The 60,948-nt window shown below is 30.5% G+C and overlaps 5 protein-coding genes across 14 annotated transcripts; 1 reads left to right on the top strand and 4 right to left on the bottom strand.

The window, feature by feature from the left end:
• The first annotated feature begins 2,130 nt into the window (after nt 1–2,130).
• LOC114380839 (transcription factor TGA4-like) lies at nt 2,131–7,936 on the top strand. 8 transcript variants are annotated; one of them, XM_028339915.1, is made up of 9 exons: nt 2,131–2,286; nt 3,168–3,377; nt 3,478–3,552; nt 4,197–4,256; nt 4,348–4,425; nt 4,541–4,604; nt 5,315–5,592; nt 6,010–6,237; nt 7,243–7,936. In XM_028339915.1, exons 2-9 carry the CDS (start codon nt 3,219–3,221, stop codon nt 7,393–7,395), a joined length of 1,095 nt encoding a protein of 364 aa, XP_028195716.1. In that variant the 5' UTR covers nt 2,131–2,286; nt 3,168–3,218; the 3' UTR covers nt 7,396–7,936. The 8 variants fall into 8 exon arrangements, with proteins under 8 accessions (XP_028195716.1, XP_028195714.1, XP_028195713.1 ...); XM_028339913.1 differs by having other exon boundaries at nt 3,156–3,377; XM_028339912.1 differs by having other exon boundaries at nt 2,131–2,332; nt 3,156–3,377; nt 7,243–7,926.
• Nucleotides 7,937–8,146: 210 nt separating this feature from the next.
• LOC114380838 (alanine--glyoxylate aminotransferase 2 homolog 1, mitochondrial-like) lies at nt 8,147–12,045 on the bottom strand. The gene is made up of 9 exons (XM_028339908.1): nt 11,685–12,045; nt 10,971–11,201; nt 10,449–10,619; nt 9,981–10,124; nt 9,685–9,864; nt 8,986–9,211; nt 8,698–8,811; nt 8,515–8,601; nt 8,147–8,421 (listed from the first exon to the last, which is right to left on the bottom strand). The coding sequence occupies exons 1-9, from the start codon at nt 11,907–11,909 to the stop codon at nt 8,378–8,380; spliced, it is 1,422 nt and encodes a 473-aa protein (XP_028195709.1). The 5' UTR covers nt 11,910–12,045; the 3' UTR covers nt 8,147–8,377.
• Nucleotides 12,046–13,188: 1,143 nt separating this feature from the next.
• Nucleotides 13,189–32,467, bottom strand: LOC114380835 (glutathione hydrolase 1-like). Of its 3 annotated transcripts, none has more exons than XM_028339904.1 (8): nt 32,092–32,467; nt 21,302–21,707; nt 21,116–21,179; nt 16,383–16,898; nt 16,031–16,266; nt 14,911–15,175; nt 14,262–14,399; nt 13,189–13,682 (listed from the first exon to the last, which is right to left on the bottom strand). In XM_028339904.1, exons 2-8 carry the CDS (start codon nt 21,673–21,675, stop codon nt 13,434–13,436), a joined length of 1,842 nt encoding a protein of 613 aa, XP_028195705.1. In that variant the 5' UTR covers nt 21,676–21,707; nt 32,092–32,467; the 3' UTR covers nt 13,189–13,433. The 3 variants fall into 3 exon arrangements, with proteins under 3 accessions (XP_028195705.1, XP_028195707.1, XP_028195706.1); XM_028339906.1 differs by lacking the exon at nt 32,092–32,467 and adding an exon at nt 23,812–23,915; XM_028339905.1 differs by lacking the exon at nt 32,092–32,467 and adding an exon at nt 23,634–23,801.
• A 1,128-nt stretch (nt 32,468–33,595) lies between these two features.
• LOC114380837 (glutathione hydrolase 1-like) lies at nt 33,596–39,257 on the bottom strand. Its single transcript, XM_028339907.1, has 7 exons — nt 38,792–39,257; nt 38,604–38,667; nt 36,790–37,305; nt 36,438–36,673; nt 35,318–35,582; nt 34,670–34,807; nt 33,596–34,089 (listed from the first exon to the last, which is right to left on the bottom strand). The coding sequence occupies exons 1-7, from the start codon at nt 39,163–39,165 to the stop codon at nt 33,841–33,843; spliced, it is 1,842 nt and encodes a 613-aa protein (XP_028195708.1). The 5' UTR covers nt 39,166–39,257; the 3' UTR covers nt 33,596–33,840.
• Nucleotides 39,258–51,458: 12,201 nt separating this feature from the next.
• Nucleotides 51,459–52,502, bottom strand: LOC114380786 (uncharacterized protein DDB_G0292186-like). The gene has a single exon (XM_028339834.1). It carries the CDS (start codon nt 52,270–52,272, stop codon nt 51,652–51,654), a length of 621 nt encoding a protein of 206 aa, XP_028195635.1. The 5' UTR covers nt 52,273–52,502; the 3' UTR covers nt 51,459–51,651.
• Between the last annotated feature and the right edge of the window lie 8,446 nt (nt 52,503–60,948).

Below are 60,948 nucleotides of genomic sequence, written 5' to 3'. Positions count from 1 at the left end.
ATAAATTGATTGTGATCGAGGGAGAAATCAACCGTTGTTCATGCGTTCTATATTTAGTCGGTCTGAAGCAGCTTCGCTTTGATTGCAGTTAAGAAAAGAAAACGAATTGTTCACATTTTTATAATTAACGGTGAATTGCTTAAATAAACTTAATAGGAGAATGATTGATTAGGTTGAGGAAGGAAGAATAACCAAAACCCGTAACAATGCTTTGTCAAAGATTGTGATAAAAAAAATAGAAAATTCAATTTTTTAATTTTAATTTATATGTGAAGTTTTTATTCGTGGAACATAATGTGAGGCGAAATTGATGATTTAAATCTTATTTAATAATGATTTGACATATTATTTATTATTATTATTATTTTCTACTATATATATATATATATATATATTTTTTTTTTTTTTGCTGAATGCTTTTCTACTATATTTTAATTACTGAAAGAATGATACATATGGTAAGATATCAATAAACATTAACGTAAAAGAAATCAATAAGCATTAAATATTATGCTTAGGGTGCACACGATTAAATTAATCTCGATAGATACTTGTTTAGTGCTTTAGATGCTTTGATTTATTAGGCACAGATGCTTTTGGAATTTGGTATATTTATCGTGGAGGTCAGGTCAATGGTTAAAAAAGTGGAGTGGGATGCATCGAATCACTAGCCAAGTAGCCTAATAGAAGTACTCAACATTTCGAAAGTCTTCATTAATATTCATATTCCTTAGCCTATCAAATATCTAATCTAACAGAGAGACGTAAGATTGAGTTAAAGAATACATGTTGATTAAATCTATTATTATTTTTGTTTAAAAGTTTTTTACGTTGGAAGTTGAATTCTAAGAAAAAAGTTCTTAAGAATTTATATTTTTTTTAAAATATTATTTTTTAATATCATATGAGAAAAAAAAGAGATTCTATTTTTTTTTCTATATAAGTTAAATCTAAGAATTTAAGTTGGATTTTACTACAAAAGAAAAAAAAATGATAAAAATTCTTACATATTATCTGACATAATGAAACCCAAAAAAGTGATCTAATAACCTTAAATAGGTTGTTTAGGGTAAGTATCTGCCAATTCTGATGATAACAATCTACGCAAGTAGTATGCGATTTCAATAATAGTTAATAGTTAATAACGCTGGGAATGCAAAGGTACAAATATTCGTATTAATTTGTTAATTAGTAATTTAAATAGCATGAAAAGCAACGCATAAAACCAGCCTAATGTTAGGCTGTGTGTATAATGTAAGACACGAAAAGAATATTGAAATGATTAGGTTTTGTCCAATCTCGTGTGAAGGTATGACGTTCCCTTCTACTCTAAACACTGCACCCCACCCTCAATTAATCATATAAAACTCATAATTTCTTGACTTTCTAATATTGTTGGTGGTGCCGTGTTAGTGCCCGCATTCTACTTAAGTTATCATTTGTAAGTAATTTCGTGGATGGTGACACCAATAATAACTTATATTTAACAACTAAGAAGTATAGGTTACCTCAAATAATTATATAAATACAAAACCAACCATGAAATATTATATGATGGTATGCTACATTATTACATATTATAGTATACTATAATAGTATATGATATAAATGTAGCAGTGCCGGCGATGATATATATTCCGGTGGCGTTGAAACAGTGAGGGGAACAGTCACAGTCGTGATCTACCTGGTGCGCACATTAGCCATAGTGGAAACATGACGATGACTGTGACACTTGGTTTGTGAAAATATATTTGACTCTCTGTAGCTCAACACCAACAAGCATTTAACAACAACACATAAAAAAAAGTTCCACCCTCCAATAACAAGACACACACAAAAAAAAACTCCTCTAATACATTTTTTATTTATTTTAGTAACATATTGTTTATACCGAATATTTATTAACTTTACAAATGATTAATTTTTATAAAAAAATCTAATTGACAACCCATAAAATACTATTTTCTTATTAATTACTTTTTTTTCATTCATAGAATTCAATCCAAAACCTCACTGATAAATGAATTGAATAACACTCCAACGAATCATTAACTTATTTCTATCTGTTTGTATATACATAAATAAATAATGTAACCCCATTTAAAAATGGTGGGCTACGTTTCCATTTTTTTATTATATAATAAAAATTGAAGCTAGAGGCTGTCTCTGAAAGCGTCGTCTTCCGAACCAACGCAATGATGGAATGGAAGGGTCTTGCGTTCTTCTGCAGTTCTGATAGCTAGCCATGTTGGCATGAAGATTTAAGCGGGAAAATAATAAGACAACGTATATAACGTTTTCACAAAGTGGCTTTTTTTTTTATTATCACAAGGTTTGGCTTTTTAGTTTTTATTTTACAGTTTTTGTGGATAATTCTATAACTGTCAAGGGAGGAAATTGGTACAGATCAAAGTTTGGTTGTACTTTGCCAACTAAATATCATGACATCAATAGATACTTAGATAGATTGATGCCTTTATTTTTATCTTTGTTTTGAACTACTATGATTACTGGTACTTTTCTTCTGGCAGTTGTTACTTAAAACTTTTGTTGTCTTTGGAAAAAGGGAAACAAAAAAAAGGTAAAAGGGTGGTGCTATGTAGGATTTGGTTTTGTGTTCCTATGTTTACTAAAAATGATGAGGTGGTTTTGCTGCCTTATTAATGGGAAAATCGTACTATAGATTCTGTTGCATAGGCGTTGTCTGTGGCGGTTGTCGTACAAACGTGGCCGCGGTTGGGGAAGAAACTAAAACACGGTTTAATTAAATGAATTATTCGTTTTTTTTTTTGTGATTCTCTTTAGCTTGTGATGTCTGTTTTTTCTTGAGATTTTAAAGTTCTGTTTGTTTATCATGGATTGGTAGCTATTAATTAAGGAATTTCACTCTTCGTCTCTCTCATAGTCACTTTTCTGGTATCAGAAAGGTTGGAACAGTGGCAATTGCATGATCTACTTTGCTACCCTTTTATGTCTTTTTTTGCTTCTTGCTCCTGCTACCCTTTTATTCTTATTTTGTTTTCTCTTTTTCCTTACAAAATTTCTTCAGTTATTAATTTTTTAAGTGAATGTGTTTGGCTTGCAATCTTCAATGCATTTTAAGATTGATTAAGCTTTAATTCATCTTTTTTTTTTTCTGTTTTTCCTGACAGCAGTTTTCTGTATAGGAGTATGTGTTGAATGATTATTGAGTTGCAGCACTGATCAGTTCTTAGAACATGAATTCAGCATCCCCGCAGTTTGTTTCCCCGAGAAGTATGAGTGTGTACGATCCGATCCACCAGATTAGTATGTGGGGAGAAGGCTTCAAAAGTAATGGAAATTTAAGTGCAGCCATGCCTTTAATTGATGAGGCAGACATGAAGTTTGATAGTCAGGTGCAAGTCTATGAAATCCGTGCTTTGTTTCATTGGTAAATAAGATTATAAGGCCTATTCTGCCTACTAACCAAATTCGTTTGTGCTGTTTAATACCCAGTCAGAGGATGCTTCTCATGGTATACTGGGAGAACCTAATAAGTATGACCAAGAAGCTAGCAAACCTACTGATAAGGTAAGAACATGTTATGCAAACTCGTTTTGTCTTGCCCTATCTCTTCCCCAAACAAAAGAAAAGAAAGAAGGCTTATTTCTTGGTAGTATTTTGTTAATTGCAACTATATATACTTCTTTACCGCTGAGAGCAGATGTAAATACTGTTTCATACCCACGTGGTTTCTAATACATTCTGTCAGAGGGTTTTCCCTGACTTCCATAAAATAAAAATACCTGAATTGTCAGCTCAACTTACCTGTAAATGCAGATGTAGATAATTGAGCATTAAAATTTCTAATTTCTTTCGTTGGGACATTTGTCTGACATTAAATGTTTTTTTCATTAAATATGTTGTCATTTTGAAGCTTCAAGTTTTATTCCGTAGGGTGTTGTTCTATAATGTAATGAAGTAATCAAACCATCTAGAATTATGGAGAGTTATTATTGGGAATGTTTTGGCATGGCAAATCACAGCCTTTTCACATTTCTTTCCCCTCCATCTTGAGCTTCATGTATACAATTAGGGTGACAAGTATGTTAGTCCTGCCATTTTGGACTTTGAGGAATCTGTATTCAATTTCAATATATGGCTTGAATTCATACTCTCTTTTATGCCTATATATGGTGGAAACAAATAGGAATCTAATATGGTCAAACATGCAGATACAAAGACGTCTTGCACAAAATCGAGAGGCTGCTCGTAAGAGCCGATTGAGGAAAAAGGTTTGAATGAATATGCATTGATTCGTTGTCTGACACGCAATTAGTGTTTAGATATACTAATGATCATGTGGTTGCTGATATTGCCTTACAGGCCTATGTGCAGCAGTTAGAATCAAGTCGTTTGAAGTTGATGCAGTTGGAGCAAGAACTTGAACGTGCAAGACAGCAGGTTTGGGGAAGATGAGTTAATATACTTGTAGTTTCTCTTGTGGATCACATTATGTTGATCAGCATCTTCCTTCCTTTTCCTCTCACTTTAATATCTTGAGGAAACTAAACTGCAGGGAATGTATATAGGTGGTGGGTTGGATTCTAATCATCTGGGTTTTGCTGGATCAGTAAATTCAGGTTGGTTTGTTATTATGCTATTGCTGCCATATATTTGCATTGCACTTGGAGTTTTTATGTGTCTTGCTATTCCATGTCTTTGTAACTTGATGTTTTAAAATTTTCTTCTGTGGCGAAATCAGTTTTTCCAAATGTGCTTAAATCTCTTACTAATGGACATCTAAATACTAAAATCTTGTTTGTGTCTGCCATCTCAAAATATTAAAAAACATTTTCTTAGTCCTGTAGCAACCTTTTGGTTTAAAATCATAATTAGTTTTAAAATAGAATTTGTTATTTTTCTTCCAAATATCCAGAAAATGGCAGAATGTTTAGAGTCTTGGTATATGCCAGTTGGAGAACTTTTAATATGTATCTTGCATGATATGTGCTGCCAAGCTAGATTATCAGGTCTTATACATTAAAATTGTTATTCCTTTTCTATGTTGGATGTTGTACAAAACCATAACTAAACTGTTGGTAAGTTGAGAAAAATTTGTGTACCGTACACATATCTTGAAAGTGTCTTATACTAGCTCCCAGGCACAACTTTCGGGAATCTTATTGGCAATGCAACTATTTAATTGTTCAGAATTTTTCATGGTGCTATGCAAGCTTAAGTTAGTTTGTTTTGATTGATGTAATATTGTTCTTGGTTTTCCATGAGCAGCTTTTCTTCTTGTGTTATACTCTATTTTCCAATTTGTTCTTGCATTCTAATAATACAATAGTTGCAGGAATTACAACCTTTGAGATGGAGTATGGACACTGGGTGAATGAGCAAAATAGACAAATCACAGAACTGAGAAATGCTTTAAATGCTCATATTGGTGACGTAGAGCTCAGGATTTTAGTAGATGGTATGATGAGCCACTATGCCGAAATGTTTCGCATGAAATCTGCTGCTGCAAAAGCAGATGTTTTCTATGTTATGTCCGGTATGTGGAAAACAACAGCTGAAAGATTTTTCCTGTGGATTGGAGGCTTTCACCCCTCGGAGCTTCTAAAGGTGGTGCCTCATATTTAATAAACGAAAGTAGTTAAAAATGTTTTCATAGAAATATAGAATGTGTATATCTAAATTCAGTCACTGCCTTTGAGGACTTTCTCATTATTATTGAATTTTTATTAATAACTTCTTTTACAGTCTTCTTGAGAGATATAATGGGGGAAATTTGAAACTGCATTCATTTATTACAGTTTTTATACTTTAGGCAAGATCTACTGAAATGCTCTTAAGATTTAGTCATGACTTCTTGCCTTGGTCAAGAATAGCATCTCCACACCTGAATTTGAAATTTTATAAAAATGGATTTATTGAGATGCTTGATGAATTTGAGATTATTTCTATTGCCATATTCAACTATATCATGCTGTAAGCTTGTAATGTACTATGGTGCTTGCTGACACTTTTATTTAATTGCAGGTTCTTGGTCCCCTGATTGAACCCCTGACGGAGCAACAGCGTTTGAATATCTATAACCTTGGACAATCATGTCAGCAAGCAGAAGATGCCCTTTCACAAGGTATGGACAAACTCCGCCAAACACTTGCTGATAGTGTAGCAGCTGGGCAGTTCATGGAAGGAACGTATATTCCACAGATGACTTCTGCAATGGAGAAGTTGGAAGATCTGGTGAGCTTTGTGAAACAGGTAATATATCCTGTTTTCTTGATAGACACTAGTTCTCAATTTAGTAGAAATTTCCTTTACACAACTTGCCATGCTAACAATGGATGCCTCCTGCTGGTTGCAATTTTTATCCAGGTGTTCTATGAAAAAAAATAATTTATGTATGTGTTCTTGTAAATATACTTTCTAATCCACATGTGCTTATTTGTGTGCCTGTCTCTCTGGCTCTACTCACTATAGATCCAAAATAGAAAAGCAACTGTATGGTGTGCTTTAAATATCATGATTGTGTCATATGAAATAGGATCAGATGTTTGGTTATTTTCAATGTATAGTTTTTTGGGTTGAGGGTACTGTTGAAGTGATTTGAAGCTATTAATCTTGTAAAGTCAATGATATTTCATATCTGAACTAGTTGTTATACATCACTCTATATATTGTTCTATAGAGAAGTTGATTTTAAATTTACTTTTTGATGTGTAAAACCCATAATTTGATTCCAACTAGATGACAAATATTTCATAAAATAATTTCCATTCCCAAATTCTTAGCAAGGATAGTCGGATACTGAAACTGAAATATTTTCCATTCTAAAGAAATCCTCAGTAGAAATGAAAAACAACAATTTAATCAATAAATTCAAAGTTTAAAAACATAATTAGTGATTTATGATCTATTTTCAGCATCTCATTACCGTTGGCATTTAATTTCATCTATTACGTTAGCTGTGACTTGTGATTCACTTCAAAAGCTTTACCCATTCATCTTGGTCACTTAGTGCTTGCTAGCCAAATTTTCATTTAGCGTTACCAACTTCCCATTTAGCATTTAGGTGGATTCACTGAGGATGCCTATATAGTGTAAATGTAAGGTCACAAAGTACAGTGATGGTTAATGAATGATACATTAACAGAAACATCTTTGAAGATCATTAACTGCTATATATACACTACCAATTTACAACTTCAAAAAGTTTTAGCTTGGCTAATGAATATTAGAGATTTAACCATGCTCTATGTGAAACAGGCTGACCATCTTCGGCAAGAAACCTTGGAGCAAATGTCTCGAATACTTACAATCCGTCAGGCGGCTCGATGCTTGCTTGCTTTGGGGGAATATTTCCAACGCCTGAGGGCTTTGAGCTCACTGTGGTCTAATAGACCCCGGGAACCTGCTTAGTCTCACAACAAGATTACAAGAGCGCAAACTCATAACATGAACGTGATGTGATGATGAATATGGGTCAGTTTCTTTGGCAAAGAGCATCAAAACCATGTGTCATGAGAGGTCCAGGTTGCTCACATTTTTCCTGCAGTTTTGCGTTATGGAGAAGTTGTAAATATGACTGCTAGCTCATTTTATGCATACGGGCTTGTAAATAAATTGATTTTGGACGCATGGTGTATATCGGATTGTTGCAAAAATGAAATATTTAGAATCTGCCATGAGTCTGTGTGGAAGTTGGTCATGTAAAATTCATATAATGTTATGTTGGGTGTTTTGGAAAATGAATCAACTCTAGACTCTCTTAGTGGACGTAATTTATTTTTTGTGATTGCTAAGAGTAGTTTATTAAAAATATCAGTTGTTATTAGTTTGTTAGAAAGTTGTTAACTCTAATAGGCTCTATATTTAGAGCATTCATACAGTCTTATTGTATCTTTATTCAATCAACTACAAAATGATTTTCTATGATAATCTTCTTCTCTACTCTGGTCTTTATGGTGTGTGGCCACAATATGTTGGTGTTACTTGTCTCGTTCCTTGAAGTTCTGATAGTGATAGTGCTCAACAATATTCATCGTGAATTTCATTTTTCTTGGATGGATACTTGAGTTTCTGTCCAAGATGCTGAGTGAGAAAATATTAATGTGCTGAAGGTTTCTTGTTTTCATTTGATTTTCTATATATACTATTGGGAAACTAAACATACACACCAATCCACTTATTCACATTCAATTTATATTGTCAATTGTTTACAGGATTTTCACTTTGCAATGGGAGCATTGCAGTGTTATTGGTAGTATGTGAAATACACAACAGCAATGAACACACGTACAAAAGTGCAGCTAGCAGGATTTGTTTCCTTATAGAAAATTGGATTGATGATCCACTTGTAGCTAGCAGGATATATAATCATATCTTGATTCCAGGCAGAATCTCACAACTTAGATATAGCATAGTCCAAGGCATCCACAACAAAATCTGCACATCAGGAAGCCAGTCAGTGGACTTCAACAAAGAATCTGGACTCCACAACTTGGTTAAAGAGAGCCAGGACAGAATTTATTTATATACCTGCATCATCTTTGGTGAAACACATTGGTGGCTTGATCCTAAAAACATTTCCATGCAGCCCTCCTTTTCCAACTAGAATACCGAGCTCTACAATTTATAGGAGTAAACAGTTACTATGTTTTGTAGAAATTTTGGAAAAGAAAGCTTCATATGCAATTCTTTTTATTCAACCAAATTTCTTACCTCTGAATCTTTCGTGCAATGCTGTTGTTTCAGCCTTTGCAGGTGTCTTCTCTTTTCTATCGGTGACAAATTCTATCCCCACCATTAAGCCTCTTCCTCTTACATCTCCAATGACTGGACATATATAAAAATTATCAAAATAATCAACAAAATTATGGCATATGTATGTTCTATGTAATGAAGCTTCATATAGATACATAAGAAAAGGCAAATGTATCAAAAAATAAAAATATATCACAACACAAAAGCATGAATCTTTTTGGTATATAAGATTCAAGATAACCGTACTGTCATGTATTTGCATCAGGGATCTTAAACGCTGAATCAAGTGAGAACCAACATCAGCACAATGAGATTGACGCTTCTCCTTGTCAAGAACTCTGAGCACAGCAAGTCCCCCGGCAGAACATACAGGGTTCCCTCCAAAAGTATTAAATTGAAGCTTTTGAGCCATCACACTCGCTATTTCTGGAGTTGTAACTACAGCTGCTAATGGCAAACCATTGCCAATACCCTGATGCATATTAACATGAGGTACAAATCATACAATGGAATTCTAGAAAAGGTACATGAGAGGCACTTAAAAAAAATTGGTCCTATCTGAAGGTAATGCTAGAACAAAATACATAGTATACTGAAAAAACACACAAAAAAAAAAAAAATGAAGCTAAAAACAATAAAAGGAAAAACATGGAATTTTTGCTTAAAAGTTATACAGTAAGAGTGCAACAAGTGAGAAGAATTAATTTAACATTCAACTATATATTAAATGTTTAAGATTGCTTTACTTAAACCTAATCTTAATTATCTATTTATAGTTGTATCATCAAATTAGTTCCTCTAATGGGAACATGCTTCCTATATGCATAAATAATAATGAACCTTACAACAGACTGATGTTGCACTTGAAGTACATTATTAAGGTGTCACTGTCTCCTGCAATTAGTTAAAAATAAAAACTTAGAAAGAAGAGATGAGGGTCTAGACCTTTGCCATAGTAACTATATCAGGAATGACACCCTGTGTCTCAAATCCCCAAAAATGGCTTCCTGTGCGCGCAAACCCACATTGCACTTCATCAGCAATGCAGACACCACCAGCTTTGTGTACAATGTCATAGACCAGTTTTAGGTACCCAGGTGCCAGTTCAACTGCTCCTCCAGCTCCCTAGAAGAAGCCATGACATGAGGAAAAAGTCATAGGAAAACCACACTAAGGTGTGTGTGGCTATAAATACCACTCTGAAGTTTAGAAATTAAACATGATGGATGGATTATACATGCCTGAATTGTTTCAGCTATAAATCCAGCAACTTTTCCTGATGTGCCATAGTCAATATGATCTTGCAATTCTCTGGCGTACCTATTGGCATCTGAGCCAAAGATTCCACGGTATGGATCTGGATTCATGATATGATGAACTTCTCCCTTGAAGAGTTAAATATTGTAAAAAAAAAATTAGCATTCCACATCTTTAATACAAAGTTAATTCATCGTTTACAATGATATGGTTACTGCCTTATAGGAGATATAATGTTGGTTTAGTGGTGAAGGGAGAAGGGAAGGAGGGAGAGTTCGCGGATTCGAATCCCTCAACTAACAAAAACTAATAATACTAACAACTAACATTTGTCAATAAAAAAATCAATGATATGGTTACAACTAGAGTAGCATGGAGTAGGTTACAATGATATACATGTTTGTGTGTTTTTTTGGATACATATATACACGTGTTTGTGTGTGTGGACAAACCTCTGGTATTGGGTATTTCCATGTGTTCATCGCGGTGAGTCCAATTGTACTAGAACTTCCTCCATGATATGCATTCCTTAAGGAAATCATACCCATATTACCAGTGTATAAACGGGCCATCAGCATCGCCAAGTCATTTGCCTCTGAACCAGAATTTACAAAATAAACAACCTGCAATATAAATTGCTTAGTTGAACATCATGTTCCATATTGCAATTGGTTGAATAATCTAGCACACTATAAAGTCAAACATTGCTTTCCACCAATGAAAGCCTTAAGCAGAAGTACTCCAATGTCAAATTTGGCTTTTTGGCCATGCCACATTGCATTATTTATCTTTCTTCATAGACATTAAATTTGGCAAAGGTTTATTAAAATTTGTAAATATTTATGTTAAGAGAAACAGATATAAAATATTACAAATTTTTTATGGGACTGGATCATGTGAAAAATTAATGCAAGAGGATCCTTCCCTTGTTCGGATATAGTAACTGAAACACACATTATGAAGATGAATTTGACCTTAAGGTTTCCAGGCACTTTGGATGCCAAGGCCTCTGCAAAATCAGCTATTGCATGGTGTAGATATATGGTTGTTGTATGCTGCAAGAGTTTACTTTGCTCCATTATAGCATTCAAAACTTCAGGATGGCAATGTCCACAGGAGATAGTAACTATTCCAGCAAAAGCATCAAGATAACGCCTACCATTCTCATCGAATAGATATTGCATCTTGCCCTCCACAATGTTGAGCTACATAAAGTCATAAACAAAAAAATGGTTTTCTCAGTGAGAAGTCCTCTGTATTTTACTAATTTACTTATCGAGAAAAGTCAGTTACACACTTTTTAACACATACTTATGCTTCTTCAAAAAAAAAAAAAACACATACTTATGTATATGTATTGATTGAAATTTGTTAAAATTTACAAAAATAGGTCTCTTTTCATATTTAATAAATTCTACTCCATAATTTATAATTTTGTAATTCTCCATAAATTTTAATGAAAGAGTATCATACAAAATGTATTAAATAATGTGTAGCTATAACTCCTCCTCACTTATGGTGATGGGCCAAATATATGATAGTCCTTGTGGAGACTCATTTTCAAATAATATAATTATTTATACTTCATTTCTTTGACTCAATTTTCACAGAAAGTAAAATTAAGAAAACATAGATAAAAGATTATCATATAGTAACTAATAAAAGGTTGATCAATTTTGGAGACTCACAGGTTTTTGATAGAAGTGGAACAAGGAAGGACCAAGGAACTTTTTCCGTTTGGCAAAAACTTCATCAGCCAAAGGTCCTTTGTATGGCCGTGGTTTGTAATCAAATGGTGGAAGCTGAAGCCTCCGAGCAATATCATTATCACTTGTTGCAGTTGAAGTGCTCAAACAAGAAGAAGAACCAGAAAGCCTCTTACAAACACCAATGCTTCTCTTCACCATCGCCATGTCTTAACCACTTTTAGTAAACACTACTACCTACACCTTTGTCTCAAACTCATCCATTTTGTAATGTTTTGCATGCTATGTCTCACGAATAATTGACATGGAATCTTGTTAATAGAGTGTTAATTTGGATTAGCTAGCCTTAAAAAAAGATTAAGCGGCAATTCATTTTATTTAAGTAATGTAATAAATGATAATGCAAAGTTTAATAATTTTTTAAGTCATCTATTAGATATATATTGCTTTCCATGATTGTGCTAAAGCAAAAAAGAAAAAAGTAGACTGAATAATGTGGTTTTATTGCCTTTTCTTCCCCACTTGGTTGCTTCGTATAATTACACCATCCATCATCGCATTTTATTTTATAATAAAAAGAACTTCAATATGATAATATAATCATATAATGAGTATAATTGCAATTGAAATTGATCGCCCAACTACAACCATCGTCCTGATCGATCTCTAAATAATTTCTTAAAGGAGGCCAAGAATGCTTTGTCTCATTTGTCTTCTTAGCATATTAAAGGGAAAATTTTTAATAAATAAAACACGCCTAATATCATATAATTGAGGTAAGCAAATGTTATAATTATAGCAGCTATAATCAGTCAATAATCACTTACCAACAAAAAAGTTCGTAGCAGCTATGACAACCTATAATCCTAAATATTAAAAAAATAAATTGGGAGATGTGTTTATGAATTATGAAGTTATGGGATCAAGCTATCTTCACGACTTTACACATTTGGTTATTGGGAGATGTGTTTGAATAAAAGGGAAATGAATAAGAGGTCACTTTTTTTATTATCACATTTGGTTTAGAAATATGAAGAATGGAGAGAAAATGAAGGAGTTGTAATCTCTATTCCATGTTTGTCTCCACTCCAATATTAGGGAAATTTAGAGGAAAGAGAAAACAGTTAACCAAAACACTGGCATATATACAGAAGAAGCTGGTTGAGAGCGTCATTCTCGATTGTGTGTTCCTAGTGGAGTGATCATGGCAGACATATAAATGTACATCAATTGAGTCATCAAGTGATAAATCCTCTTCATAAGTGAAAATTAGAGATTAATTCTATGCATTCCCCTTTTATTTTGATTGAGTTTATAGGAATTATCATTTATTACTTCTATTTGTGTAATATCCACTCCAGTATAAATTAATTCAGACCTTCATCATTTTTCTTGTAATTTGATTGGTGTAGGAAGCTCTCAAGGGCAGAAGAGGAAGCAAAGTGATGTAATTAACTACTGGAGTAGGAGTAGAGACTTGTTGAGATAACCAGAAGAAAATTGTGTACATTTTTCATTCCCATTATTCAATTTAAATACAATTAGCAGTAGAAGAATCATGTAAAGGAGAAAACTTGCATAGATGAGAACAAGCAGGGTAGTTGAACTTGTAGAGACTTTGAGATAACCAGAAGCCAAATTGTATAGATTTTTTATTCCCATTAACGAAATACAGCAAGCAGTGTAAGAATCATGTAAAGGAGAAAACTTGCATAGATGAGATGAATTATCTCAAAAGCCTGCAGGAAAACCACCCTTTCTTGGATCACTCACTGCCACAAGCGTTTCGTTTTCAATCCCTTTATTTTGTTCGGAGGGCACAATAGTGTCTAAAACAATGAATTGGCAAATAGTCCCACCGGCAAGGCCCTTTAGGACATGACCCTTACTTTTAAGGGCTTTCCTGATATCAGCTGGAACTTCAAAGTGGTCACCGAACACAGTTGTCCAATTCTCATAATTAACCACGTTAGGTAGTAGCTGCATAAAACAACATGTCGAGATAAGTACGTAGTCACAATCACAAAAGAGAAAAATATCAGAATAACAGTAGCTACATAAAGACAAAATTCTTATTAATTGAAATGAACCATAGGAGAAAGAGAAACAGCTTACAGGGACAAAAATATGGATTCAAGTTAGAAGTTTTAAATTCTGATAAGTGATAATAACATTTTTCCTCGGTTTTAATGCTGCCATTCATTATATATATAATATATCTATAACACTCTTAAGGTGCGTTGGGAAGAATTTATTACAGTTTATCATGTGGCATAAGTATTTATGAAAATAGCCTATTATTTTGTCCATAAGTTGCTCTTAGCTTAATTCAATTTGTTCTCCAGTATAATTTATGAAAACAATTACAACTTATGAAAACAGTTTAATCATATTTAATTTCCTCTTGAATTAAAGAAACAACTTATACATAATCACTTAAATGACAAACACTTATTCAATAAGCACATAATTAAGTTGTTTATCAGTTTGTGCAAATCAGAGCTTACCAATCAGAGGAAGAAATAACAAGCAACCCCCCAAAAACTTTAAATAGAGTACCTGATGATAGACCCTTGGAGCCGTTACAGAAGAAAAAGGATTCAGTCCTTTAACGAAGTGATTCAAAAGTACTTCTGCAGTTCCACCAATGATGAAACCACCTCCACTTGCACCTACTACAGCTTTTAGCTTCCCATCCTGTATAGGCATGGTAAGAAATCATTGCAAGTAAAGAATATGAGTACCTTGAATTAATAATAGTGAAAGGATTTCATAACCATTGCAATCAACATTTGTTCTTTTGTATGCTTGATAAGAGTGATTGTGTTATTTAATAAAGGTTAAATTAATCGGTTGGTTCCTAAAATATTAAAATATTTGAACATTTTCAAATAGGTCTCGAAACTTTCTTTTTTTATTAAGTCCCTAAACTAAAAAACCCTAGTGACTCATTTAAAAAAAATTACATGATGAAGAACCCAATTAATAAATTTTAGTTTCAAGATCTACTTGAAAACACTCAAATAGTTCGGGGACCAATTGACTAATTTCACCTTTAATAAATTAAAATTCTTTTTATCTCTATCTCTTGATGAAGCTCAACTTGAGCAGTAGTGGGTGAAATGAATGTTAGTGGGTGACATGGATGGTAATGTGGAAGAGGATATCCACATTTAAGAAAGTCAAATCTTGATAAAGGATTGATTACCTTAAGGACAATAGTGGGTGACATGGATGATAGTGGCCGCTTTCCTGGCATGATGAAATTGGCAGGAGCTGGTGGTGGAACATCCTTGGTAACATTTCTAGGGATGGAAAAATCATCCATTTCATTGTTCAGTACTATTCCTGTACTTGGTGAAAGGATCTTTGAACCAAAATATGAATTTACAGTGCATGTCATGGCAATGGCGTTTCTCTCGGGATCTATTATACTTAAATGACTTGTACCATGATCATTTATCGGATTCCACCTGCGAACACAGTTCAGCACAACTGAGAATTCTGTATTGCCACAAAATTAATTTTAGTTTAGAACTTATTTTTAATTGGATCTTTATATATATAATACAACTTAGTGCCCATACATACAATCATTTTAAACTTCCTTTTTATCATGTCATGTTAACACTGTGAGTAACAGAATGTAATGTGAGGCTGCTACTATATGCTGGTTTGTGAAGATTGAATTCATTACTTCACTTGACGGTTAAATGACATTGGTGGTTCTAACTGAATAAGCCTAGATACTAGATAGTTGTTCTGTTGTAAACCGTGTCGTTCACTACATAGTTGTTCTGTTGTAAACCGCGTAGTAACATAGCTGCATCACCTCTCAGTTTCCGTTAAGCCAAATGCATCTATAAATTAAAATCATTTGTACTTACAAAAACTAAATTAAATGTGAACTAAACTGTAATCAGGGCTACTTTTAAGGACAAATACAATTTAGATAGACACGTACAGCATAATCAAGTTGACCAAATGCCTAAAACACCTAAAGTCAACCTTTGTATACAAGTTGCTGACACTTCCTCAATCAAGATATATCTTTCTATATGTTTCAAGTTGACTATATTATGAAACCAATTGGTCAAGAAATTGATTTCATTGAATCTTTCAACTCTAGTTTATGGAGACGCGCAAGTTATGATGCATTAATTGTCAACATTTGCTGCATTTTATTCTTGTCATTCACACCAAAAGCTGCATATTGCTAGTGTGTGAGGTAGCATAAGACAAACATGGAATCTAAAGAGCCTAATTAACTAGCACAGGCATGAATCAATGTGAAAATTAGTGTAAACTCAATGAACTTAGGAGCTTACCTGCCGCCGTAATGACTGGGGCCAAAAGTCTTATTATCATTGATGTCATTTTTCAACACTTTAGCAAAACTATGAGAAAGCATATCAGAAAGAACCTCAGTTATATTTACAAAATCAGGGTCACCAAGATTCATTCTCACGGCAAATACATGCTTCAAAGCTTCAATTTCTCGATGGAAGCCAAGGGCACCAGAAAGGCCAGAAGGGAGCTTATATTGATCTAGAATGTTCAGCAGCTGTAACAAAAGACAGCATTGGCTAAATCCCTTAATTTGCTAATAATAAGGTAGATATCAAGAAAAGAAAAAACTTGTTAACAATAACACATAGGTAGTGAATCAGATAGACTTACTAGCATCATTGGATGCCCACCTGAAGGGGGAGGCATGCCAAGGAGCGTTAGTCCAAGAACATCATTAGATATGGGTTCCTTCTGTTTAACAGTGTAACTTTTGAGGTCTTTCATGCTCAATATCCCTCCAGCATTCTGAACATCTTTAACTAAATTAAGACCAATCAATCCATCATAGAAGGCTTGTGGACCAGACTCGGATATTGTTCTGAGAGTCTCAGCTAGTTTGTTATTGTAGCAAATGTCACCTATATTCAAGAGTTTTCCATTTGGTGCAAATATGCTACGAAGACCCTTGTCTTCCAATATATCTGACTCTGATGCTTCCATCTGCATGTGGAGGAATGGTGATACTTTAAACCCTCTACGTGCTAGAAACTCAGCTGGCTTTATAAGTCTTTTCCATGGAAGCTTCCCATGTTGTTTCCACGCCTCATGAAGGCCAGCAAGTTCTCCAGGAACTGCTACAGATAGGCCACCTTTGGCCTTCAAAGTAGTATTTCCAGCATACATATCCTGACAAAAATGGATAAATCATGTTTAATACACCTTATGAATTGTTTACAACTATTTAAAAAATTAAGTACTACATAATTTTTATATTTTAAACTTTAAAATCAGTGCTGATTTTAAACATCCAAAAGTTACACGATTTTATTAAGAAAGGAAACACTTATCACACTTGGGTTTCTGATGCAATAATACTGTCTTCCCTAATAAAATTTTTCTCAGAAAGGATTCCTCCAGATAAAATAAATCTATTTAATGGATTAATATCTCCCAATATGTGTTCTAGCATGCACATGGATCTAAGGATCAAACTCCTAACCACATGGTGTATGGCTATTTTCCAACCATAACACACCATGTTAGTTAAACATTTTATTTTAACATAACGACTACCTAATTTATTTCTGCATTCATTTCCTCTTTTCTATTTTATGTTTTTACTTTTAATTTGTAAAACTGTCACATTGTTTTCAATCTATTTTCTGTTTTCAAATGTTTGTACTGTATGGTTATTTTCCAACCATGTAACATCCCAATTTTCGTAAACTAGATTAAAAAAGATTGTTATTTATAAATAAATAGAGTTTAAAAAAAATGATGAGATTTTATAAATAAATAAATAAGGAGATATAATTATTAATTAAAATAATGATTTGAGAGAAAATAAAAAGAGTATTTTATTTATTTGTTTGATAGAGAATAAAATAAAGTTTGTTTTTATAAAATAATAAATAAATAAATAGAGTAAATAATAGGTCGTAAATGCCCCTAGCTATAAATAGCAACATGCTAGGTCAGTTTTCAGACTGACTCCGCAGTTTTTTCTGCCTCACAATTTCGTTTTTTTCTCTTCTCCCAAAACTCTCTCTTTTTTCCGCAGGCCACCTAACCTATCTCAGAAAAACGACGATCTCGGACTTGTTCATCGTCGTGAAATTTGAACACTAAGTTCGCAGCTCAATTCCGAGAATTCTCACCGTTGGAAATTTTGATATCATGTTTGAGCTCAGAGAAATACCTTTCGCATTGTAGTCTTTTCCTTTCCCGCAGAAACCAAAAACGGTCTCAGTAAAATTACGATCCCGGTTTCGTTAACCGTTGGATTTTCATGAAATTTGGGTATGTTGTTCGAAATTCAATTTCGCACACTTTCACCGTTGGGATTTGTGAGATAATGTTCGTGGAAGGAGAAAAAGGAATCGCATGAAGACAGTACAAGTGGAGGCTTCAATCTCTTCTCCGTCTCTCTGACGTTTGAGAATTTTATCGGAGCAGTCGGAGGAATAACTGGAGGAATCTCAGGAACGTGAGTCCGCTTAGAGGTAAGGGATGAGTTATTCACAATTGGAGATTAGTGAGAACATGTGTAGGGATCCTTAGAGATATCAATTGGAATGGGCTTTGGGGTGTTCTTGCAATTTTTATTTTATCCTTTTAATTATTACAGTGAATTATATATGTTTGATGAATCAGTTGATGTCCCAATGAGAAATTGCTATGAAATTAATGTGTTCTTGTGTTGAGTGTGAACCCCTTAGAAAAATTAAGCTCTTTTTATTAACGTAAATTATATTTTAAATAATATTATTCAATGACTTATTTTATACAAATTATTATCTTGTTCTAATTTTTCTACGACGATAATCAACATGTTATGTGTATATAATTATTGTAATACTAAAATAATAAATTAAAGAAAATTATAAAGTTAATGTCTAGTGGTAATTTCTTTTGATGTAATATTAAATTGATTGTTAAAGAAATTCTTTGATTAAAAACAATGTAGTTTAATTTACTATATACATATACATATATATGTTTTGTATCATGCAAATATTATTATTGTGTGATGTGTATAAGTTATAAGGTGTAATAAGTTATTATAATGGTATTATAATATTATAGTGAAGATTGAGTAGTACAAAGTTGAATGTGTCAATTTGCGAGATACATGTAAAAATGAGATGATTGATGTGATATTATGAGATGTTAAATTGTGAGCATGATATCTGATTGTGAATAAGTGTGTGTGTTTGACACTTGATGTGACAATAATTATGTTGTGAGCTATGAATTATACAATAATCCGACCAGTGTTATCTTGAGAAAAACGTTGATGCGCAATGTTTAAGAGAAAATGTAGGTTTCCTATTCAGGAACCAGTGTTAAATTGTAGCACAATGTGTTAAACGTGTTTGAAACACGAGTGTGAGGTCGGGGGTATTGTATAATTCATGAGTAGTGCTTATAAATGAAATATGTGATGGTGGATTGTGACATTATGAGATGTGAAATTATGAATGAGTTTTGGTTATAAATAAGTGTGTGATTAACTCTTGATGTGACATTATTTGTGTTGTAAGCTGTGAATTGTACAATAACCCGACCAGTGTTATCTTGAGAAAAGTGTAAATGCGCAGTGTTAAACAGAAAGCGTAGGTTTCCTATTTAGGAACCAATGTTAAATTGTAGCGCAATATGTTGTACGTGTTTAAAACACGAGTGTGAGGTCATGGGTATTGTATAATTCACAAACAGTGTCTGTGTGCTAAAATAATTTTAGGGGTTGGACCTGAATCAAAAGGGAGAGGCCCTGACGGACTCTTCGGAGTGTAGGCCTTGGGGGTCACCGGGTTTGAGTGCTCCTTTAAGCCTATGTTGATCCCATATGGTTGGAGCATTCTCGCAAAACATCGTGACCCTGACTGGTCTCCCTATGATCTTACTTAGTGAGAGTGACCTGACAAACTCATTGTGTAGTGTGTCTTGTTATGTACTCCTAAGCGTCCCAGGGTGGTTTTTCACTGACATGGTACCACATTGCATATAGGCTTGAGTCTTAGCATAACTGTCGCATACGCTTGCTAATTGTTTATTATGAAATTGATGTGTTATTATGTCTTGATCGGAGTGTGTGATTCCTGTGTATAATGATTGATGATTGAAAGGTGTGATTGATGGATGAAAAGTGTGATTGATAAATGACAAAGTGATGAAATAATGTGAGATATGCTAAGTAAATTGTATTTGGCTATTATATGTTGTGTTGTTTCTCTCTAGTAGTTAGCAATGTGATGACTCACTCCCGGTTTGCTGTTTGTGTTTGGATCCTGTGATGATCTTGAACTTTGTGTTCGGGGGAGCAGATGAATAGGTGGATGACTATGAAGAACCTCATGCTAGAGGACACGAGAACACCACGCTCTGATAGGATGTGATATTAGGATATAGGTTCTATATTAATTGTATGAGACTTATATGACTTTCTTTGAGTCGAGATGACTTTATTATTTATTTGGACAAGTTTGAATATGATGTAGAAGAAAGTGAATGTGAGCCTTTTACCCATTTGAAAAGCTTGTATTTAAAAATGTTTTAAAAATACTTTTAATTAATATTTGAATTTTTATTCCTTTATTAATATATATGTGAGGGGTAGAGGGTGTCACATAACACAGCATGTTGGTTAAACATTTTATTTTAATATAACAACTACTTAATTTATTTTTGCATCCATTTCCTCTTTTTTATTTTATGTTTTTACTTTTAATTGGGAAAACTGTCACATTGTTTTCGATATATTTTCTGTTTTCAAATGTTTGTACTATATGGTTATTTTCTAACCCTAACACCCCATGTTGGTTAAATATTTTATTTTAATATAACAACTACTTAATTTATTTCTGCATTCATTTCCTTTTTTATTTATGTTTTTACTTTTAATATGTAAAACTGTCACATTGCTTTCAATCTATTTCCTGTTTTCAAATGTTTGTACAGAAAACAGAAAAAAAAAGTTTTTTTTAGGGTTCCCTTCCTTAAAAATCTTTGAAAACTAAGAATACAGTTTAAAACAATGTATCAATTTTGTAAATTAAAAGTAAAAATAGAAAATGAAAACACAAAAAAAATAAACATGCCCTTGTATTTTTATCAGATACTTTTTATTTTATTTCTTTAATAATTTAGTGCCTAAAGACACCATTAGCCTTTGTGTTAAAAAAAAAATCAATACAAGGTTATGTAATGATGAAAGAAAATGAAATAAACAAGGATCAAAATGTTGAGTTTTTTTTTATGGTTTTCTCTCTTTTTCTCTTGAGTCTCAATCATATAACAAATCCATCAATTTAAAAAAAAATAAAAATATAATAAGCATACGAAAAATCCAAAAATTGAAAAAGGAAATAATGATTTAGATGGTTAAAGAGTTAAAAGGGTACCTTGCAAGAAAGAGCAGGAGCAGTTTCTCTCATATCAAAAGCCTTTGCCACCCCATTATTCAACCTGAGAAGCATAAGGAATTATAAGATTGGTTTGGTGGGAAAAGAAAAAAAGAGGGAGGGAAAAATAAAAAAAACTAATAATTAACGACTAACATTTGTAGATAATAATTAAAAAAAGAAAACCTGAGAAGCATAAAGGCACCACCACCAAGGCCACTTGAAGCAGGACTCACAACCCCCAAACAAAGGGCAGAAGCCACTGCTGCATCCACTGCATGCCCTCCTTCTCTCAGAACATCCTTCCCAATCCTTGAGCATCTACCGTCATCAGTGGCAACAGCCCCATTGTGGACATAGATCACCTCACCTCTGTGTTTTGTGCCTCCATTTGTGGCCTCAATGCCCTCAGCAGAGGCCAAATTTGAAAGCAAAAGCACAGCAATGGCATGCCATAATAAAACGGATACAACAACACTTGACATGTATGGGGACAGGATTTGGTGTAGGGAATGAAACTGTTGCTGCTGACCTGTTGTTGACTTATGAAGCCGAGACATGGATGGCGCTTCTTCTGCTTTAGTTCAGTTTGCTGTCATAACATAAAGCAAAAAAATGGATGACGGCAGTTTCCAATATTTGTGTACTTTTCTTATCGGAGTGCGCATTATATAGTGTTATTGATTATAGTCAAAAGTGGATCAAGGCAACCTCGGTGCTTATATTACGTTGACTAAATTTCGGTTTTGTTGATTATGTTCTAGTGTTATAGATATATTATATATTAATGGAGAATTTAACTAATTAAATATTATTGTTGAGAAGAACCGATTTGGAAGGGTGAACACAGTTTTTTTTTATAATAGGCATCGCTCATCATACTGTGAATTGTGTACATTACATTACATGTACTATTTAAAAAAAAAAAAGATTGAGATGTACTCCCAGCCCCAGGTAAACATATTGTATGAGCCTGGTTAGTAGTTACTATTTGGACATTTTTTTTATATTAATAATTTGTTACTACTTACATATTGACTAACGAGTCTCAAATAAAATGCTATATGAGAGCAATCTTATGTGAAATTCTTGAAACCAATTACATTCATATCATATACATAAATATCAATTATAAAAAGAGCTAAAAGTGTACACATGAAATACAATAAGTGATTGATTATACTGATTTTGAATTTAATTCCCTCACATAATGTTTCGTTTCGTAGAGGAAAAAAATGTGATTGAGAGAAAAGATTATACTAAAGATAACTAATCATATTCTCCAAGAATACTCCGCACTAATAGTGATAAAAAAAAAAAAGAAATACAATTCAAGCATTTTACTTAAAAGAGATTATGAAAAAATTGAAGAGAGAATTTTATTAGGACAATAATATTTAAAATATTACAACAGTATTATGAAAAAAATAGAACATACTATTACATTACTATAGTACTTTTTTTTAATACAAAGTATAAATATTTTTATTAGTACTCCAATAGTTAAAATAATTTAAATATGACAATAGTCAAAAGGACAGACTTTTTTATATAAAATATTAAATATAATTTTTTGAAAATATTTTATTGTTTTAAATTCATTAGCATTGAATAATTTAATGATAAAAATAGAATACATTCATTACATTATGAAATATTTTCGAAGGACTCATGAAACAATAAATTTTAGATTAGGAAAAATCTCCCATTTGAAAAACACATTAAATAAATATTAAATGTGTTTAGCATTAAATAATTATAACTAGGCAAAAAAAATTAAATAATTATTTCAAGGACACATTAAATGTCATACTTTTTTTATATAAAAGATTAAATGCAAAATTTTGAAAACATCTTATTGATTTAAATTCATTAGCATAAAGTAATTTAATGATAAAAATAGAATACATTCATTACTATAATAAATATTATTCAAGGACTCATGAAACTACATTAAACAAATAAATTAATTAAGAATAAATTATATAAAGTGCTCATCATTTAGATGGAAAAAATATGCTAAATTTTCCTTTCTTCATTATAGAAAATAAATTTTCACAGCCAACTCTCAAATCCGATTAATTTCTGTATACTAATTTTATTTAAAAGCTCATTATATATATATAAACACGTGGTTAATATATATATATATATATATATATATATATATATATATATATATATATATATATATATATATATATATATATATATATATAACACGTGATTGGTGTGGACAAGTGGTCCCCGAAAAACCTCGTCCTTAGAATTTCGTCGTCCTACTTCAGAACTTGATTCAGCACTTTGTCACTTAGGTCTTAAGATGTTTTGTTTGATTTAGAAGATGAAAATAAAAAGAATGAGAATAAAAGAAATTTGATTTGAATTAAAGTAAATCATTAAAGCCCGTGAATTTCACAAAATAAAGAATATTTTTTTAATATTATTTTTCTCTTCTATAGTGAACACACCCTTAAAGTTAAGGTGTATACATGCTATGTTGTTTGATTAAAGCTACCTTACGCGTGGCAAACGTTTGAAAGCAACTTATACCAAGCGTATGGATTGTCTCTTTGAAGCATTATAGATATCCATTATCTCAGGATATCCGATATGTTGTTGAGCCATACCCAAGACATTAAGCAGTTTATGATAACTTTGATGCAAGATATCTATAAACTAAAGAGATAACCCACCAATTGATATCAATATTCGACGTTCTGATACACAAGATCCTCCTAAGAGGCGAGTGTAGAACATACTAGCTGTTGAGAGTTTCAAATGATAATCATTATATGAATCAGAGTTTCAGAGAAGTGAGAAATTTTAGAAGAAAGACATTTTAGTAAGAAGAGAGCATTATTGAATTCAGTGTGCCTTAACATACAGACTCATCCTCTTTATATAGGAGAGGATTCGAAACTAACATCCAAAATCTTATCCGTGAAAAGATAAGATTATTACAACATAAAATCTACTTTATTATTGATAAGATAAGGTTGCATAGTCACAAGATAAGGCAACCTTTAAACTACTGACACGTGGCACACAACCAGGATAAGATAAGGGTTATCCTTATCCTGAAGATTACTCTCTCTACAGCACACCTCTGTACAGCTGTTTTCCATCCGACATTAGTCTGACCTGTAGTCGGATCTGGTGGATAATGACAAGTTGTACTTTTGCACCTCTGATCTTGTGAGACTTCCATATACCGGGTGATGATAACAGTACTTCTTCTTGTGCAATAAATCCTCCATTAATTGAGCATTATAGTCTTCCCAGTCTCTGTCTAATGAAGAATAATCATCAGCTAAATCTTCTGCCTTTTGAAACACTGGTTCTGGAATATAAAACTCTGTTCTGATTTGTCCATCGTTAGTATTCTGGGGTATTATCCTATCAGTAGGATAACTTTCTTTTGGCCTTTGAGATGAAGTTGGCAGATTTGGATCTACAGTCTTGTATGAGTAATTATTGATCTCACAGAGATGCCTTGCTAGCGGATGACGATAACTTTCTTCCAAGGGATATGCTTCAAAAGTTCCCCAGACTTAAGCTTCATTTCTAGACCAGAGTTGTCCCTGTTCCATGAAATAAGGACGATGAATAATCACAATAGAAACTAAATTCTCTATGTGATCTTCTAAAATCCCTTTTTGTCTTTCAATATCCAGAATTTGCTTCAACTTCATACGCCACCATGCCAAAGGAGAAAACCATTCTAACATCGTCCATAAAAGATATTCATCCTTGTATGGATCTGTCAACATGTTGTATGTCATCAAAGGTTTTATGGCGATGGAAATTGAATACTGCACTGTGTTACACCAGATGGCCCAAATGGTTGGTTCACACAGATCCCACCCAACATCACAGAACAATTCAAATATACCTCCAAAGGGTATTTCAGGGTTAAATATCTCTGTTGGGGTATGTTTGAACCTCATGGTCTCATGTAGAAAATGGAAATAATGGGACTTGGCATATTCAAGGATTTGTGCAGGAGTAGGGGTGACTAGTCCTGGAGGGAACATCTTAACAGTCTTGGCTGTCTCAGATAATGATTTTGCCATGAATATCAGTGGGAAGGAGTGAGTGGAGGTTATTACCTTAACAGTTTTGTGGGTTGGCCTGGATAGGAAATCAGGAATCAGATTATTCTTCCCTTTGATGTGTTTCACACAAAAATCATATCTAGAGAACCAATCCTTGAGCCTTAAGATTTGAGGATCTGGTGGTATCTTGTTTTTGAACTCCAAGATTTTTGGAAATGATGAATTATCTATATGAACCTGGAACCGGTGTCCCCTTAAATGAAAATAAAATTTTTTGATTCCATTTTTTACCGCCAAAGCTTCTTTGAATGTGGTGTGATAGTGCTTTTCTGCTTCCTTGAATTGTCCACTAGCATGGCCACAATAATAATTCTTCTCTCCTTCTTGTTCTATCATGATAGCTCTCCAATAATGATCACTTGCATCAATTTGTAATATCCTCTGGCCTGTTCCAGGGATCTTCAACGCTGGGGGATTTTGAGCAATCTTTTTGAGTTCTTTGATAGCTATCGTCTGTTCTTCTGACCATGGAGAAAAGTTTTCCTTCAAAAGTCTGGATAAAGAACTGGTATATTGGGCTGCTCTGGGGATAAAATCTCGGATATAATTCACAATTCCTAAGAATTGTTGGATTTGTTTAACCGTGAGATTTTCATCAGGAAAGTTTAATAGCTCTTGAGCTATGTGAGGCTGAGGCTTGTAGGTACCCTGGGAAAAATGCATCCCTAAGAAATCAATCTGGGATTGGGCAAGCTGGATCTTTTTTTCTGAAAGCATGATCCCATGTTGATCTGCTATTTCAAAGAATTGGTTCAACAATTTTTTATGAGAGGCAATATCTTTTGAAAAAAGGAGAATGTCATCTATGTAGACAAGAGTGTTTTCCAAGATGGGTTCAAAGATTTTGGTCATGGCTTTCTGGAAGAGAGAAGGTGCTACTTTTAAACCAAAAGGTAAGACTGTCCACTGATACTGAGCATTTGGAATACAAAATGCTGTTTTGTATCGATCTTCTGGTTTTAGGCCAAGTTGCCAAAAACCTGATTTTAAATCAAACTTTGAAAATAAGTTTGATTCTCTGATCAAGGTGGGGAGAGATGAAGCCTTTGGGATAGGGAACTTATCATCTTTAAGAAAATCATTAAGAGGCTTATAGTCAATGATTAACCTTTTCTTTCCCCTTAATTTTTCAGCCCTTTTTTCTACATAGAAAGTTTGGCATGCCCAGTTTGACTTAGTTGGCTCAATCAATCCTTGCCTTAGTAGATCATGGCATTCTTTTCTGGCTGCTTGAAGATCTGATGGTGTCATTCCTGGATGAGTTGCTTTTGTTGGATTAATATCTTCATTTAGCTTAAATTTCAAGTCAACAAAGTATTCTTCATTTTTCTATAAAGGATATGGATGATTGAATTCTTTATGACTGTCTGCACACAGGGAAGAAATTTTTTGTTTAAATTCTCCAACTTCTAGAGGGGCTTCCGCCAAAGAGAAGAGCCTGGTAGTTTCTGAGAAAGGCTTGAATTCTCTTTTGAACTTGATCCCAGTAGAATGTATTTGGAGTTTGTTGGCAGCAGTATACACATCCATTCCTATGAGGAGATCTCTATCACGCAATTTGCTTCCAATCACCTTGGTCCAGATGATACAATCAGGGAAAAACTTGATACCTATAGGAGCATGTGTCACTAGGTCAGTTTTGAAAACCTTTCCATCCGCTGCTACAAAGTAGGCCACTTCATTTTTCCAACATTCTTGTGGAAGGATATCTGGATCCATCATCGTCCTTTGAGCTCCAGTATCAATAAAGGCAATAACCTTAATTGGTTTTTCAAACTTCTTTGCCAATACCTGAATTTCAACGCATGGTCGAGGAATTGCAGGCTTGATCGATTGTTCTTCTTGTATGGAGAAGATGGGAATTGGAGGTGCTGAGGATTCTTCATCAGAAGAATCGGTCTGGTTCAAGGCAAATTCAGTCTCCTCATCTGGCTCGCTTTGTTCAGAATACAGAGATTCTATATCTTCATATTCACCAATTTGGAGATGAGAGATTAGTCTTATGGCTTTTTGTGACTTTTTTGGACAATTTTTTGCAAAATGTCCTGTCTGGTTGCATATGAAACATCTTTGTCCTCTGGATTTTCCTCTCCTTTGGCTTCTCCTGAAGAACTTTAGTGGCCTCCTTTTCTCCTTTGTTTGGGTTTGTATAGCTTTCTTTTTCTTCGGTGAGCAGTGACAAGCTTTCTCTCTGCATTTGATCTCCAAGTAAGGTTTTCTGCAAGCTCTGGTATATTTGGCTTTTCTGTTCATGATGTCAGAGAAATACTAGTGTTGCCTGCATAATTTGTCAACGACCTCCAGAGTAAATTGGTGGATTTGTCCCATAGACATGGTCGAAAAATCCATTTGGGCGGCTGTTACCATCTTGTTTAACTCTGGTTGTATCTCCTCTGATAATGATGCTACATATGTATTCTTTAGGCTTGGATCATTAAGGCCATTGAGAAGATAAAATCTCTAGTTCATTCTTTGGAAGTGTCTGTCTAAATATTTTATTTTTAAAGAACAACACCTCATCTCAACGAATTCTTGCCTCATCTTTCTTTCAATGATTTTCCTTTCTCCAATAAATTATTGATGGAGAGTTCCTAGAACGGCTGTGGTAGATCCCAGTTCATGGAACTGATTTTGACGCACAGCTCCTAGATTGTGGTACCATTCCTTCAGTGTTCCCGTCATTCGACAACAAAATTCTTCAATCACTTTGTAAGGATCGGCATCTTTCATGAATTTTGTGTCCAGCCATGCTCCCATCTCGATGAGTTTTTTCCTCCACTCCCTTGGGGGAGTATCATCAAGGGTAAACCAGGGTCCTGTATTTGGCTTGGAAGATGAACTCTTAGAAATCACCGGTTCCTCTTCTACAGGTGAATCATAGAATGGTTCTTCTGTGGAGCGAACCATCAATGTATTTGAGATGTCCATGTATCCATTCTCTTCTTCTTCATCAGAGTAAGATCTTTCAGTTTCTGACGAAGATCTTTCAGATTCTGTTTCAGTTTCATCAGTTTCTTCTGAGGCTTTTTGCTTTTTTTTTAATCGAAAACTGGGAATATGGATCTTGGGAATCCTGAAAGTTATGAGGGTCATTGTTTTGGGTTTCTCCCATTCTTGTAGGAGATCCAGTTGACTATTGGGAAGAGATATTTAATCTTGTAGATTCTTTCTTTGGAGGTTCTGGTTTTTTCTTATAAGCAGAAGCTGTGGGCAAAGACCAAGATTGGCTAGCTTTGGGAAATAAATAGTCTGGAGGGTTTGGAAATGGAGAATAGAAAGTGGGAGAATGAGGGGTTAAAAAGGAATACGGATCTAAGACAGACTTTTGTTTTTCTGTCATCTTTGACCCTATGTATCGATCTAGATCCTGAACTTGAGCTTTAAGCCTCCTTATTTCTCTTTCTTTGGCATCAGATGCTGCCCCAAAAGTAGTCTTTCTCCATTCTTCTTCAAGGCGAACAATTTCTTTGGAAAGCTGATGGTATTGCTTTTTCATCCTATCAGACAGATACTATAGCTTCTCATCATTTGTGCTCACTTGGGTACATATCTTGTCAATCTTCTCATCTATCTTTTTCAAGAGATGATTTTGAGCTCTGGAATTATCTGTCTGCCAGTTTAAGACTTCTTCGGCCTGACTAGGGCTTTTGAGCTTTCCTTCTGGCCCTACTTCTGTCGGGATTATGTAGGGCTTGGTTGAAACTTTTGTCACTGGATCTGTCTTCTTTTCAAGAGATGGAAACTCTTGATCATAGGATGTGGAGGAAAACATCATGCAAGGTATAGGTGTTGCTGGAATCTTTAGAGATGGATGACTCCAACCTAGGATTTCTGCCATCCTTTTTTCTTTCCAAAAAGGATCCTCCGGGAATTTCTTCTTTATCCTCATCCATGGTCCATTCTCGGGATCGCTTCTTCTTTGTGGTGGTGGAGGCGGTTTGCAAGGCTTTGGATCTGGCCTCCATTCATCTTCTTCATCATCATCTTCCTCTTCATCTGTGTCTCCATTATGTTCATCACAAGAACAGTCTGGATCACACATTTCTGGAGCAACATCCCAGATAAAGTGTCCATTTACTTTATCTGAATATATCACACTTCCATCAGCTTTGACAGCAAATATAGGCATTCTGCTGTCTTCTTTAACTTTAGGTTTTATCATTAAAGAATGAAAAACTTCTGAAGAGTTGCTACTACTGGCTTCATCAGGTTTCTTGAAGGTTGTGGTCACAAGCTCATCTACTGATCTTCTGAAAGTAGCCTGAGAAGTACTAAGAGGTTTAGTATTTTCTCTGAGCTTCTCGTAACCAATTACCCATTGAAGAGGGATCAACTCCTGCAATTCTTTCCTAGAAATGTTTCTGGGGATCTGGACAATGGATGGAGTTTCTTCTTGGTTATTAGCCAGAACAAATAGAGCACTGTCATGGCTAGTAGGCAAAGATAGATTTACAGCATGATTCTGCAATCTATATATAATCTGATGGTGCAAGGTAGTTGAATGAGCTTCAGATACTTGTTCTGCTCCAGTGATCTGGATTTGGACTTTCATTCTTTGTGAGAGAGTGGGATCTCTCAAGCTGACGTTGTAATTTGGAAAGATGGTGAGAACCACGCTTCCCGCATGAAGGGTAGTTAGAACGGTTCCGATCATAGCATTTTCATAATGGATATAACTGGAGTCTAGAAGAGAGACTCTGGCAGTCACGAGAAGCCCTCTTCTACCATGTAAGGATAACACCAGTCTAATGGCTCCATAATGAAGATGAGTGTATCCCTATTGTTGCCATCCTCTGATAAGTTGTTCGGGGATTTCGATATCGACATATTGCTCCTCAGAAGTAGCAGTTAAGGAGCATTGGTCCATTCTTGAAGACTAGACATATTCTTTCATCTGGGGTTTTCTAGTAGTTATCAAACTAGTGATAGATCTTAACGAGTAACGATGTCTTTTGAATATATTATATGGATTTAGCAAGGGATTTAAGGACTGAGATATCTGGGCATCTTCTGGAATATATGAATATTTCACAAGTATTTGATACTTAATACAATAAAACTCGAATTTGGATTAAGATACGACAATTTGACACTATTTATTTAGACGTTCGATATTTTTTTTTTACTCAAACTTAATTATTATAAATATTAATACAAATTTTTAATAGACAAAAAATAATCGTAAACGTGTAGTTTCCAATAATAACCTTTATAGTTAGGTGAGAGACTACTTCAATACATACTTGATGAAAGATTCCCCGTTCCATCCAAAATATTTTTTAAACTCCGAAGAATCATATCACATGCTTGGAGTGTCTTTGTTTCAGAATTTTTTTATATTTTACTTTCCATATTTTAAGTGGATTCCATCATTGCTGCATATATATAAAAACACATATTATTAAGGCCACACGAATATTGCTCCTTGGCTGAAAGCCAAGTATTTGCAGATTCATAAGTTGAGGATAGCAGAATATGGAACTTATATTTTAAGTTGAGGAAAGCTAAGTATTTGCAGATTCACAGCATGACGTGGCCTCTCATTTACACATATAAACTCTTGTGATGCGTAATAAATGGATTATGCTCTTAATTCACACGTGCTCTCTTTATGCAGCTACTGTTATTCTGATATTTTTCTCTTTTGTGATTGTGACTACATACTTATCTCGACATGTTGTTTTATGCAGCTACTACCTAACGTGGTTAATTATGAGAATTGGACATATCTACCTCTGAATTTAGCCGGACAACTTTCTATGTTAATGGTCCAATTCTGACAGGCATAAAGAGAGCACGTGTAAATTAAGAGCATAATTTAGTTAATATAGTCATTCTGGATTATGCTCTTAATTCACACGTGCTCTCTTTATGCCAGTCAGAATTGGACCCACTAACATAAAAAGTTGTCCGGCTAAATTCAGAGGTAGATATGTCCAATTCTCATAATTAACCACGTTAGGTAGTAGCTGCATAAAATAACATGTCGAGATAAGTATGTAGTCACAATCACAAAAGAGAAAAATATCAGAATAACAGTAGCTGCATAAAGAGAGCACGTGTGAATTAAGAGCATAATCCATTTATTACGCATCACAAGAGTTTATATGTGTAAATGAGAGGCCACGTCATGATGTGAATCTGCAAATACTTGGCTTTCCTCAACTTAAGTCCAAAATATTACATCAAAAAATATTCTGATGGCTAGAATATTCTGATGTAATATTTTGGACTTAATATATATGGCTAGAATATTTTGAAGTAATATTTTGGACTTAATATTTTGGACATGAATAGGATTTGATATATATGGCTGCACAGCATGACGTGGCCTCTCATTTACACAATATAAACTCTTGTGATGCTGTATTATTTACAGTTAAATTCCTGTTTTTAAGATAAGTTCCATATTCTGCTATCCTCAACTTATGAATCTGCAAATACTTGGCTTTCAGCCAAGGAGCAATTCGTGTGGCCTTAATAATATGTGTTTTTATATATATGCAGCAATGATGGAATCCACTTAAAATATGGAAAGTAAAATATAAAAAAATTCTGAAACAAAGACACCCCAAGAATAAATTCTACTCCATAATTTATAATTTTGTAATTCTCCATAAATTTTAATGAAAGAGTATCATACAAAATGTATTAAATAATGTGTAGCTATAACTCCTCCTCACTTATGGTGATGGGCCAAATATATGATAGTCCTTGTGGAGACTCATTTTCAAATAATATAATTATTTATACTTCATTTCTTTGACTCAATTTTCACAGAAAGTAAAATTAAGAAAACATAGATAAAAGATTATCATATAGTAACTAATAAAAGGTTGATCAATTTTGGAGACTCACAGGTTTTTGATAGAAGTGGAACAAGGAAGGACCAAGGAACTTTTTCCGTTTGGCAAAAACTTCATCAGCCAAAGGTCCTTTGTATGGCCGTGGTTTGTAATCAAATGGTGGAAGCTGAAGCCTCCGAGCAATATCATTATCACTTGTTGCAGTTGAAGTGCTCAAACAAGAAGAAGAACCAGAAAGCCTCTTACAAACACCAATGCTTCTCTTCACCATCGCCATGTCTTAACCACTTTTAGTAAACACTACTACCTACACCTTTGTCTCAAACTCATCCATTTTGTAATGTTTTGCATGCTATGTCTCACGAATAATTGACATGGAATCTTGTTAATAGAGTGTTAATTTGGATTAGCTAGCCTTAAAAAAAGATTAAGCGGCAATTCATTTTATTTAAGTAATGTAATAAATGATAATGCAAAGTTTAATAATTTTTTAAGTCATCTATTAGATATATATTGCTTTCCATGATTGTGCTAAAGCAAAAAAGAAAAAAGTAGACTGAATAATGTGGTTTTATTGCCTTTTCTTCCCCACTTGGTTGCTTCGTATAATTACACCATCCATCATCGCATTTTATTTTATAATAAAAAGAACTTCAATATGATAATATAATCATATAATGAGTATAATTGCAATTGAAATTGATCGCCCAACTACAACCATCGTCCTGATCGATCTCTAAATAATTTCTTAAAGGAGGCCAAGAATGCTTTGTCTCATTTGTCTTCTTAGCATATTAAAGGGAAAATTTTTAATAAATAAAACACGCCTAATATCATATAATTGAGGTAAGCAAATGTTATAATTATAGCAGCTATAATCAGTCAATAATCACTTACCAACAAAAAAGTTCGTAGCAGCTATGACAACCTATAATCCTAAATATTAAAAAAATAAATTGGGAGATGTGTTTATGAATTATGAAGTTATGGGATCAAGCTATCTTCACGACTTTACACATTTGGTTATTGGGAGATGTGTTTGAATAAAAGGGAAATGAATAAGAGGTCACTTTTTTTATTATCACATTTGGTTTAGAAATATGAAGAATGGAGAGAAAATGAAGGAGTTGTAATCTCTATTCCATGTTTGTCTCCACTCCAATATTAGGGAAATTTAGAGGAAAGAGAAAACAGTTAACCAAAACACTGGCATATATACAGAAGAAGCTGGTTGAGAGCGTCATTCTCGATTGTGTGTTCCTAGTGGAGTGATCATGGCAGACTTATAAATGTACATCAATTGAGTCATCAAGTGATAAATCCTCTTCATAAGTGAAAATTAGAGATTAATTCTATGCATTCCCCTTTTATTTTGATTGAGTTTATAGAAATTATCATTTATTACTTCTATTTGTGTAATATCCACTCCAGTATAAATTAATTCAGACCTTCATCATTTTTCTTGTAATTTGATTGGTGTAGGAAGCTCTCAAGGGCAGAAGAGGAAGCAAAGTGATGTAATTAACTTCTGGAGTAGGAGTAGAGACTTGTTGAGATAACCAGAAGAAAATTGTGTACATTTTTCATTCCCATTATTCAATTTAAATACAATTAGCAGTAGAAGAATCATGTAAAGGAGAAAAATTGCATAGATGAGAACAAGCAGGGTAGTTGAACTTGTAGAGACTTTGAGATAACCAGAAGCCAAATTGTATAGATTTTTTATTCCCATTAACGAAATACAGCAAGCAGTATAAGAATCATGTAAAGGAGAAAACTTGCATAGATGAGATGAATTATCTCAAAAGCCTGCAGGAAAACCACCCTTTCTTGGATCACTCACTGCCACAAGCGTTTCGTTTTCAATCCCTTTATTTTGTTTGGAGGGCACAATAGTGTCTAAAACAATGAATTGGCAAATAGTCCCACCGGCAAGGCCCTTTAGGACATGACCCTTACTTTTAAGGGCTTTCCTGATATCAGCTGGAACTTCAAAGTGGTCACCGAACACAGTTGTCCAATTCTCATAATTAACCACGTTAGGTAGTAGCTGCATAAAACAACATGTCGAGATAAGTATGTAGTCACAATCACAAAAGAGAAAAATATCAGAATAACAGTAGCTACATAAAGACAAAATTCTTATCAATTGAAATGAACCATACATAGGAGAAAGAGAAACAGCTTACAGGGACAAAAATATGGATTCAAGTTAGAAGTTTTAAATTCTGATAAGTGATAATAAAAATTTTCCTCGGTTTTAATGCTGCCATTCATTATATATATAATATATCTATAACACTCTTAAGGTGCGTTGGGAAGAATTTATTACAGTTTATCTTGTGGCATAAGTATTTATGAAAATAGCCTATTATTTTGTCCATAAGTTGCTCTTAGCTTAATTCAATTTGTTCTCCAGTATAATTTATGAAAACAATTACAACTTATGAAAACAGTTTAATCATATTTAATTTCCTCTTGAATTAAAGAAACAACTTATACATCACTTAAATGACAAACACTTATTCAATAAGCACATAATTAAGTTGTTTATCAGTTTCTGCATATCAGAGCTTACCAATCAGAGGCAGAAATAACAAGCAACCCCCCAAAAACTTTAAATAGAGTACCTGATGATAGACCCTTGGAGCCGTTACAGAAGAAAAAGGATTCAGTCCTTTAACGAAGTGATTCAAAAGTACTTCTGCAGTTCCACCAATGATGAAACCACCTCCACTTGCACCTACTACAGCTTTTAGCTTCCCATCCTGTATAGGCATGGTAAGAAATCATTGCAAGTAAAGAATATGAGTACCTTGAATTAATAATAGTGAAAGGATTTCATAACCATTGCAATCAAGATTTGTTCTTTTGTATGCGTGATAAGAGTGATTGTGTTATTTAATAAAGGTTAAATTACTCGGTTGGTTCCTAAAATATTAAAATATTTGAACATTTTCAAATAGGTCTTGAAACTTTCTTTTTTTATTAAGTCCCTAAACAAAAAAACCCTAGTGATTCACTTAAAAAAATTACATGATGAAGAACCCAATTAATAAATTTTAGTTTGAAGATCTACTTGAAAACACTCAAATAGTTCAGGGACCAATTGACTAATTTAACCTTTAATAAATTAAAATTCTTTTTATCTCTATCTCTTGATGAAGCTCAACTTGAGCAGTAGTGGGTGAAATGAATGTTAGTGGGTGACATGGATGGTAATGTGGAAGAGGATATCCACATTTAAGAAAGTCAAATCTTGATAAAGGATTGATTACCTTAAGGACAATAGTGGGTGACATGGATGATAGTGGCCGCTTTCCTGGCTTGATGAAATTGGCAGGAGCTGGTGGTGGAACATCCTTGGTAACATTTCTAGGGATGGAAAAATCATCCATTTCATTGTTCAGTACTATTCCTGTACTTGGTGAAAGGATCTTTGAACCAAAATATGAATTTACAGTGCTAGTCATGGAAATGGCGTTTCTCTCGGGATCTATTATACTTAAATGACTTGTACCATGATCATTTATCGGATTCCACCTGCAAACACAGTTCAGCACAACTGAGAATTCTGTATTGCCACAAAATTAATTTTAGTTTAGAACTTATTTTTAATTGGATCTTTATATATATAATACAACTTAGTGCCCATACATACAATCATTTTAAACTTCCTTTTTATCATGTCATGTTAACACTGTGAGTAACAGAATGTAATGTGAGGCTGCTACTATATGCTGGTTTGTGAAGATTGAATTCATTACTTCACTTGACGGTTAAATGACATTGGTGGTTCTAACTGAATAAGCCTAGATACTAGATAGTTGTTCTGTTGTAAACCGTGTCGTTCACTACATAGTTGTTCTGTTGTAAACCGCGTAGTAACATAGCTGCATCACCTCTCAGTTTCCGTTAAGCCAAATGCATCTATAAATTAAAATCATTTGTACTTACAAAAACTAAATTAAATTTGAACTAAACTGAAATCAGGGCTACTTTTAAGGACAAATACAATTTAGATAGACACGTACAGCATAATCAAGTTGACCAAATGCCTAAAACACCTAAAGTCAACCTTTATATACAAGTTGCAGACACTTCCTCAATCAAGATATATCTTTCTATATGTTTCAAGTTGACTATATTATGAAACCAATTGGTCAAGAAATTGATTTCATTGAATCTTTCAACTCTAGTTTATGGAGACGCGCAAGTTATGATGCATTAATTGTCAACATTTGCTGCATTTTATTCTTGTCATTCACACCAAAAGCTGCATATTGCTAGTGTGTGAGGTAGCATAAGACAAACATGGAATCTAAAGAACCTAATTAACTAGCACAGGCATGAATCAATGTGAAAATTAGTGTAAACTCAATGAACTTAGGAGCTTACCTGCTGCCGTAATGACTGGGGCCAAAAGTCTTATTATCATTGATGTCATTTTTCAACACTTTAGCAAAACTATGAGAAAGCATATCAGAAAGAACCCCAGTTATATTTACAAAATCAGGGTCACCAAGATTCATTCTCACGGCAAATACATGCTTCAAAGCTTCAATTTCTCGATGGAAGCCAAGGGCACCAGAAAGGCCAGAAGGGAGCTTATATTGATCTAGAATGTTCAGCAGCTGTAACAAAAGACAGCATTGGCTAAGTCCCTTAATTTGCTAATAATAAGGTAGATATCAAGAAAAGAAAAAACTTGTTAACAATAACACATAGGTAGTGAATCAGATAGACTTACTAGCATCATTGGATGCCCACCTGAAGGGGGAGGCATGCCAAGGAGCGTTAGTCCAAGAACATCATTAGATATGGGTTCCTTCTGTTTAACAGTGTAACTTTTGAGGTCTTTCATGCTCAATATCCCTCCAGCATTCTGAACATCTTTAACTAAATTAAGACCAATCAATCCATCATAGAAGGCTTGTGGACCAGACTCGGATATTGTTCTGAGAGTCTCAGCTAGTTTGTTATTGTAGCAAATGTCACCTATATTCAAGAGTTTTCCATTTGGTGCAAATATGCTACGAAGACCCTTGTCTTCCAATATATCTGACTCTGATGCTTCCATCTGCATGTGGAGGTATGGTGATACTTTAAACCCTCTACGTGCTAGAAACTCAGCTGGCTTTACAAGTCTTTTCCATGGAAGCTTCCCATGTTGTTTCCACGCCTCATGAAGGCCAGCAAGTTCTCCAGGAACTGCTACAGATAGGCCACCTTTGGCCTTCAAAGTAGTATTTCCAGCATACATATCCTGACAAAAATGGATAAATCATGTTTAATACACCTTATGAATTGTTTACAACTATTTAAAAAATTAAGTACTATATAATTTTTATGTTTTAAACTTTAAAATCAGTGCTGATTTTAAACATCCAAAAGTAACACGATTTTATTAAGAAAGGAAACACTTACCACACTTGGGTTTCTAATGCAATAATACTGTCTTCCCTAATAAAATTTGTCTCAGAAAGGATTCCTCCAGATAAAATAAATCTATTTAATGGATTAATATCTCCCAATATGTGTTCTAGCATGCACATGGATCTAAGGATCAAACTCCTAACCACATGCTTAAGGTGTATGGTTATTTTCCAACCATAACACACCATGTTGGTTAAACATTTTATTTTAACATAACGACTACCTAATTTATTTCTGCATGCATTTCCTCTTTTCTATTTTATGTTTTTACTTTTAATTTGTAAAACTGTCACATTGTTTTCAATCTATTTTCTGTTTTCAAATGTTTGTACTGTATGGTTATTTTCCAACCATAACACAGCATGTTGGTTAAACATTTTATTTTAATATAACAACTACTTAATTTATTTTTGCATCCATTTCCTCTTTTTTATTTTATGTTTTTACTTTTAATTGGTAAAACTGTCACATTGTTTTTGATATATTTTCTGTTTTCAAATGTTTGTACTATATGGTTATTTTCTAACCCTAACACCCCATGTTGGTTAAATATTTTATTTTAATATAACAACTACTTAATTTATTTCTGCATTCATTTCCTTTTTTTATTTATGTTTTTACTTTTGATATGTAAAACTGTCACATTGCTTTCAATCTATTTCCTGTTTTCAAATGTTTGTACAGAAAACACAAAAAAAAAAAGTTTTTTTCAGGGTTCCCGTCCTTAAAAATCTTTGAAAACTAAGAATACAGTTTAAAACAATGTATCAATTTTGTAAATTAAAAATAAAAACAGAAAATGAAAACAGAAAAAAAAATAAACATGCCTTGTATTTTTATCAGATACTTTTTATTTTATTTCTTTAATAATTTAGTGCCTAAAGACACCATTAGCCTTTGTGTTAAAAAAAAATCAATACAAGGTTATGTAATGATGAAAGAAAATGAAATAAACAAGGATCAAAATTTTGAGTTTTTTTTAATGGTTTTCTCTCTTTTTCTCTTGAGTCTCAATCGTATAACAAATCCATCAATTTTAAAATAAAAAAAACTATAATAAGCATACGAATAATCCAAAAATTGAAAAAGGAAATAATGATTTAGATGGTTAAAGAGTTAAAAGGGTACCTTGCAAGAAAGAGCAGGAGCAGTTTCTCTCATATCAAAAGCCTTTGCCACCCCATTATTCAACCTGAGAAGCATAAGGAATTATAAGATTGGTTTGGTGGGAAAAGAGAAAAAAGAGGGAGGGAAAAATAAAAAAAAACTAATAATTAACGACTAACATTTGTAGATAATAATTAAAAAAAGAAAACCTGAGAAGCATAAAGGCACCACCACCAAGGCCACTTGAAGCAGGACTCACAACCCCCAAACAAAGGGCAGAAGCCACTGCTGCATCCACTGCATGTCCTCCTTCTCTCAGAACATCCTTCCCAATCCTTGAGCATCTACCGTCATCAGTGGCAACAGCGCCATTGTGGGCATAGATCACCTCACCTCTGTGTTTTGTGCCTCCATTTGTGGCCTCAATGCCCTCAGCAGAGGCCAAATTTGAAAGCAAAAGCACAGCAATGGCATGCCATAATAAAACGGATACAACAACACTTGACATGTATGGGGACAGGATTTGGTGTAGGGAATGAAACTGTTGCTGCTGACCTGTTGTTGACTTATGAAGCCGAGACATGGATGGCGCTTCTTCTGCTTTAGCTCAGTTTGCTGTCATAACATAAAGCAAAAGAATGGATGATGGCAGTTTCCAATATTTGTGTACTTTTCTTATCGGAGTGCGCATTATATAGTGTTATTGATTATAGTCAAAAGTGGATCAAGGCAACCTCGGTGCTTATATTACGTTGACTAAATTTCGGTTTTGTTGATTATGTTCTAGTGTTTTTTTTTTCGTATTTTTATTACCTTAACTTTTAAAATTTTCATTTTAATTTTTTATATTTGTAAAAAAGATATTTTAAAACATTAAGTTTTTAATTTTTTTTATGTTTTTAAAGTTTCATATAGAGTATTTCTTTTGTTTTCATTTAAAAACGATTATGTTTTATCAGTGTTTTAAATTTTGATCTGACACTAAAGATAACTAAAATAATTAATTTAAAATAACTATTTATTTTAAAATTTAAAATATTGATGAAGCATTAATGAAAAATGAAAAATAAAATCAAAATAATTTTTTTTAAATATAAAAAATTAAAATAAAACTTTTAAAACTTAATATATTAAAACTTTAAAAAATATAAAATGTCAAAATAATTTTTTTAAAATTTAATATACTAAAATAGACAAATATTTAAATATAATGGACCAAAAACTCACGTTTAACTTATTAAATTTACTTTTCAAGCACTGATGTCAATGATATCAATAAGATCCTGCTGTCGGGGTTGTGCTTATTAATAGGGGTATTTGTACCTTAAGTGGAAGGGTTTGCCTGTGTTCTAATCCGGTTTGAAATTTTAATAGGGTCAATCGACCAATATGGGGAATAACATCAGGTGAATCTGATTTATTGATACAATATATTACTATTACATATAATTAAATGGTAGAATTAAAGTATACTATTATAATTAATATCATATATACTATTATGGTATATTTTATAATTCTTCTAAATAATTAGTTAATTCATCAAGGTCAATAAAATTTATTAATTAATTAATTTGTCATAAATTTTAGTTTTATTTTAAAATTATCCATGAAATTAATTTTTTTAGAGGTGGTACGTTGTTTAAATTCAGCCTATATCTTATTTTATTAATAGCCCAATAAATGTACTTATTTTCATAAGAAAATGAATAGATTATTAATAGACTCACAATTAATTAGGAGTGAATTTTTTTAACAATAAAATAATCCTATATTTCTTATAATTAGGACAAAAAAGTTATTTTTTTCGCTTCTAATATATAAAACATGTTCTTATAATGTATTTGGTCCACTTTTTTGAATTTGTGCTCATTCTTATAATGCTAACAAGACATTCTTTCTAACATACTATTTATTATTGGATGAAATTTATTAAAAATCATAAATTTTTTTAAGTTTCAACTTTTATTTAATGACTCTTTCTAGACGGATACAAGAGTGTATTGAATTGGTGACCAATTTTTTCTTTTACATAATAATTTAAATGTTTAAGTTCTAATAAATAGTTATTTGACAAATATTAAATTTAAAAAATTATTATTGATTTTATGGTTAAAGTTAGAGATATGATCTACTAGAAAACTTCTAAACAAATATTAACTTATATTTTTTTCTCATATATACACAAAGGATTTTAAGGGAGGTGGGATCATTATTTCTCTCTTAATTTTGTAATTTTTAATAAGTATTAAGCAATGAAATAATATATATTAGAATAACTATGTTACTAATATTAATTTCTTAAAATATTTTTAAGCCTGATCAGGTCATGAAAACTCTCACTTACTATTAAGCACCTCTCAAAAAGTAAGTGTTTATTTAAGGCAAGTTTAAGTTACTTAATGCATTGGCCTCCAACTTACGTTTCCAAAATATCCCCTTTGTAACTTAGAAGTATCCGTCGAACTTGCATTAGAATGTCCGTTTTCACACTTTCAACGGTCATGCGCTTATACGTTGATAATGCATTGTAATGAACCATTTAGTAATAAAACGTTACATAAATTTTAAGAATTTAGGGTTCTTTTATGAGACCCATTTAGTAAAAAAAATAGACATTTTATTGGGAAAAAAATTATTTTTAACTATAAAAAGTAAAAAATAGTGATGCGTAATGATGGAATCCACTTAAAATATGGAAAGTAAAATATATAAAAAATTCTGAAACAAAGACACTCCAAGCATGTGATATGATTCTTCGGAATTTAAAAAATATTTTGGATGGAACGGGGAATCTTTCATCAAGTATGTATTGAAGTAGTCTCTCACCTAACTATAAAGGTTATTATTATTGGAAACTACACGTTTACGATTATTTTTTGTCTATTAAAAATTTGTATTAATATTTATAATAATTAAGTTTGAGTAAAAAAAATATCGAACGTGTAAATAAATAGTGTCAAATTGTCGTATCTTAATCCAAATTCGAGTTTTATTGTACTAAGTATCAAATACTGGCTTTTTATTCAAGGAGAGGGCCAATTCTGAATAAATATTTAAGTTGCTTTCAAACGTTTGCCACGCGTAAGGTAGCTTTAATCAAACAGCATAGCATGTATACACCTTAACTTTAACGGTGTGTTCACTATAGAAGAGAAAAATACTATTAAAAAAATATTCTTTATTTTGTGAAATTCACGGGCTTTAATGATTTACTTTAATTCAAAACAAATTTCTTTTATTCTCATTCTTTTTATTTTCATCTTCTAAATCAAACAAAACCTTAATTAATTTATTTGTTTAATGTAGTTTCATGAGTCCTTGAATAATATTTATTATAGTAATGAATGTATTCTATTTTTATCATTAAATTACTTTATGCTAATGAATTTAAACCAATAAGATGTTTTCAAAATTTTGCATTTGATCTTTTATATAAAAAAAGTATGACATTTAATGTGTCCTTGAAATAATTATTTAATGTTTTTTTGCCTAGTTATAATTATTTAATGCTAAACACATTGAATATTTATTTAATGTGTTTTTCAAATGGGAGATTTTTCCCAATCTAAAATTTATTGTTTCATGAGTCCTTCGAAAATATTTCATAATGTAATGAATGTATTCTATTTTTATCATTAAATTATTCAATGCTAATGAATTTAAATCAATAAAATATTTTCAAAAAATTATATTTAATATTTTATATAAAAAAAGTTTGTCCTTTTGAGTACTGTCATATTTAAATTATTTTAACTATTGGAGTACTAATAAAAATATTTATACTTGTATTAAAAAAAGTACTATAGTAATGTAATAGTATGTTCTATTTTTTTTATAATACTATTGTAATATTTTAAATATTATTGTCCTAATAAAATTCTTCCTCTTCAATTTTTTCATAATCTCTTTTAAGTAAAATGCTTGAATTGTATTTTTTCTTTTTTTTTATCACTATTAGTGCGGAATATTCTTGGAGAATATAATTGGTTATCTTTAGTATGATCTTTTTTCTTAATCACATTTTTTTCCTCTACGAAACGAAACATTATGTGAGAAAATTAAATCCAAAATCACTATAATCAATCACTTATTTGTGTATCTCTTCTTTATGTGTACACTTTTAGCTCTTTTTATAATTGATATTTATGTATATGATATGAATGTAATTGGTTTCAAGAATTTCACATAAGATTGCTCTCATATAGCATTTTATTTGAGACTCGTTAGTCAATATGTAAGTAGTAACAAATTATTAATATAAAAAAAATGTCCAAATAGTAACTACTAATCAGGCTCATACAATATGTTTACCTGGGGCTGGGAGTACATCTCAATCTTTTATTTTAAAAAAATAGTACATGTAATGTAATGTACACAATTCACAGTATGATGAGCGATGCCTATTATAAAAAAAAAACTGTGTTCACCCTTCCAAATCGGTTCTTCTCAACAATAATATTTAATTAGTTAAATTCTCCATTAATATAGCTTTAAAAAAAAGCAGCACCGTTACTTTAAGATCATGATTGGAAAGATCTATCTCCACAGCAATAGTGGAAGGTCCCGTTGAATAATACTAGTATAAAATAAGTCGTAGTTTTGCATTTGTAGAAGAATAAATGATAATCGAACTGAAACATTTGATAAAAGTAGCAAAAAAAAAATCAAAATTCAGACACAAATATCACTTTCTTTTTATCCATGTGACCATTTGTTACTGATCTTCGGTAAGGTTTTATAATTAATTTTTGAGTTTTTAGTTATCGATTAATTTTTTAACTTGCAGTCAATTTTAGTTAATATAGTCATTCTTTTTAAGTATCAATTAAAAAAATTCATTTATTTTGTAAAAAATAATAGAATATTATTTATTATCTTTATCTAATTTTTAATTATTTATATATTTACCATAAAACTTAAAAATAATAAGACCGAAAAAGGTAAGTAAAAATAATAATAAAATATATAGGTTATATTTGGCAAAATTAATTGAAAAAATTAACTGGAAGTTGGAAAAGTTAATTGTTCGTGGAAAAGCTGAAAGCTGATGGTTAGACAATTTTAAGATAACTGGTTAAATTATAAGTGTTTGGTAAAACTAGTTATTTTAATAGTTGAAAATTTTTAAATAACATATTTAAAAAGGATAATAAAGAAATTAAATAAATATTTAAAGGATTATATATATATAAAAACTAGCATTTTTATAAAAATACTATTTTAAGTAACATTTCAAAAAACATTAAAAAAATACTTAAAATGCACTAAAAATTACTTAAAAAATTATTTATTAAACAATCAAACAATTTTTTAATTAGTAAAAAAAACTAAAAATGAGTTACCGAACTAGAATACTAATACTTTTTGGTGGTGAATAACTATGTGATTATGTATGTAATGTTGTAGGTTTTGATGATGTCAGCAAGTAAATGATAAAAAGGTGAAAGCAAAGTAACATAAAAAAATCTTAAACACCAACAAGTCAAGTAATTAGAAGATTTAAGACTTATGTCAAATTGTTAAAAAAAAAATTCCAATAAACATATTTGGCCATTAGATTAATTTAAATCAAGTCTACAAATTTCTTTTAAAAGAATTAAAATTGTTTTCAAGTTTTTAAATTCAAAATTTGAAAATTTGAAATTACACCAAAAAACCAAAAAGTATGTCATAAGGAGTTACCTCTCTTGAGAATGACCCTGATGATTCACACAAATTTATCACTTTCCTTATCTCTTTACTTTTATTATAAATTGATTATATTTATTTATAATATAATAAATAAATAGTGGAACCAGTCAACGTGGCACCCCAGCATGGTAAATAACGATGAGAGCCGGGATTTTGTTAGTGGAACCGGTCGTAGCATATGGCATATGCATTGACTTAACAACTTTTTTCATTTATGGGTCCGTGCCTTAACGGAACGTAATCATGATTTAAGAAAAATAGAAGAAATTTAATTCTTTTTGTCCTCATGCGACTTTGATTGAGATTAAAATAGTTCAAAATTAATTTTGTTTAACTTTAAGAATACTAGTAGTAAGTAGAGCCTTTGTAACTTTGTTGTTGTATTTTTGGTTTATATGTAATTTTCAAATTTTGTTTAATTTGTTCGTGCTTGTTCTTCGTAATTTTTTAGTTGCTAAAGTTAAGTCGTTTATTTTAAATTTTATATATCTACTAATTAAATAGTGGGAGTTCGGTGTAGCAGCGGTTGATATAGATTAGCAACGGAAATCAAAATGTTTAAATAAAATTGAGAAAAAAATTACCATCCGTTATATTTTTTACATGTATAATATTTTTAGTTGCACAATTATTTTTTAGATTTGGCTAAAGAAAAATTTAAAATGGAGATATATTAGGACAATTTTAAAGTGTTATAGTGTGTAATTATATCCTGCACAGCATATTTCACATCATAATTAATTTTGTCATATTTGCGTTATAATTGTATTTTTAATATATTTCATTATTTTGGACTATCATATCAGTTACTACACTTTAAAATTTGATGTCTATTGTATAAGATAGATGTATCAATTATTTTTTAACAGTATTTTTTAATTTGTTTTAATACTAATAATTAATTTTCTTATTTTTTAGTTAACGAACATAACAAAAAAATATCAACAACACATAAATTTAACTACAAAATTACATACAACGTAACTAAAAAATTTTACTCTAATTTTATCCAATTTTTTTATTTTTCTTTTATAAAAAATAAAAACAAAATTATAAAATTTAATTTAATAATTAAGTAATTTTAAAACCAATTAAAAATTATATAATATAATATTTATATTTTATAATATTTTAAATTAAAAAAAAAACAAAAAAAAAGAGTGTATTCACGTTCATTTAAGTTTGCAGCTGTCGGATCTCTTTGGTCACGTTCATTTGCAAAGTGGTGTGAATCAAAACACAAAGTCAAGTCCAAAGTAGTGTAGATTGAGAATTAAATTGCAAAGTGGTGTATATTCGGAAAAAAAAGAGAGAAAGAGTGCATTTATGGAAGAAAAAAAAAATCCCAAATACACCTATTATTGAGAAACCTTCTAATGCTTCAATTTATAACATTTCTTTTATATTTTTTGCCTAAACTTTTGAAAAAGGTGAGACATCCCTTATAAGAACAAGAATATGATATCACTTGATTCTTGAGAGACTCAAACACAAATGATGAGGAATCTCAAAGTGTATGAGTGCTTTCTTGTTGTAAAAAAAATTGAAAGATAATAAACATTTCAAGAAGTTGTTTGGAAACTAGATATAGACACAAGAAGTGTGATCAAATCCGAATAAATTAAGTTAGTAATTCTTTTTTTTTTCTTATCTCTTTACTTTTATTATAAATTTATTATATTTATTTATATTGGTAGAGATCTTAATTGTTTGGGTTTTCTCTTTTTAATCAATATTGTGATATATTATCATATTTATCGTATGAAAAAGAATTAAAGTATATTAATAAAAAAATTATAAATTTAATTCGCCGCCTCTTGAGTTAGACAACTTAGATAACAAACATATCTTTCAAATTGCAAACCAAGTCAGACCCAGACAAATTAGTGCTAGAGCATTTGAGTGGCTGTTTTAAGTCAAACTATGACAAACTTATTGGAAGGTCAACAAGCAAATGCAGTCAACTTGTCTGTTTTAATTTATTCTCTCTAAAAAATACATTAAACCCGTTTTTTAGAACTCTTTTAGGTCAAATAGCTTTGGGTTCGTGAAGTTATGGTCAGATTGTACCTTGTTAAGTCTTTACCCTTCTTAAATATACTTTTTCAGGGGAAAAAACAGTTATTCAAAAGAGAAATTATAACCCTCTCAAGTCTCAAACTTTTGACTATTTTTTTTTTCATTTTTGTTTTTTTACTATTTTTTTTCATTTTTGTTACAAGCAAAAAGTAATAAAGCAACGCTGGACTCGAGCAAAATTATTGTTTTTTCTTTCTTTCTTTCTTTTTTCATTGTTTTCTTATGACATCTTTTTTCATTGTTGTGATGGCAGATATCAGTGTTCAGTGATTGATGATGGTCCCGATCTGATAAAAGATTCAAGGAAAATCCTTTTGCACACGTTGTTAGTTGTCATATAAATCGGACAATCAAAATCGCATGACAAAATTTACATACTACACTACTTTTGTCGGTTTTCACGCAAAATCGATGATAAGTAGTAATCTTTTGACTAATTCATCATATTTTTTTAGAAAAATAGTTATTGAATTAAATTTGTCGATTATTTATATTATAATTTTAAAATTATTAATTTTTTTCTTTCTATTAACTTATTTGTTTTTTATTATTATTTGGAGATAAAATAATTAAATAAGGGTATATAAGAAGAAACAAAATAATTAATGTATCTAAAAATTAAAAAATAATTTTATAAAAAAGAAAAATAAATTTTAGAAAACACTCTTATAACTAGAGACGGAGGGAGTAAAATTTAATTATAATAGTGTTAAGATGAGAAATTTTAAGATTATTTAAAGATCTTGAAATATTTCAAATTTAAATTAACTTTTATTAAAACTATTTTATTTTGAAAATATTTTGTTTAGATAAAATAATTCAAAAATTTTAACTTTGAAATTCCTAATTTGAATAAGGCATTTCTTATTATATGAATAGAGAGAATTTCGATGTCAGTATTGATTTTTAGTTTCGAATCCAAAGACTACTGATTTCAAAATCTTTCTTTTTGGCTTATTAGTGTAAAAATTGATTTTTTAAAATGGTTAAAATATTTCAATAAATTAACATAATTTCAAATAATTTTTAAATACATTATTCAAATAACTTATTAATTTTTTTTTTCTCGGAGACTTGAGAACTTTAGTGTATTTTAAATCTGTTTCTTTTTTAAAGAACGGAAATAAGGTTAAAAGCCATGAATACAAAGATTGGGCCTGAGCTCGAATCAAGCCCAGATTCGCTGGGGAAAACAGTAGATAAATTTACATGAATAATTTAAATTGTTACAATTTTTTTCTTCTATTTTTTTTACTTTCTTTATGTAATAAATATTAAATATGTTTTATATTTTTAAGAGATTAAACGCATTTATTTTTATTTTTTATTTTATAAAATAGTAGAAAAAAATTATAAGAAAATATATCAGTACTCAATTCACATAATTTCATTGTCCAAATATTTGGACGCATTAAAGTGAAGTTAGTTGTTGATTGTTCATGATCTACTGATCTTGGACGTATTATAAAAGCCCGATCTGGATACATAGAAGCTATCCCAATCTGTTCAATCCTATCACTAATTCGTCATTCAAACGTGGGAAAAAATAATTATGAAAATGTGTTAAAAAACCAAAATTTATTATAATTGAGTTTGTACGTTAATAACTATTATTTGCATTTTATAATCTTAAAAGAACGTTGAAATATAGTGTTATGTCAATATAACTTATTTAAACTATGTTTTTTTATATTTTATTTTACGTCAACTATGGTTTCTTAAAATTAAAACATAATTAAACATGTTATAGTAAAGATACTCTTGGAAAGTTACTCTCTTAAGGGTATTTTTTCAAGAAGATGAAAGATCAAATTACTCTTTAAAAGTAATTATAAGAGAATTAGTTTTCATCTTTGTTATTCGTTTTTTTAAATCTAATGGTAAAAATTGATTATAGTTTAAAATCATTAATTTTTAAGAAAATGAATGATAAAAATAAATAATAAATTTTTTAAAATTACTTTTTTGGAGTAACTACATGTTTATATCCCTCCTCATTTAAGTATATTTAAAAGATAAAAACATTAGATGAAAAGTTTTTTTTTATTGCACATAGATGGAAAGTTAAATGCAGTAAAAGTAAAAAAAGTTTAATGTTTATATTTATTTGTTTATTGTTAAATTATCTCACAACTTTGATTTTTACATTCATGTTAATATATATATATATATATATATATATATATATATATATATATATATATATATGATTTTACTTTAATTTAATTCCATAAAAAAATTCAATACATGAGAAGTATAATTAGAGTAGCATCTGTTTAATTTACTTTACTTTAATTTAATTCTATACACGAGAAGTACAAATTGAATCAATTGGTATTATTTTTTTAATTTTCATTTATTGCAATTAATGATTTAATTGATTTTCAATTTATTTAATGGTTTAATATAATTTTTAATACAGCAGAAAGAAAAACACGAAAGACAAGATCTATACTCTCCTCATAGACATACCCGCTGGACAGGAACAAGATGACAGAAGGTCAGCCTTGGGATTTAATACGAATTTAATAGATTTAGAAACAACTCTATCAAAATTATTGGCGGTTTTAGTCTTTCAAATAAAAATTTATATTTATGAATCTCTTAAATTAAAAAAAATGTTTTTAATCTCTTTCCATTATTTTTTTTAAACAAATATAGGACATACAATTGTCTTGTTTTTATTCTTTTTACTAAATAATTGTCCTGTTTTATCTTATGCTTTTCATCAAATCAAACGAATCCTAAACCCATAATTTTTGAATTTGAGATATAAAAAATTACAAATTATTATTTGGAAGACTAAAATAACAAATTTCTAATTAGAAAAACTAGAAAAATTAAGTTTTGATCCACTCGAATTTGCTAACTACCAAATTAAATAGTTGACTATCTAAATAATTTAAATAAGGTAAGAAGAAAACTTTATCTCTCTATGAAATAATGATATATGATACATATATAATAATTTTTACAACAGTTTAGACAACATTATTTTATATGTTTATTTCTCTCTATCATATTATTTATTACTTATCAAAATTTCTCTCTTCTCACTTTTTTTTCATTTCTCTCTTTTTATTGTGAGATTTGTTGTATAAGTATAACTATTCTATGATAAATGTATAATCCTAGAGAAAATATTTTTTATTAGAGAAAAAATAAAATAATTATCTTATCTTTTCCTATTTACATTACCTAAAAATAAGAATATTAAAATTAAATAATTCAATCTCTTTTAATATAATAAATCATCAAGAATTAAGTAGAACATTTTGATTCTCACATATTATTGATACTTTTTTGAGAGCGTTGGATTGTGTTTATATGTAGTCTTACCACATCTCCTGAAGAGGCTCACAAAGGAGTACTACACGACCAGGTCTCGTCTCGTCAAATCTGATAAAAACATGTTTATATTTTTTTTATACCAAGAAATCAAAGATAAATTCTAGAAATATACAAAAAAATTAATAAAAATCACATACTTTATTAAATCGATTTAACTTGACCGGTGGATATTAAGTTTATATTTTATTATTATTGCTAGCATTTCCCCGAAACAAAAATGCTAAAGTGGTGGTGAGAAAGGAAACTTCCCTTCATATGCCTTGTCAGTATATTGATTTACGAACAACTTGTGCTCCATATGATTCGATTTTATTTAAGTTTAATTAAAACATACTTCTGTCTAACTTATACAATTGACAACTAAATTAATATTATCACTAAAATCACCCCTTAAACTAATTAATTCAATTCTATGAATATTTTTAAAATAAAATTTAAATTTATGAAAATATTATAAATTAAATTAAAAACTAAATTATAATTTTGGTCATTTTATAATTCTTAATCTATAATTTTGATATTCTTATTTTTTTATTTTGGTCTCCTTATTAAAAAATTATAATTTTGGATCAATGTTTAATTTTACACACATTTATTTCTTTTATTTGGTTTAAATATTTTTTTAATCCTTATAATTTATGTTTTTTTTTTATTTTTGTAAAATTATTTTTTTATTTTTAGTTATTGTAAATTAAGTTTATTTTATTTTTCATCCTTTTAATATTTTAAATAATGCTTTAAATAATAAAAAAATATGTAAAGTGTTATAAAAGATGTAAAACAAAATAAGTATAATTTATAAAGACTAAAAATATATTTAAATTTTTTATTTTAAATATTTTGTAACTTTCATCTCCCTATTTATTTTATTTGAGTTAGTATATTATAAGTGGGAAGTACTCATTATTTTTCTTCATCCACAAGGCTTTAAGTTTGAGATTTAATTTGTTTAAGGAATGCAAACCCAATTTCACTCTACTAACAACTTGTTTCATATAATTATTTACTTTAAAGAATATATATATATATATATATATATATATATATATATATATATATATATATATATAAGTACAACCTACATTATACTTTTAATTCACAAAATATAAATTAAGCTTGTGGAGAGTCTTGAATTTGATTTGTAGAACACATCCCTGAAAAGATACAGTGAACTTTTAACTGTGATTAAACTTTGAACTGAAACTAAATCTTAATAGTCCCGGTCAATTCCCTGAAATTTGTCTGTAAAAAAAAGAATAAAATTTGTGGAAATATATTGAATTTTATTCCACCGGTTACGATAGTCGCAAAAAAAAAAATGGATATAGAGATTTTTGTAACATTAAAATTTAAGTTATAGAGATATTTTAGTATTATAAAATAGATTAAAAAAACAGCTCTAAATAAAAATTTATATTGATAATGTAATTAATTAAATCATTAATCAATCAAATTTTTAAACACGAAATAATGCATAACTCTAAGATTAATTATCAATCTTTATGAACAAGAGTTTGAATCTAAAGATAGTTTTTAATTAATATATGTATCCAATTCCTGTAAGATGTATATAAATCTTAAGTATCAGTATGTATATATGTTAGTTAACATTAATGGTATATTTGACAAAAAAATATTAATGGTGTATTTTGTTATAATTAATGTTAATGTTAATGGTACGAATATGAATTAATATTAAAATGTAATGCAAATAATATTAAGGAATATTTTAAACTTAAAAACCAATGTTTTGAATCGAACTATATATAAAATAAGAAATCATGAATGTATATGCTTGACACATCCAAGTCCAACACTAACATCTTCCAAATAAATACACTTAGCACTTAGCAGCTATATAAACTTTCGAAGATCTCTACAAAAATATTAAAATCATGCAGAATAGTTAATTTCCAAAATAGATCAAATTAAACTAACTAATTAATTAGTCCACACTACCATGGCTTACATTTGCGTTCCTCGTGTTGCCAAAGGGATAGCAGCCTCTAAATCCATTAGAACATTTGTTGTGTTTGCTGCTTCTTCCTCCTTGACCTCGACCTTTGTCTCTCATGGAAAACGAGGGCGATGAGTTATTATTATTATTATTATTATTATTATAATGCGCTAAAGACCACGAAGAAGAAGATGAAGACGATGAAGAAGGTGACGACCAAGATGACGATGGTGACACATGATGATGATTCTGAAGAGACTTTCTTGATCCTACAAGCCTCAGAAAAATGCTTGAAAATATGTTGATGGCCTTATTTGAGTAGTAGTTTCTTCTCTTGGTGTTGTGGGACTTTTTGGGGCTTGAAAAATAGGAAGGTGGGGGTGTAAGAGGTGGCAAAGATGTCTCTGACAAAGGGTGTTTCGGGGTACCAGGTTGTGCCTCCCATGTGAAAGGAACCGCAACCGAAGTTTCTCCGTAGTAGAAGATCCTTGAAGAAGAGTTGGGGGTGGTAGTTTCCTTGGCTATTAGCCTAGAGAAGAACCCATCCTCCTTCGTTATTCTGAAGGACATTTTAGATGAGTTGTGGGTGTTGGAACTTTCACTCAGCATTTTGATGGTGGAAAGGCTCAAACACAAGTGAGTGAAGTAGTTATGTGTAGTTTGTTAGGTTTCCTAAACTCAGATCTAGCTAACTAAATGGCTCTTCAAGATCCAAGAAAGAAGAGTCAAAGACAAGCTGCGTTGAAGCTAGTATTTTGGCGTAGCAGTTTGTGTCTAGACATTATCTTTGGTTTCCAGTACCCGACACGGGAAATATAAATATCAAGTGTTCACGTTAGCCCACATAATAAATAATGCCTTCCTACATGATAATCCTAGCAAATGTGATTATTTTATTCATGATCATAGTGAGCACCTGGTTTAATTTTAAAGAGTAGTAGGAGAAATCACTATATATCCATACACCTGGTATAGGCATAGTTTTAAAACTCGGGCTAACTAAAAATCTGATCAAATCGGATTACCTATCAAATCAGTCATGCAATCAAGTATTAGGATTTAAACCTGAGTCCATGACAGCACCAATTAATAAAGCCACCTTATATATATATATATATATATATATATATATATATATATATATATATATATATATATATATATAATTCAAATTTTATATTACTTGTAATCCGTTTATGGTTTATGTGGTTTAATTAGTGACTCATTAGTTTGATTAATGATCTAGTATTTTGATTGAATTGATGATCGTTTTAATTTTTAAAACTATGATTTTAAATTTAAACCTTGAATACACATGTGAGGTGATAGAGAAAATTTAATATAATTTTGTAAAATTCAAACTATTTTAATATTTTACATTTTGAATTGAATGATAATTTTGATTTTTGTTATGTTTCTTTTTAAGAATACACTTTATATTTTATGAGTAGTAAAAACAATTCATCATTTAGAATAAAAATAGATTTATAATTAGTGCATGGATTTATTTAGTGACTAATTTTTCCTTTAAAAAACAATATATATTAAATAAAAAGTTAAGTAATTAATCAATATAAAAAAAACTTTGTTCAGAATATCAATTTTATCATAAATCACACCTTGATCCATATTAGAAATCACAAGTAAAAAAACTATAGGTTTAGGTTAAGGTTTATTTGATGATCCATAGCGGGTTGTTTGATTTTAAACATAATTAAATTGAATCAAATGAAAATTTGCATTTTCTTATTTTTGGTTTTTTAACTGTTGATGGTTCGGTTGTAAAAAAAAAAAAAAACTGTTGATGGTTTATTCAATTTTATTTTTTTATCGGTTTAGAACTTTATATAGTTTGAATTGAGTTTTGAAGTTCACATTAAAATTATAGTTAAAAGGCATTAATAATATTTTTTTATAGAAAGATTAATTACTTTTATGTTTTTAACCAATGGTCTATGGATAAGTGGATAACTACTAATAATTTCAATTTTAGAAACTTAGGTAGTGCCTTAAAATCATTTCAAGAAATTAAAAATTTGTTTTTATTTTTAAAAAAACTTAACTAAAAGATATTTATTAAAATATATAATATATTATATTAAAATTATAGGTTGTACTTCGTCCTTGTCTTATGTTATTTCACACATATAAAGAAAAATAAATAAACTATAAGGAATAGTAATTTTATAAAACTAACTTTATTAAATAGATAAAATATAATAGTATTGATATTAGATTAAAAAACTAACCTAATATTTATTTGGAAGTATTAGTGAAAAAGAACCATCACTATTACATTAAAAAATTATCAAATATGTCATTTATTTTGTGACAATTTTTTTAAATACGTCACTTATTTTAGATAATACTTTTTTTTAAAACTAATTAAATGCATTTAATATGACGTATTAAATAGTAGTACTTCTATACTAATGTCTTTAAGTTAACTCAACTACTCATTGGTAGGCTATTTTTCTTAAGAAAAAACTATCTTGATACATAACAAAAATATTTACATAAATAAAAGTCATTTAACGTTTATTTCTTAAGATGCATAAAATATTTTATTTATTATTATTATTTGTTCTCTTGTATGATTTTTACAATTAATATTTCCACTTTTAAATTCATTAAATATTGCCTTAAGGACACTGTTTTTTTTTTTTTGTGGAACTTAAGGACACTGATAGGAAGATCCATTTTAAAAACATCACAAATGTTATAAATACACGGGCTAGCATGTGTGGTTTCAAAATGGAATTTTTCGAACGGGACCAAATTAATTGCGACAAAATTTAATGCCTGATATATGGTAGAGAAACTACTATAAAACCGAATCGAATGGGTAGCTGCACAATTATTTTTAGAAGCATCTGGGCCATTGATTTGAAGATTGATGTATAATATTTTTTTTACAGATGATGTATATTATGGTGAGGCATTTATAAACCATTGATTACCGGAAATAGTTGAGATGGGGGGGAGGGGAATTTGTGAAATTGGTTATGGGGGAACACTAATAAATGGAAACAAGTTGTGGTCCATTAACGAAAAATCAGAAACTTGTTATCAATATTGGGTATTGCTAGTGGGGGGGGCTGGTCCATTATTGAAGGTACGTACACCTAAATGTACATAGTGCATAAAATTGATGTTTTGGCAAAGCCTAAAATCATGTTCATGAATCACTCACGTCCTTGCAATTGCCATCTGCCAGGGTACACCACAAACTATCCAACATTATTCGTGATTTGAGCACAAGTCAATTAGTGAAAAGATGAGATTAATGTAAGGGTCTTATATTATGCTCTAACAAATTAAAATGTTTTACAAGCTTGAGTAAGAAAAAGAAAGAGGTTGAAATATCATGAATGGAAGCTATAGATTCACGATTAAGATAATGAATTGGATGCTAACAATTCATGAACTCAAACAAATGCGAGTCAATTTACACATTTGACGTATAGAGAGTTAGAGACGTCGTCATAAAGACATTTCACGGTTTCACACAATGCGAAGCAGAGAGAAGGGTACTAGCAATTAAATGTCACAGATGAGATGAGCTGTATGATCAGCTAGTTCTGTGCTTTTCTATTTTGAATGCTATCAAACGTGTCAACTTTTTATCCTTCCTACCCACGTTCCTATCTTTATTTTGTTTTAGACGTTTAATTTTTAAATGAAAGTGATAGAATTGAATACCTGATATTTAAATTTGAGATGATTGATTAAACTGAAATAATAAAATATTGGTTGATTTATTTGGCTTTGGTTTTTATATATTTGATGATTTAAAAATAATGGGTTCAACATTCTGATTCATGAGAAGAATTAGATTAGGAGCGTGAAAGTGAGCTAAAATGAGTGAACCATTCGGGTTGGATTGGACGGAAAAAATATAAGATTTTACAATACATCTAGAAATTTAATCAGAATTATTGAACTTGCGAGTCAGACATATTCAAACCAGATTGACCCACCTAATCTAATTAAAAATATAATATTAATTATATTATATTTTATTTACTAAGTAGTAACTATTGAAAATAAAATTAGTCTAATCAATCTCATTACTTTGGTGTTTAAGACTTTGATGTTTTAAAATTTTTAAATGATATTTTATATATTTAAGAATGAAGACATTTGAATGATTATTTTTATAACTATATTAAATGTTTGAATGATTATTTAACTATTTGTCTATAATTTGTATTTGTATTTGAATCATTAGAATATTTTTGGTTGAAAAAATGTCATTTTTTTAAAGAAAAATAGAAAAAAAATTATTTTTTTAAAATTTATTATTCAAATTATTTTTTATCATAAAAATTTTAGTGAATCAGATTGGGTTGATATTTTTTTACTCGTATAAAAGTGAGTCGAGTTTACTTAGTCCGTATAAGTCTCATTTTGTGGTGGACCAACTAGTATCGATTAGGTTAATATGTTTTGACATCCTTAAAAGAAACCTGACAAGTCTGGGTTCGACAAAAAATAAGTAAAATGTGACAAATAATTATTTCTGTCTAAGATGAAATTCAAATAATACTCAAATGGATTTAAGTTAAGTAATTGTGTCATATCACTTAATTTGATGATTTAAAAATTTAAACAGACTCACAACAGCTTGTTTTAATGTAATGTATCCAATTTGACACGTTTCACGGAGTCTTAAAGTTCTTAGATAAGGATGATTATGAAATTTTGAACCCACCACTTTAGCTTGATTTAAATGTAATTATCTATCCAATTACACCTAATGCAATCGTGTAATAAATAAAAATATTTTCATCATCAACCACCTTAATGACTAGAGATGTGCAAGAGTACAGTAGTATATATACAATGGCCCAGTGCTATCGAAAAGGATCAGTGTGTATTAAGAATTACATTAGTATCTCATAAGTGATCAAACCAACAACATATTCAGCGCCAATGCAGCGGACCAGCATTGCACTGGAGCAAGAATTTCATGCAGAAATTTCTTCTTCTTGCTCTGAGGGACATGTAGTATAAATTAAAATACATTAAATGCAAAATATTATTATAGGATGACGACAGGCATTAACTATGTGGCAGCTGGAATATATAAATGATGTTTACTTCTGAAAATTCTGATGTAGTACGTATTAGTTTCGGATAGTAATGGGTCAGGAAATTTATTAGAGATGTTTGCCCTGACTTACTCTGATTTATTTATTATAAAGATTAGAGTAAATTTTTTAGAAAACTTATTTAAATAAAAAGGATTGACTCAAACTTTAAAAAAATTGTTGAATACTTAATGTGTTTTTTATTATAATTCTTATGTGAGTTGTTATCATCAGTAAATTTTAATTTCATATTAGGATGTTTTAATTAATTTTAACTTATTTTTTATTCACAAATTAAAAATAAAATATGCATTTTTTTATATTAAATTTTACAAAATACTATATGAATTCTTAAAGTTTTATTCTATCATCATTAAATTTCTTTTATATATAATATTTATTATAAAATAGATTTATAGACCAAATCAGACTTTTAAATAAATTAGACCAAACATAAAAAAAGTTTATGCTAAATAAATAAGTCAAATCAAACTTTATATTTTTAATTTTGGAAGGCTAGAATTCATCAAGCTTGACCTGATCCTGTTTCCCCCTCAAGTAGTATAAAATTGTTACATTGCTTAACGTTACCATGTTACAATACTGATTCTGCGAGACATGTGGAATCAAGAGGCCAACAATGTTATATTCCACGCAAATTTAGAGTTCACTCACCCTGAATTAAAAAAATAAAAATAGTAAACTAATGAAGCGGGTATAAATTATGTTCTGTGAGATTCGCGAGCTTAAGGACCAATTCCTTATCTGTAATGTGATTCACATTTTTAAAGAGTTAAATATGTTAGCTGATTTCTTTGCCAAAAATGGATTGTGAATTAGCATAGATGCTTGTTGGTATGATTCTGTGTCAGACTTTGCTTTAACTCCTTCATGGAGGAATTTTCTATGCTTAATTCTTCAATGAATTTATTCTGGGCTTGGGGTGTATGCACAACCCTCCAGGAAAAAAAATAAAAAAAGTATGTTCAGTGAGGAACATCGAAATCTGCTGTCAAAATAATAATCAATGAAAGGTGACTTAGCAATATTGAAATAAGCTTTGTTCGTAACTGTTCCAACCGTTGAGTTCCGGGCACTCGGTTGGCTGGCTTTAATGTCATGTTTGATACATAGACAAGAATAGAGTAGATAAAATAATCAAGATATATGTTATATTTATAAAATATTTTACTTAATTTTTAATTTTTTTATTAGTTAAAAAATTCATTTCATTGTTTGATAAATAAAACATTAGTTTTTAACTTTTAATTTTTTATATATTTTTTTAATTTTTATCCTCAATATATTTATTGATTTTTTTGTTATTTTGTAAAATAAATCATGATATTATAATTATTTATTATTTTATATTTTTTCAGTTACTTCAACAATTAATTTTAGTAAATAATTATAATTTATTAAGCTAATTTTTCAACTTACAACTATTAACTAGTTTTTTTAGTTTTCAACTAACTTTTCAACTAATTTTTATCAAAAATAATTATAAAAAAATTGTTAAAGTTGGAGAGAAATAAAAAAAGAGTTAAAAAAAATGAGTAAAAATAGATAAAAAAAATTATTGATCTCACATAAAATTATTTTTTCTCAAACTCTCACCTATAAAACACAATAAACTTTTTTTCTTCTCTCCAAAATTATTTTCATCTTTCTATAATATCCTAACACTTATATTGTCTAATTTATTGTTGTTTTATGTATTTTTCTATTGTAGCAAGTACATATAGAGGAGTATGTTATTATTTTGGTGATACATGTTAAGGTTTAATTCACACATTAAGAATTAATTGGTAAGAATTTATGTCCAATATAGCCAATTAGTGTTTCTGGCATGATCAATGTTTGTGAACTCAATTGTTCAATAATTATGTTCTCGAGCTCGAGCTTAGAACTTAATTAGCCTAAACTTTGGGAGGTTCCACTGCCTCTCTAGGCTCAAGCCAAAGACAAAGGGGCTCTAGACAATAATACTGACTTTACCAATTTAAAGGTTAGATATATTAGATTGATTGTCTCACGATCTTTACGTTGAGTATGGAACTTTGATATGTGACCCAAAGTCAGGAGGATAATAACATGATGAGTCACATAGTCATTGGTAATTGTTGTCGCATGGAAATTTAATTGAATGTTCAGCTAACTACTCATAATAGTTCCGAAGAAAATTAGACGATTTGCATCAAGAATGAGACTTTGCTTCTTGACTGTGGCTTCCTAAGCTACTCTAACTAAAGAGCCCTTAGTGTTGAAGGTTGAATGAACATTGTAAAAGTGATTAAGGACATGTAGAAAAAATAGATATGTTTGATTGATGAGTTGATTGATTGTCCTCGAAACTGAATACAAGACCTATTTAAATTGCGTGCACCCAGTACTGTGACAAACTCATTATTAAAATAAAGTTCTTTGTAAGTCATTATATCTGAGATTAGCTACTGGCTTTGAGAATTCTTCATCATATATATATATAATCCTCTGTTACATGTCATAGTCTATGCATCTTGTTATTTAGTTGACATTCTCTCAGCCAAAACTCGAATTCAGTACAACTTTGTTCCACAAAAATAAAGACCAAGAGTTACACCTGCAAGACGTAAGTTATACTTTTTTTTTTTTTTTTAGTTGTTGAAGTAACGATATTAATTAATGAAATAACAATAAAGTTTACAACACATTCACTTATTGTCATTGAAAATTCTGATAAAAATAATTATCACATAGTTTGTTTTGGTAAGTTAAATGTTTAATCAACTAATTTGATGTGTCGTCCATTATGTTGAACATGTAAGAAATTAAAAAGCAGATATGATTATTCATCAAACTCTTGATAATATAACAAGTCAATGAATTATTAATATCATTATTATAACAAAAAAATTTATACTAAAAAAACTTAATTTATAAGAAATAAAAGGTTATTTAAGCTAATTTTGCCTTATGCGTTCCTCAAAATTATAAAATTATTCCATTTTATAAGAAATTTAAAGTAATATATGTGAAGCCAAGCCACTAACCAGGGGTGAGTTTCTATAATTTGCAAAAAACCAAGTGTTTTAATGAAGTTCCGAAGAAAACATAAATATTTTAACGTACAATTTTATTTATTAAAATATTAATCTACAAAAATTATCTATTAATAACCACAGAAATTTAAACGGAAGATTTTTTTTACAGAAGTAAGAAAATATTCATAAAACTATTTACTTATTATTACTAATAGACTTATTCACACTACACTGTGTTACATCATAAGATAGAGGGAGAGAGAATACTTAGAAAAACAATACAGCTTTAAAAATATTTAAAATTGTAATCCACGCTAAAAATAAATCATATTTAAGTTCTCATAAAGGACAAAAGAAGCTTCTCTATCTCCCTATCAATTCCATGCAAATCTAATCAAATTATCAAATATTTCATAATTTTCTTGGCCAGCCAACTTCCAACATTGCATGCATTTTCCTTTTCCCCGCTGAAAGAGCTAATCATGAACACTTATGATGAAGAAGCTATAATAATATCTTTTATTTTGGTATGCACGATACCTACTTAAATTATTTTCTCTGCCTTGGTAAAACGTGTTCACTTGATGTGTTCTCACTCAATGGAAAAAAATGGAAAAATAATGATTAGAGACTTCTTAAGTGGTGATTTGTCATCATTGTGCATTAAAATACGAATTTTTTACCCTGTTAATGCAAATAGTTTTGCAGTAAAACTTTTTTTTTAAAACGGTAACTGTATAAAGCTCTACCATATAGTAAAAGCATAGTTTTATTGGCATCAGGCTAATGTTAATAAAAGGGATTCTTTTTAGGATAAATGTTAATAAAAGGATAAAACATTGTACACCAATTATTGGCAATATTAAAGGATAACACGCCCTTATTCTGACAGAGAATGACTGATTGTAATTTTAGATATTTTGAATAATAAAATTACCATTTTAAAAAGAGCTTTACTAAATTATTACTCTTTATCTATGAGTTGGTGATGGTTTTATAATTATGCATGCATGTAAAAATAGTCAATCGGAAAAAATTGAAAAAAAAGGATAATACTGCATAAGTGTTGTCTTTTATATAATATGTCCAACCAAAAAGTTCATAAGCCCTATTTTATATAAACAATATATATTCAAATAATTTTTTGAAATTATTGTATATTAAGCTTA

The sequence above is a fragment of the Glycine soja genome, chromosome 13 (assembly GCF_004193775.1).
Source record: "Glycine soja cultivar W05 chromosome 13, ASM419377v2, whole genome shotgun sequence".
Lineage (NCBI taxonomy): Eukaryota > Viridiplantae > Streptophyta > Magnoliopsida > Fabales > Fabaceae > Glycine > Glycine soja.
Note: the sequence above shows the minus strand (reverse complement) of the source record. Positions and strands in the feature narration are given on the sequence as shown.

Bases quoted from the DNA above. Each gene is read 5' to 3' on its own strand.
- LOC114380835 (XM_028339904.1), bottom strand. From the start codon at position 21,675: ATGTCTCGGCTTCATAAGTCAACAACAGGTCAGCAGCAACAGTTTCAT. The intron at 15,176-16,030 runs GTAAGCTCCTAA...CTGTGTTCGCAG, and splicing joins CCCAGTCATTACGGCGGCAG to GTGGAATCCGATAAATGATC. The intron at 13,683-14,261 runs GTACTCTATTTA...TGTTTTATGCAG, and splicing joins CTCCAAGGGTCTATCATCAG to CTACTACCTAACGTGGTTAA.
- LOC114380837 (XM_028339907.1), bottom strand. From the start codon at position 39,165: ATGTCTCGGCTTCATAAGTCAACAACAGGTCAGCAGCAACAGTTTCAT. The intron at 38,668-38,791 runs GTTTTCTTTTTT...TATGCTTCTCAG, and splicing joins GGTGCCTTTATGCTTCTCAG to GTTGAATAATGGGGTGGCAA. The intron at 36,674-36,789 runs GTAAGTCTATCT...CTTTTGTTACAG, and splicing joins GTGGGCATCCAATGATGCTA to CTGCTGAACATTCTAGATCA.
- LOC114380786 (XM_028339834.1), bottom strand. From the start codon at position 52,272: ATGCTGAGTGAAAGTTCCAACACCCACAACTCATCTAAAATGTCCTTC.
- LOC114380839 (XM_028339915.1), top strand. From the start codon at position 3,219: ATGAATTCAGCATCCCCGCAGTTTGTTTCCCCGAGAAGTATGAGTGTG. The intron at 3,378-3,477 runs GTGCAAGTCTAT...TTTAATACCCAG, and splicing joins ACATGAAGTTTGATAGTCAG to TCAGAGGATGCTTCTCATGG. The intron at 4,257-4,347 runs GTTTGAATGAAT...ATTGCCTTACAG, and splicing joins AGAGCCGATTGAGGAAAAAG to GCCTATGTGCAGCAGTTAGA.
- LOC114380838 (XM_028339908.1), bottom strand. From the start codon at position 11,909: ATGGCGATGGTGAAGAGAAGCATTGGTGTTTGTAAGAGGCTTTCTGGT. The intron at 9,212-9,684 runs GTCTAGACCCTC...AATATGCATCAG, and splicing joins ATATAGTTACTATGGCAAAG to GGTATTGGCAATGGTTTGCC. The intron at 8,812-8,985 runs GTACGGTTATCT...ATATATGTCCAG, and splicing joins CCTGATGCAAATACATGACA to TCATTGGAGATGTAAGAGGA.